At 37.7% G+C, this 54,919-nt stretch overlaps 2 protein-coding genes across 3 annotated transcripts; one reads left to right on the top strand and one right to left on the bottom strand.

Moving 5' to 3' along the window:
• Positions 1-6,097: 6,097 nt before the first annotated feature.
• On the top strand, positions 6,098-8,370 carry LOC118346310 (UPF0481 protein At3g47200-like). Of its 2 annotated transcripts, none has more exons than XM_035687194.1 (2): positions 6,098-6,307; positions 6,895-8,370. In XM_035687194.1, exon 2 carries the CDS (start codon positions 6,928-6,930, stop codon positions 8,254-8,256), a length of 1,329 nt encoding a protein of 442 aa, XP_035543087.1. In that variant the 5' UTR covers positions 6,098-6,307; positions 6,895-6,927; the 3' UTR covers positions 8,257-8,370. The 2 variants fall into 2 exon arrangements, with proteins under 2 accessions (XP_035543087.1, XP_035543086.1); XM_035687193.1 differs by having other exon boundaries at positions 6,098-6,333.
• A 35,157-nt stretch (positions 8,371-43,527) lies between these two features.
• On the bottom strand, positions 43,528-45,195 carry LOC108993672. Its single transcript, XM_018968656.1, has one exon. It carries the CDS (start codon positions 45,193-45,195, stop codon positions 43,528-43,530), a length of 1,668 nt encoding a protein of 555 aa, XP_018824201.1.
• Between the last annotated feature and the right edge of the window lie 9,724 nt (positions 45,196-54,919).

The following is a 54,919-nucleotide window of genomic DNA, read 5'->3' as shown; positions in this document are numbered from 1 at the left end:
TTACATTTATATTCATTCTACAAATGCACAGAATAGATCCGCTTTGATTGTCCATCATCGTGCCGGTTTAATGTCATTTCACTGTCTTGCTAAAAAAATGGTAATTAAAAAATTATAGAATTCAATTATTTTTCTGATATTATTTTATTTAAGTACTAATATTATCTTTTTAAAATTTCTAATGTTGCTTTGCTAGAAACGTGATGATCCTGAAAACTTTTCTCTCATTCATGTCTATGCTGCTACTTACACTAATGAGCATAGTGAGTGGATAGATCCTGCCGCTGCAGATTATTATGTTAAGCGGTGTTAATTTTATTAAATAAATTATGCAACATGTGAATAATTTATTTTTTATTTGTATTTCTTTTAGTACGTTACTTATTATGTGTTTCTTTCAAATTACAGGAAAAATGATAGAGATGCAGTTAGCTTCTAGGGAATCTTCTCCTAGTGACATAAACATATTCACGCAAGTGCCCAGGCCGCAGTGTAGTATGGCAAGAGGTTTGGGATCTTTCAAGCATAGATGTCCATCTTCCTCAACCTCATTGATTTCACAAATTAATAATCCTACCAAAGATTTAGAAGCTACACGGCACGAGAATGAGTATATGAGGTCGAGACAGCAAGAGCTAGAGTCTTTCTTAGAGTGACAGTCTCATTTAGAGATGCATTTGCAGGACCAACAGAGAGTCAAAGAGGAAAGAATACGTAGTGAAGTCTAAGAGCAAATGCAATGAGAGATGATGGTGCAAATGGAGCGTGTTATGGCGTTGAAACAGAATCATGGTGGGTGAGGAAAGAAGAAGAAATAAATTTTATCAATGTATATAACTAATTTTAATATCTAATTTTGAAACTTTATAAGACATTGTTAGTTGTAAATTGATGGTGTGTAATATAATACAATTGGTATGTTTTTTAATTTTATGAAATTAGTATTTCTAATCTATACATTCGAATGTAAATAAAAAAGTTTGAACATCGGTTCACATTCGAACCAACGTTCGAACGTAATTACACAAAATTATAACATAACATTTGAACCTACGACTCAACGTTCGAACGTACTCACTCTCAAATGAACAAAACGTTCGAATGTTTAAATGATTAACATTCGAACAAACCTCCAAGCGTACCACTTGCGTTCAAACGCTTCTTCGTTAACATTCGAACCAACGTCCGAACGTTATACCCCTTACGTTCGAACAATGGTCCGTTAACGTTCAAACAAAGAGTCGAACATTTATTGCTGTTAACGTTCAGATGTATAAACGTTCGAACGTAAATATGATACATTCGAACTATAATTAACAAACGTCAACTTCTAACATTCGAACGTTAATCGGTCGGGTTGACATTTGCACATTAGATTGGATGTTCGAACGTTACTTTCTGTGATAGATCTCAACCGTTACAAAAAAGGGAATGTTCGAACGTTACACCAAATGGAACACCTCCAACCGTCGCTAAAAATATTTTTAGTGACAGTTCAACAGTAGTAAACTATCACCAATTATTTTTTGTGATGCACATTAGCTGACGATCATGGTGATGGTTTGAAACCGTCACCAAATATCTTTAGTGACGTTATGGTTATTTTAGGTGACAGTTTCCTCTGTCACAAAAGACAAATTATGTTGTAGTGATTTTTGGATAGATAACATCGGCAAATTACATAGTGTATATATAGATAAATATTTACAATCTTATGCTAACTTCGATCCAGCAGTACTTAATTACATTTGAATTTGAATTTGTCAGTTATGGAAACCAAAATCAAAACTACAGGATCACGGCTTCCTCATCCATTATTTGTAGCATTGATATCAATCGGCACTGGTAGATGGTTTGAATCTTCCTGATTTTCGGCCACAATATCTTCTACTTAATCTTCTACACCGTCTGATCTGAGGGTCTAGCATCATCCATCCCATAAAGATAAATATATCTTTTGTTTAGTGTTATGCACGTGAAAGAGCACACGAAAGATATATACTTGCGCGCAAGGACGGGGAGTAATCATGTACATAAATGTTAGAAAAAAATATAAACCATTTGCTTAATATGTGTTTGGTTGGTAGAACAGAGCTATTTTTTGTTAATTGGGTACATTCTCATAAAAATGAATAATTATTTCATGAAAATAACAATTTATCAAAATGAGAAATAACCAGTTTTTACAAAAATAGAGTTGTAACTATTCTAATTTTGGCTTAAGTTTTTAAAAAATAAAGTTTATGGTCTGACCACCCTCATGGCAGCATTCGTACTCTAGCCGCAACCTTAATGCCAATATGGCCCTATTGGCATTACGGTTGCTGCTAGACTGCTCCATTTTCGGATGGTCCGGCCACCGGCCTATGAGCTGTGAGATATATATATATATATATATATATATATATATATATATATTTATATAGGTGATGGCAGGCAACCACTATGTAATATTTTCTAAAGATTATAACTTTGGGATTAGTATGAAATTTTTGGAAAACATAATATTTCAGCTAGCTAGGGCTTCAATATTTTAGGAATTTCATTGCTTTCGCTGTAATTACATTGACACGTTCATCTTTACCATCAAACAATAAAGACGCGTTGATCTAAGAGAATAAAGATGCGGATTAAATATATTAAAAGAAAGACGCGTCTATAGTCTATACTTATCGCGAAGAATTAATATTTATGTGATGGTAATTAAATAGCTGACCATACATAAAGCATTTTTTTATAATTATTTTATTTTCTTAGGATGAAAGATTTCCAATATTCCATGATTCCATCAATCAAATTTGTGCTCTGCACATGACAGAGGAGAGAAAAGTTTTTCGCTGCCGGCCACGTTTACTGTGTAATTAATCTTTTCGAATATAAAAGCATAAAGAAAAACACACATTTTGAGACGGGAAGGAAAGTTGACGATCACAGCACTACAATATTCTGTAATCAATTATAATATTACATCTACATTCACATGGGAAGACAAGCACTGCTTACCTTTTAATGACCACAAACAGATGAGTAAAGCTACTCTCACAGTTTTCGGTCTCGGTCTTGTTATAATTTTTTTAATATCTCTTTTTACTTAATGATTAAATAAATATTTTTAATGATTATAACACCCAGATCCAATATTTATTTTATTTTATTTTGATGGATATCGAATATTTATTAGGCTTGTTTATTAAGTAAAAAGCTTTAAATATTTTTTGGATTAGGTGAAATCTTTTGTTTTGGGTGAAAAATTTGTGGGAAGAGTAAGAGTATTTTAGAGCTTAATTCAAGATCCAAAATTCGGGAAAAATCTATTTGTTATTTTTGTATTAACCAGGTCATGACCCAAATACTTGAAATGTGCCCAACCCGATCACCTCAAAACCCAAACCGTATGAACCAACGTCAATTTTTTTTAACCCCCACCACGCACGATTTCCACTCCCATAGTCCATGCACATACATCTCTCTTTCCCTTGTTGCTAGGTTTTTATTCTTTGTTTTATATATACATGCTTGTATTCCTCTACTGCATGGAGAAACTGCCCATAATTGTTACTGTCGCCAGCCATAGCACAAAACCCCATCGTGTTGTACTCCATCGCCGTGACCCAAAAACATCCACCGCAGCCCCGTTTTCATCCACTCAAGACCACGACCGTGTGATATCCCACTGCCCAGCCTCTATCTCCACGTGAAACCTCAACCATCAACAATGGTGTGCGGCACCCACGCACAGCCAAAAGCCAACTTGCACCACCATCCACCTCATCTACGCCCCTCAACAACCAGCCATGAGAATCACCTTGCTACTTTACGTTTAGCGACCATCACCGAAGCTAAAGCCCCACCATTCACCACGCAACCAACCTGCACCCTTACGGTTTTACTCAACCATCACACAGAAATTGTAGCTTCCCAAGGAGGTCAAGCCGCTGCATCCTCCTCCACAATGCTGCCATACGCCACCATTGTGACCCAGCAGTGAACCCACGAAAGCCACCTCTGTTTTATACCATCGAGACAAGGGAATTGTTTCTCACCATGAGCCACGTCGCTAAGCCCACCCCGTCATCACCACACGGCACAGAAAGTGCCGCCTGGCACCTCACGCCACCCCAAGCCGCCGCTCTCGCTCAATAAGGTCACGCCGTGCCCACGGTCTCCTCCCCGATCTCTCTCACCACTTTCAGAGTCTCTTCCTCTCATCACATGGTTTGTCCCTCATCACCCTCTCTCTCTAAGTGCTCTGCCTCCAAGCTCGTCGGCGATTTCATCTCAACTGTTCATCTCCATCGACGTCCAGCTCCGAGTCCCTATCGCAGTTGATCCATCTCTCTCTCGGTGAGCTTAGTTGTTACGTATGTTATGGCTGATTGTTTCCTGTTTTAGAAACTTTGTCTATGATTTTTTCTTAACTTCCCATTTTATTTCCTAAAACATCCCTTCAGGTGAGTTTTATATTTATAAGTCTAGTGCTCATTTTATGAGAGTATAATATATATATATATATATATATTTTTAAATATGGATTTTTAATGTAAACAGTAAGTACAAAATATTTTTTTGATTTAACCAAATTATGATTTTTCTACTTATAATGATTTTGATATAATTATGTTATTTAGTTTATATTTTATAGTTAGACCTCATTAGTAATTGAGTTAAATTTTAATACTTTAGTAAGAGATTAAGTTGGATATTGAGGAATTTGGGAAGTGATGATATTTGTAGGAATTGAGAATTTAGGTTTTTGAGGAATAAAAATAGGTTATTTTAGCAGCTTAGGCTTAAATATTGAAATACATGTTCGATTTCAAGTTTACGAGAATTACGTGATTTTTTTTATAGGTGACGATTAATATTTATTCGACATTATTGAGGAAATTTTTGAAAGGCTAAAAAGTCCAGGTAAGCGGGGTTCATATACTAGTTTTGCATAAAAGAAAGGAAACATGGTTGACTTTGAAAATAAGCATGTTTGTTTTTGAAAAGAAATCTGAAAATGACCTCAGATGTTTATTCTGCATATGCATAAATTATGTATAAGAGAAAGTATTTTCTGTCATGACTAGTGTATATATGAGCTAATTTTGTGCATTCTGTTTCTGAATTATGCAAAAAGAGCGAATATGAAATTTAAAAGCTTTTGCTATGAATAAATGAAGATGTTTTGGTTTCTATTTATTTCTAACATGTGAAATGATCTGAAGCTATTCAGTATTTTGTTTTGATATGATGTGTCATTTAAAAACTTTAGCATGAAGTTCTGATTCTGTTTTTGATTCCGAAGATGTTCCGTTCTGTTTTTGTTAAGGCCCAGCCACGGGTATAATGGTGGTTTATAACCCTACCACGGGGTGAAATATGGTATATGGCTCAGCCACGGGTATAATGGTGGTTCATAACCCTACCATACGGGGTGAAACATGGTATACGGCCCAGCCACTGGTATAATAGTGGTTCATAACCCTATCACGGGGTGAAACATGGTATACGGCCCAACCACGGATATAATGGTGGTTTATAACCTTACCACGGGGATTAAACATGGTATTTGTCCCGATGTGATGTTATGAATATAATGTTTCAGTTTAGATATGTCAAAAGATTTTCTTTTTGAAAATAAATTTACTTTTTTGAAAATTTCACTCTAATATTTCATACCAAATTGTGAAAATGTTTCCGTCTATACTTATCGCGAAGAATTATTTATGTGATGGTAATTAAATACCTGACCATACATAAAGCATTTTTTTTATAATTATTTTATTTTCTTAAGATGAAAGATTTCCAATATTCCATGATTCCATCAATCAAACTTGTGCTCTGCACATGACAGAGGAGAGAAAAGTTTTTCTCTGCCGGCCACGTTCACTTTGTAATTAGCCTTTTCGAATATAAAAGCATAAAGAAAAACACACATTTTGAGACGGAAAGGAAAGTTCATGATCACAGCACTGCTTACCTTTTAATGACCCCACAAACAGATAGAAGTAAAAAGTGGTTGAATTTTTTTATTAAAAGTGTATTTAGAAGAGAAGTTATTAAGCAAATAATTCCTCACGCTTTAAAGAAAGGGTATTGATCAGAAGAAGTCACTTTTATTTAAGAAAATATAAAGCTTATGTGCGTTTGCGTGTGCGAGAGAGATGCTTAATTTCTATAGAAAGAAAGCATCAGTACTCTTGTTATCAGGGAGGAACAAAGCAGATCTGATTTGCAATTACGAGGCAGTATCGATCAACACAATTTCCTTTCACGTCGGCAGCGCGGAAGCTTTCACAGTTTTTCATACGAGCCGCAGGTCCAATCATCTCTTCCTCTCATTCTGTACGTTGTTTCTACCATTAATCTGATCTCTCAGTTTCTTTGTCTTCCTTGCGCGCAGTCATTTAACATAACATATATACCAATATATATTTATAGTCGTTGCACTTCCCACTGTTAAAAGCGAATGGCGTAAGATTTTGGCCTAGATTATCCCCGTTTTCTTTCTTTCACAATGTTCTTATTCAACGTTTTCAAGATTATAAGATATGAGTTTTGCTACAAATAAGACACTGTTTACATTACACAACCCACGACTATAACTTGTTATAGGATGCGAGAGTGTTTTTTCATAAAGTATCGGGTATGAGATAGTGAATAGTGACTTGTGAGAAAATTTTTTCATTATATATATTATTATAATTTGCCTAATCACTTGAGATATTATACATAACCCTGTCTCCTCGCATTAGTCCTTAAATTATTTGATAAGTATTAACACTCGATTACATTTAGAAAATACTCAATGCATGCAGTATAATATTGGGAACTATATTAATTCCAACCCATATTTCTAAATGCTAGCTAGCCCATGACAATATTAATATTTGTGTTTTTCATCAGGGGTTTAATTTTTTAAGGGAAGTTTGTAGATTTATGGGGCAATCATATGGTACATATTTTCAACGAAATGATCAAAATGCTTCAGCAGATCAAGGGGAACATTTGGTAATTAGAATAACACAACTGTTAGAAAGTTCGAGGCGTCACTTACAAGGAGAATGTTGTATCTTCAAGGTTCCACATCACTTGCGCAAATTGAATGAAGAAGCCTATACCCCACAAGTTATTTCCATAGGCCCCTTTCATCACGGCAACAAAAAATTCCAAATCCTGGAAAAGTATAAAGTGAGATATCTCGACGATTTTATGAGACGAGCCAAAACAAACCCGGAGAATTTAGTAAGAATTGTAAAAGGCTCGGAAGAAGCAATTCGTCAATGTTATGCAGAAACCATCGAACTTGACAGCGATGAGTTTGTGAAGATGATACTCCTTGATGCGGCCTTCATTATTGAGTATTTCTTGAGAGACATGTTCCCAGTGCAATGGACAGATGAGGATAGAACAGTTATAAAGCCATGGATAACTGCTAGGATGCAGTTGGACTTTCTGTTACTTGAAAATCAACTTCCTTTCTTTATTCTTAAGGATTTATATCAGCTTGTTTTGGTTACTCATAGAATTTACCGTCCCTTCATTGAGGTTGCCTTTCTCTACTTTGGCTTTCTCAACACTCAAAATAAGCCTTCTGATTCCGATCAGTTCAATCGAATAATTCATTTTGTTGATTTGATCCGAATCTTTTATCTACCTCCACCCGAAACTCTATTAGAAAGACAACCTGACAGTAGGGTTGAGAAAATATACTGTGCAACGAAGCTGGCTGAGGCAGGATTGACCTTTAAGAAGAGTGAAAGCCAGTGCTACCTTAACTTAAAATATCATGAAGGCGGAGTGTTGGAAATCCCACGCTTTACTATTGACAATACCACGGAGATATTTGCTCGAAACCTCATGGCTTTGGAGCAATGTCACTATCCAACACAAGCATATATTACTGATTATTTTCTCTTGTTGGATTTCCTTATTGATACAGGCAAAGATGTGGCTTTACTTGCTGAAAAGAACATACTTGTTAATGGGATGGGAGAGTACGACAATGCAACTTTTATCAATAATTTAGGCACAAATGTCCAATATTCATCCATGAATCCTGAGTATCGCCGTCTTTGTAGAGATATAGTTGAATTCTATGATAGCAATTGGAATCGTTGGAAGGCTATCTTGAAACATGATCATTTTCGCACTCCTTGGAAAGTAGTTGCCACCATTGCTGCTATTCTCACGTTGGCGTTCACTTTAACGCAAGCTGTATGCTCTATTGTCTCAGTGTTACCATCAAAGAGGAGGAATCTGTTCTGATAATAGTAAATGATAGATAGCATTCGATCGGATAACTTTTATTCTTCTTCAGTTTATTTTGAAAAATTTTGTCTAAAAGAAATTCTTTTGTTTATGAATTTAGGGGTGTGTGGGATTGTGGGCTACAAGTTGACAGGTTCAAATTAGTTCCTCTGCATCGGGACACATTGTTGGGCGCTCATATGGTAAGCGCACACCTCATCAACGTACAAATATAAATATAAAAAACCACCTAAAAGACATAATAGAGGTTTTGGATAAGTATCAAGAATGTGAAATTGAAAGATTTCGATTTTTCCCTCAATAAGTACTAAAATAGCCGCATTTGAGTATTCCCAGTAATTAAAAATCGCTGAATGCCCTTTGCTCACTTCCGTTTTAACCCAACAAATATAAAAAATTGCCGTAATTAATAACTTCTTTCAATGATTTTTCTCACCATAAATGTACGGTTTGCCTATTAAATTGTTGGGAAAACATATTTGCGGTGATTTATAGTCATTGCAAATATGTAATAAATTGCCGCTAATGAAGAGATCTATTCAACATATGATCCATTAAGCATACACCCAATCTCCAAGCCTCCAGCAAACAAAATGAAAGAATATCTTTGTATTTGAGAGGCAGCTCCTTTTCTGGAGGGCAAACATGTAAGACCTAAAAACATAAAAGGAAAAAAAAAAGGACTCATGTCAAATGCTTAAACGAATAACCAAATGCAAATGAATAGCCTATCAAGTGCTTAAATATCCCAGTTGGTATGAAGCCCTGCGACTTCCATGTCCTCAAAAAGCTTTGTTGGTTCCTTTAAAGACCTATGATCCTACACACTTAATGGAGACACAATCACATTCCTATATCAAACAACTATACCCAAGCAATATAATATATGAGAGACCCTTATAAATAATATATGTATATATAACTGTAACATAAAATTAATTCACCTAAATAGTGCACTAACCCCTCACATTGATTGTTGTTTTAATTCTGAAAATCTGAAAATCTAAAGACTGAATTATAATATCATGCCAAAAGAGCCGACTCTGAGGCCCACTAGAAAATCACTTAACTCTTTTGTTTTCAGAAAACATTTCATATCATCTTATCTCATCTAATCATTACAACTTTCCCAACTTCTAATACAAAATAAAATAAACAATTCAACTTTTTCAAATCCCAAAATAAAAATAATATTAAAAAATATATTCTAACAATATTTTATTCAACTTTTTAACTTTAATCTCAACTCATCTTATCTCATCTCATCTGCGAAAACAAACGAGCCCTAAATCTACGAATAAAGTGATCAACTAAGGCTTAGTTTAGTAAAAGAGTAGTTACTGTAAGAAACAATGCTATGTCAGCAAGATGATGCTCCAATTTCTTCCATTGTTCTTAAATATCAGAATTCATTAGTATCTTGGAGGGTTTTTGTGTATAGAACAACAATTTAAATTGCCAGAACTAACAACCCAATAAACTAGAAAGTATATAGAAGACCACATACAAGTAGCAGCTTAAGATTGAAGTTGGTGTAAGTTGGATGCAGGTATAATTGAAAAGAAAATACAAAAATTAAGCAAACAAAACAAGGACTGAGATTCAATTCTAATACATCACAATAATGATAGATGTGAATCATGTAGACAGATGTGAATATGCGTTGGCAATAAATCAACTTAACTAACCGAGCAATGCTACACAACCTCTCCAATCTTCACACACCACATTTTTTTAATTTTTTAATATTTGTAAATTTTTTTTTGAATTTATTCTTATTAAATTAATTCAATTTTTCTATTCTTTATTCATATATTAAATATTTGATAAAAAAAATAATAAAAATTAAAAAAAAATGTGGTGTGTGGGAAGTTGTGTGAATAGTAGGAAGATGTGTAGATTTTTTCTAACTAACCTGGATAGAATTTCTTCCATTGTTCTTAAATATCAGAATTCATTAGTATCTTGGAGGGTTTTTGTGTATAGAACAACAATTTAAATTGCCAGAACTAACAACCCAATAAGCTAGAAAGTATATAGAAGGCCACATACAAGTAGCAGCTTAAGATTGAAGTTGGTGTAAGTTGGATGTAGGTATAATTGAAAAGAAAATACAAAAATTAAGCAAACAAAACAGGGACTGAGATTCAGTTCTAATACATCACAATAATGATAGATGTGAATCATGTAGACAGATGTGAATCTGCGTTGGCAATAAATCAACTTAACTAACCGAGCAATGCTACACAACCTCTCCAATCTCCACACACTACATTTTTTTAATTTTTTAATATTTTTAAAATTTTTTTTGAATTTATTCTTATTAAATTAATTCAATTTTTCTATTCTTTATTCATATATTAAATATTTGATAAAAGAAAAAATTAAAAAAATTAAAAAAAAATGTGGTGTGTGGGAAGTTGTGTGAATAGTAGGAAGATGTGTAGCTTTTTTCTAACTAACCTGGATAGTTGCATCTAAGCATGACCATGGGTTTAGCATCAAAATTACTGTTAGTCTGCAAAAGCACAAACAAAAAATAAATCCTCAAAGTTACACTAGCTTTCAAACCTAACGTCAACAGGGAGCTAGGAAAAGAAGAATACCTCCATTTCCAAAACCACAATCTCTAGTTTAAAAGATGATTATACTAAACCGATAAAATAGATAAATCTACACTACAAGAGAAGTGACTTTTCCCAACGATTATTTTCCTTGGGAAAAGTCCGTAAATCGCCGTCATTGACTTTTCCCAGCAATTTAAAAATCGCTGCATGTTCGCCGATATTATCCCTCCGTTTCTGATCTACCCCAATGGAAGCCAAAAATAGTTGCGAAAAATGTTATATTTTCCAGCGATTTTTTTTCGACGCAAATTCCAAATAAAATGCTGCAAATACCCATTTCGTTTGTCTATTTAATCGCCGGGAAAACTTTTGAGGCGAATTATAGTCGTTGTTAAAAGTTTATTAATTGTCGTTAATAATAAGCTATATTCCAACGAACAACTTAAATCGCTGTAAAACTATTTGCAGTGACTTATATTCGCCGCAAATTCCACAAAATCACCGGTAAAGGTATCTCCGGCGATATAATTTTAATTTGCAAAAAACAATTCCGGCGAATTTTAATCGCCGGAAAAGATATTTCACAAAATAATAATAATAAAAATCCACAAGATTAACCCTGATGAACTATACCCAAACTATGCATATTAGAGATCCATATATGTAATATCTGTATATTATAATAAGCCATATGATGATAATATTCTTCTTCTACACTATAAAATCACAAAAGACTTGAAAAATCCAAGAAATGCCAAAAAGGGCATGACAGGCACAACAATGGTAAGAGCCAGTCTTCAACCTCAACTAACTTCAATTTGTGGCCCTGAATCCTGAAATTCAATGAGATTGCCAAGCCCACATTTGAGATCCTGAACATAAGGACTTTTCCTGGAAGATCAACAAGCAAATAGATGTGAGTAAAACATCTTCCATAAGAGCCTAGATAAGATTTACTTAGAGAAATCAAATCTGGCTAAGAGCTAATTCAGTGAATCAAGAATATATTCAATTAATTATTGAGGATGACCTTGGTCACCACTATAGGTATTCTCAGCCTGACCATTTATAAGGACGCCATCAGGAAATGGTAGAGATTTTCCCGAGTCCAGAGATTGCTGCAATGTCTGCAAACATCATGAGAACTCATGAGGAAAAGTCTAAACCAGATAGGTACCGTTTTCAGTTTTGCAAAAATGTAAACAGTTACACAATCAACTAGATTGAGGTAGCATGTAGCCCTAAATTTATCAGTTGGAATATAATATTGAGATGATTAGAGTTGAATTTAGACCTTTAAAATTTCAGAATTTGCAAGTTAGAGAAAGGATGGCACAGCTCCTCAAGAGAGAAGCTTCGTGTTTCCAAAATTATATATTGCTATAGATGTTGACATCCTACGGCGGACATTGCATTGCCAAGAATGATTAAAGAAAATTAATGAATTAGTAAAGAAGAAGTGAGTTTTAGCAAAATTGGGCTCATGTAATCATCTACCAAAAATTGCACTTAAAGAGATTAATGATATATGTCATTGATAAGGATTACCTTCAAAAATCAAAGACCAAATCTTTAGAAACCAAAATTTCCCTATCTTAATTCTTAGCCAGTAGTACGAGACTATATCTAAGAGCACACACTACAAAAAAAGGGCAGTTTGCCAACGCCCCATAAACGTCGGCAATTGGACAATAACTGCCGGTAATGTTTTTATCAGCGTTTGTTTATTGGCACGACCCATGCGCCCGCACTTAAGGGTAGGGAATATTATTTGCCAGCGTTTATGTAAACGCCACCATCCCATTTTTGGTTACCGGCGTTTTGTTTATTATGTTGCTGACATTTTCAAATGCCGGCAATCAACCAGTTCCTCCCCAACATTTATTTTCACCGGCGTCTATAAGTGCCGTTAATATTTGTTTCACCCGACGTTTGGTGGACTGTGTTGCCGGCGCTTACAAATGTCAGTAATCATTTTTTATTTTACTGACGTCTATAAACGTTGGTAAATTTTTTTTGTACTTGCATTTTGTAGATAATGTTACCAACGCTTACAAATGCCGATAATCATTCTTGATTTTACTAACGTCTATAAGCGCCTGTAAATTATTTTGGTATTGACATTTTGAAGAATGTTATCGGCATTTAAAAATGCCAATAATTGGGTAGTTATTTTGTTAGCACCAAAATAGGCACCCACCAACCGAGGTAGTTTATTTTATCGACGTCTATAAGCGTCGACAAATGTTTATACTCCCGACGTTCTAGAATGTTTTACTGGCTCTTACATATGTCGAAAAAGAAGTAGTTAGTCGATTATTTATTTTTCGATACCCATGAATAAATATAGTTTTATTTTTTTGACGTCTACATGTGCGAATAAATTTCTTTGGTCCCAGCATTTGGAGACTGCATTATCGACGCTTACAAATGCCAGTAATTAAGCATTATTTTACCGACTTTTTCAAATGCCGATAAATTTCAATCCCAACATTTTAGATATTGTATGATCGGCACTTATAAATATTGGTAATTGACCAATTTAAATTTACAATATATCATCTACAAAATTTACAAATGCACAAAAATAGGCACCCACAAACATAAATAATTTTATTTATTTCACCTCTTTGTGAAAAAAAAAAAAAAAAACTCTTTCTAAACTAATAAAAAGTATTATCGGCCTCTTCCTTTTGTTGTCAAGAAAAAATAAACAACTATAAGAAAAAGTAAGGCCTAAACAGGTGATTCTCCAAGTAATACATAAACTATAAATTTCCTGTATACAATGAAACTATCTAATTTCCAAAATGTAATACAAAAGAATGATTCATACTCTAGTAATCCAAATAGAATACCACAATCCCCAAAAAAGGGAGACCTTGCGGTTGGGTCTGACCAACTTGCAACTCTTTACACGTTCCACTCCAAAAAGGGGATATGGCATATTTTTAATCTGGAGGTTACATTTTGCTGGTCTTCAACCCATTCTACCTGCTCCAGAAATAAAGAGAAGGCTTTAATGAGGGAGAGAGTTATAAGCAAAAGGATATGAGATGTATACAACTTATGCAAGCCTAATGACTACTTTGTCGTTGTATACAACTTATGTAGATTTAAAAGATTGTACCACCCACCACTTGGCCCATCTAATTAGTCCCGTCTTGCTCATGCTGTTGAGGGAAAGCAAGTCGTCAGACAAAGCTGAGTTTATTCAGCCTGGCGTTTGGTTTGTGGATTTGCTAATTTAAGCATTGCATGGTAATGCCAAGCAAGAAAAGTTTGGGGCTATATATATATATATATATAACATGTGGATATATGATTTCGCAGTTCAACATATCAAGAATATAGTTAAATGCTCAAAAAGATTAGTTTCGATGTAAAATAGATTTACTGGTTGATGATCAATACATAAACAAAAGCAAAGCCTATGGTTTTGGTTTAAAACTTGGAAGTTATCATTTGAGAGGTGTTGGTAATATTGTGTATGGGTTGACCATAACAAGGACAGAGAATGAGCATGAGCTGCTCAATCATAATCCTAAATTAACAAGTCCCATATGGCCCTTGTTTTGGATGGATAAGCACATCTTTTTCCATAATAATCGTGCTCTCTCTGTTATCCATTCTTTCCCTCAACTATATGAAACAAAGCTCATTCTAGAAACAGTTGCCCATATAAAGACATAAAAAATATGCTAAAGAGAACTTAGCAGGTTCTCAGATGCATTTGAACGGCTCGGTAAGCAACAACACAACAAAGCAGTTCTGGAGTCCCCACCCTGCAAGATTACAAACAAGATTGGATATTAACTACAAGTTGATACTGGTATGATGGGAAGGCTAGGAAACCAACAAGTGCATCATGTAGAATACTAGTAAGCTTGGAAACATGAAACAAGATGTTGATCATTTATGACATTCCCAAGAGCCGAGAGGGACTTGTTGATCATTTTAGCTTCTTCGAGAACTTTTCCTTCAGCCCTAGTTTTCTCCTATCTTGCCAAGCCCACGATGAATAGCTTTCCAGCCTTCATCATGTGCACAATTTTACAATGTCCAAAAAAAAAGCACTCTGTCAAACAAACGTGACCACGGAGTGTAGAGAAATTTGACGTGGGCAGCGACCACAATTATCAATCCACTGGGTACTAAAATAAGCATATTAGAAAAGAGCCCAGAAATAAATACACCATCCGAATGAGTCGGTTCTCATTCTTTCCACCAGTTCGGCTCCCGAGAAAATGTGAAGAAAATACAAAGGAAAAATTTTGAGTATGTTTGTTTTACATCAGTTTCAAGGGGAAAAAAAAAACCCAACCTAGCATAGTAATGTAGTTGTAACTTGGCTGAATTCTTTTTCAGGCAAACAAGCCTTTTACCTCTCGAAGACATTGAAAAGTTTGTACTTTCTTTTATTTTTTCCTTGAAGACTCGAAAGTTTTCTTTCCTGACATTTTCTCAGCAACCAAACAAGGGTTTAAGAGAGGAACTTTTGAAAGAGTGCTTCGATACTAAAGAGTATTAACTTTTTTACCTGAAGTTGGATTTGTGGATTATAGAGAGAGGAGAGGCAAAGAGAAGCTTACGGAGAGCAAGTACGCCATTGACGAAGCTTTTCACTTCTTCAAAGTTCTTCGTCGGTGCTTCTTGGGTTTTAGAAGAACATTGGACGGCCCCATTCTAGGCTGTTTTGCACCGCTATATTTATGCTCGTAGTGCTTGAACCGCCCAACAACCTTCCCATCTCCACTATTGCCGCACGCCCCCACCTTTGAAATGCATTTAAAAATCAAATGAATATTGAAATTGTGGTCGGAGCCAGTATCTGGCGCCAAGGTGAAAATTAGCTAAGGAAAATTAGCACTAGACTCTACTTGCCGCTAACTTTTAAAACTAAAGTATGTCGCACTTATTTTTTTTAATATATATATTGCAAATATTTATCTGTAAAATATGAAAAAGTTATAATAAAAAATAAAAAATATTCTAATCATAAAGAGATTATACAAGAGTAATTTTATAATTTGATGTGACTCGATAAATTGTAAAGTATATATGACAGATCACATAAAACCAAGTCAATTTTTGAAATTATTTTTGTGTAATCTCTTTATATTTGATGGACCACAAAAAGTATATTTGATCAACACCAATAAAAAACACTCGTGATAAAAAACTTTGTAAAACATGAGAAAATGATTAAAAAAATACATAAAATAGAATAATGAGTTTTTAAATTTTTCTTTTCTTTTTAACTTTTTATTGGGTCTAGGTAGGAAAAAAGAAACCGGTAAACTAGAGAACCAGACCGAACCGATGGATTCAGTCCTATTCAAAATTGGTTCGGCCCAGTATTGGTTTCATTTTTTTCAGAACCGGTCGAAACGGTCTGATTTCACTTTTCCATTTTGTAACACCAGATCGGTTCATATATATATATTTTAATTTATAATATTATATAAAATATGTTTTATATGATTTTTTATATTATACATAATTTTTATAATTAATCTTATAATTTCTTAATCTTAAAGTTGAATATTTGATCATAAAATTAATATAATATTTAATATAACATAAAATTAATCTTATAAACCTTAATATAACATTTAATATAATTTTTTAATCTGGAAGCTCAGCGATGGCAGTTGGTTCTTAGGTTGAAGGTGATTTACGCGGGAGGTATATGATATACAAATTGATATCATACACATACATTAGCATATTATTACTAGCATATTATCACTAACATACATAATCAAATACTATATCACTATATGATATTACTATATATTATTAAATATATTGTTATTTATACTAATACTATATCACTATATAATCCACTAATACTAAACTACAACTAGAAAAATCGAATTGAACAGGACCGAAACAGGCAAAATTGAAGTATCGGTTTAAGTGTGTAATTGGTGCGGTATAGATTATTCAAATCTAAAGTAGGTATTAACTCTATAGAATTAATTTATATAGTAATTATATATATAGCATATATTTATATTGAAGTATATAACTTATTTTCAACTATACAGCTTGTAGAAGCATTAGTAATTATGTCATAATATTTATAGTATCACAAATTATTAATCAATTTTACATATACTTAAAACTAGAATATGTACTAGTGTATATCATAAAGTAATTGCTACATGTTCTTTCATGACATATTTAAAAATAACTTATACCATCATATATACTAGTTTATGTCTTAGAGTAATTATAATTAATAGTTAGATCATGATACTTAATTGCTTATACTATAATTAATTAGTAGTTCCACAACCATGTTCCAATTATAGACAGTGTTACTATGCCGCCCAGTGTGTATCGCTAGGTGTGTTCCTTGTACTTTTGCACTTTTTAAATTTTTTCTTTTTTTTAAGCATTTTTAAATATATTTATTTTTTTAAATACATCAATTCACTAATAGTTACTTCTTTAACTATTAAGAATTTTTTTAAATATATATATATATATATATATATTAGCATTCAAATTGGGGGGGCAAACTCAGGCGGCATAGTATCATTTTCCATTAATTATAGCATATACACAAGAATTTTCAATTTCAAGCAACGTGAACTATATCGATTAGAGCATATAAGTTTAATACTATTCCTTTTATAACTATAATTTAACTATTAACTTAATACTTTACTCTTATTGATAATACAATAAGAAAATTCTATTTGAAAGATTTATACCACATAACCATCTATATGGCATAATTTGATTAAGAAAATAAATTTTAAAACTTGAGTCTTACAAATCAAATTATGCTATGTAGATTATGTGTGATGTAAAAGCATTCAAATACCAATACTCTAATACGATACACACACACACACTACTTAATTTCGTATATCTGTCAACTTTTCATATTGTAGTATAATTTATACAATAACTTTGTAACTTATACGTACTACACAATTACATTTGTAATCATCATCACTATCAATTATGCACTCATTTTTAACTTTAAATGTAAATTTTAAAGGAATTGTTCATCTTCATTTTTACGGGATTATTCTTACTTCACTTAAAGTTCATTTTTACATTTTTTGTGTGTGAGTGTAGTGAGATTTATGGTGATTTTAAAAATAGTAATGGCTAAGGAAAAATTGTAAAAAAAGGAAAAAAATAAGGTGATTGTTTCTTTTTTAAAAGATCCATTCGTCTTGATAGACCTTACCTTATTTGTACGAAATAAGTTTAAAATCAAATCATATTAATTAAGTAAAAATATGGATATGAAGATGTAAACAAAATTAATAGTTGCTGCACTGTAAAAAATTCAATAGTAGTTGGGAAGATCTAAACACTAATCAATAATATATTTTAAATCAGTAAAGAATTCAAATGCAAAAATTCAATAAACGTCAATTGAAAACTTTTAGAAATCAATCATATCCATCATCATCAGCCATGTCATCTCCCTCGTTATCAGCATCAGTATCATCATCATCCTCTTCCACTTCTTCTTCATTTTCATTGTGGTCCTCTGCATCGTAATTCCTATTTTCTCCATTCTCATTATGAACGGTACCTACAAAATAATATGCAAACATTCAATAAGAAATTCTTAGCACGAACTCATTTATATCATATAAAATAATCTAGATCAACATTAAAGTTGACATATTAATTGCAGGTAATGTTTTTTCTCAATTATGTTGCACAACATAAATATCACCTGATTGATTTGGTGCGAGTAATTTCTGAAGTTCATTTGGAGATATTCCTTCCAAAGGATTTCTCCATTCAATCTGCATACAACATTCAATGATGATATCAAAGATGTAACACCCCGTATTTTTTTTAGTGTATTTTTTTTTATTGAATGATTATTTGTTATTAATTTAAAATTTGATTATCTTGTTTTAAATTTTCAGATTTTAGTGGGTTTATTTTTTTATGATTTTTTTTAATTTGTGAAAATTAAATTTGACATGTTTCCTTAATATTCATAATTGTTATGCATTTAAATTCTCTTAATTTAAATTAGTTTGTAGGTTTTAAAAATTATTGTATTGTTGGATTTAATTATTTTATTTTACTTAGTCACTGTATTTAAATTTATTTTATTTAAAACTGTGGTGTTGAAATAATTTTTTGTTGGAATTTTGTGACCCAAGTTATGAGTTTTGGACCTCATTTCTTTTCTTTCTTTTCTTTTTCTCCCCTGGTTTCCCTTCCCGCGCGGACGTCTCTCTCTCTCTCTCTCTCTCTCTCTCTCTCTCTCTCTCTCGCCGTGCAACCGTTCCTCACCTAGCCCGCCGCCGTCGCGCCGCCGTGCGAGACACCGCCCACCCCATCGTGCTCCCCACCGGCCGGCGACCTCACCCCTCCAATTTCAGCCCTCCTCGCGCCACCATTAGCCCCCACGCACCACACCAATCCGCGGCACTCCTTGCGCCGCTGCGCCGCCGTCGCACCACCTCCGTCCACCATCTCTTCACCACTTCATCATCGACCTCCTAGCAACCTAGTGCACCCATCCTTGGCTCCGATCTATCACCGGTGAAGCCCCATCTATCTCCATCTCCGATTTGAGCATTTTGGCCTTAAACCGCCGCCCACGCCGCTATCCACTGCCAACCACCACCACCACTAGCTTCATCGACATCCCTAAGCCCTACCCTATCAATTTTGGGTCTTCGTTTGCACCCGTTCAAAAGTGGGTTTTTGAGACCCACGGCCACAGTGCATTTCGCACTGTTTTGTTGCTGCGTTGCCATTTCTAGCACTTCCGTGATCTTTCAAAAATTATATTATAGCATTGTAAGTATTTTTCTCGAAGAACTTTTGGGATTTAAATGTATTTTCGCGCTAACTCATATTTATTGTGAATTGGTTGGTTGTGCCAGACTGAGTCCGAGGAGTAAGGGGGTCGGTTGGAGTGGATGATGGAGTTGTTTGTGTGATTGGTTTATGCTAGGGCTGTACAGGAACCGCCGGAACCGACCGTGAACCGATCAGACCGACTGCCGGAGCACGGAACCGGCCGGAACCGGCAAAGAACCAGTCGGCGGTCGAGAGAAATGGAAGGAAAACCGATATCGGCGGTTCGGCGTTGGTTTGAACCCCTGGAAAACCGCTGAACCGGCTGATCCGGTCTATTTATATATATTTTTTAATATATGTATATAAAACGGCGCCGTTTCACTTATTATAAGTGAAACGGCGCCGTTTTAAAGCTTGAAAGTTAAAAAAAAATTAAAATAGAACGGCACCGTTTGGCTTAAAAGCCAAACGGCGCCGTTTTAAGATGAATTAATAACCCCCCCAGGCCCCTCTTCTTCCCCGCGTCATCTTCTTTCTCTCTACCCTCTGCAACTCTCTTCTTCTTCCATGGCAGCGACGGCGAGACAGTTCTTCACTCTTCCTCAGTTCCTCCTCCTTCACAGAAGACGCCGACGGTGGACCGAAGACCGCGCCGACGCACGTCGAGACCGATATGATCGGTTTTTTATCCCCAAACCATCGGTTTCGGCCGGTTCAACCGACCCATAGCAGACGTCGGTGGTGTCTCGGTTTTGCACCGAAACTGACACCGAACCCATCGGTCTACAGCCCTAGTTTATGCTATGAAATTTGTTGACTGTTTCGGATTTAAATATTGGTGTTTTGAGTTTGACGTTGGTCATGGTGGATATTGGTGATTTGTTTAGGAAGTGGTGATATATTTTGGGATTATGAGGGTTTTAAGTTTTGAGAAATTAAGATAGATTATTTTAGAAGCTTAGGCTTAAATATGGAAATCCGTGATTGATTGAAAACTTACGGAAATTGTGTGATTATTTTTATAGGTGACGATTTATAGTCGACTCGACATTTTTGAGGAAAATTCTGAAAAGTTAAGAAGTCCAGGTAAGCGGGGTTCATATACTAGTTTTGCATAAATTAAATAAAAGGAGGTTGAATTTGAGAATAAATGTGTTTATTTTCTTTTGAAAGAGATGATCTGAAAATAACCTCAGATGTTTATTCTGCATATGCATAAGTTCTATATAAGAGAAAGTGTTTTTCTGTCATGACTGGTGTAGACATGAGCTAGTTTTGTGTACTTTATTTCTGAACTATGTAAAAAAGCGAATAAGGAATTCTAAAAGTTTTGTTATGAACAAATGAGAATACTTTGTTTATGTTTATCTCGAACATGTGAAATGATCTGAAGCTTTTAGTGATTTGTTTTGATATGATATGTCATCTGAAAATCTTGGCATGGAGTTCTGATTCTGTATATGTGTGTAACCGGATTTTCGATGAAATTCGTTCTGTTTCTGTTAAGGCCCAGCCACGGGTATAATGGTGGTTTATAACCCTACCACGGGGGTGAAACATGGAATATGGCCCAGCTGGTTTATAACCCTACTACGGGGGTGAAACATGGAATATGGCCCAGCCACGGGTATAATGGTGGTTTATAACCCTACCACGAGGGTTAAACATGGTATTGTCCTGATGTGATGCTAAGAGATGATTTAATTATAATGTTTCAGTTTGGAAATGCCAACGGATTTTCTTTTTGGAATAAGTTTATTTTTCTAGAAATTTCGCTCTAATGCTTTTGTACAAAGTTTTGTTTCTGCATTCTGAAAGTAAATGTTTTGTTCTGCTTATCAAATGTTATAAATGCTCATGTTTACATGCTAGTATATGCTCTCTGCTTACTGAGTTGTTGATAACTCACCCCCTTATCTCCATAATATTTCAGATGACATTGATGGTTCAGCTGAGGATCAGTATTAGAGTTTATGGAGAAGATTAACAGTGAATGGTTGTTGGGTATCTCGTGGTATTAGTGTTGATGTTGGAAGTTATTTATATTTCTTAAGTTTGCTTCAATGGATTTAGACGGTTTATGGAGACTTATGTTAATGTTTCACTATTTCTAGTTTGTTATTTGAAACATGAAGAAGAGTTGTTTTTATTTGAGTTGCTGGATTGAAAATTGGATAGATGAGTTTATATGGTTTATTTAATTGAAGTATTTACGTTTGATTTGAGGTTTAGGAAAATATATATTCTTGAATTTGGAAGTACTCTAGCCTTGTTAGAGTTGATTATCAGGGTATATGAGTTAACTCTCCGGACCCTCGGGGACGGGGCGTTACAAAAGATAAATGCATAAAATTACTTATAATAAATAAAACTGAAGCTAGTTCATATGAAACTACTTTTTTTAGTAACTTGTGCTTGAATGTAGCCATAATCATGTTTTTGAACACAGTTAACTCGTTCTGCATCATCTCCATCACCGATTGCATATTGGCAATTTGGCTAATGTCAGTGGATGTTGATGTAGATGTTGAATGCATGCTGCACCCCTTTTTTGTGGTTTGCCCAAAACCTAAACCACGCACTCGCTCATGACATTCTGGGCCCATGACCTTGGAATAAATATCATTAGTAGCCCAAGTCATGGTCCCTCCAGTACCCCCTAGTCTGGAGGTGGGGTCTTGGGTAAGGAGCTCCTCCATTTCAGTCTATAGAAAATCATAAAGAGAATACATGAATATGCTTATTAAGGCCCATTTATAAGATGGAAAAGAAATAGTAAATGCATAAATCAGACACACCACTATTTTTTCCGTTTTATTGTTCAAATGTGTGCCATTCTTACGTTTGTGGGTATTTACAAATAATTGTGCTTGACTTGGCAAGGCGCCTGTCTTTTTTTCCTGTAAATTACTTGAAGAGTTCAAACATATATAGGAAAGTAGATAAAAAAATACATGAGAAAACAAAAGCAAACGAATACTAAAGACATAAAATTACATACCCACTCACTAGCATATCGGGTATAGCTTTTAGAGCCTGTACTGTGAACCACCTTTTACTTTCCACGAGATTCCTTGTTTTTTTAGATTTGGCCATTTTGTTTGTGACATCATTTTTGTGAGTATAACTTGTAACATATTTCAAAACCTTATAAGAAAATATTAAATGTTACCTTCCATTTTTCATCAAACCAAGTCATTGCTAAATCTGCCAATTGGCTCAAGTTAACCTTATCGGGATCTGCCCTTGCCATAATTGTTGCAGCAGAGGTATCATTTGCTTTAAGCAACGTCTTCTTCAACTCGTGCTTATAATCTTTCCATTTCTTCCCCATATCCATTTCTATAAATGAGTGGAACCCCTCAACCTTATCATTGGGAACCATAAATTTAGACTACATTCAATACCAAATGTCAACAATATTAGTGTCATATGAAGTAGTTTTCAAACATTAAATAAATTATAATTCAAAACCTTATAATTTTAATTGAATACCTTAATAATGTCCCACATTGTATCTTTAAAATGTTGAGGCACCAACCTCCAATCTGAGAAATTAATTGGTACCAATTGTCAACCCCTCACCAATTTTCTAGCAAATCTTCTCACCTTTGAAGATTTTAAAATCATGGGATGACACATGGCATTGAGATCCATCTCAATTAATTCATCTTTTGGTAAGTGGCATATATTATTGATGGAGTTTAATATCCGTTCCTTTTTGTTGCCATTAACATCTGCATATGAATTTGTATAAGAGATTGCTAGTTCTTTTAAATTATTAATAGGATTGACAAAGTTAAATTTACCAATGATGGTGACATGGCGATCTTCAGGGTCAACGTAGTCATTGTGGTCCTCTATATGTGAGTGTCCCCCTTCTTGAGTAGAGGAGGATGGTGGCGGCCCTTCTTGTGTGAAAGTGGATGGCTGGCATCCTCCATGTGTGGGTGCAGATGACTGTGATGAGGGTTCAATGGAAGATGATGTATGTTCAACACTTTGTGTGAATGTAGCTTGTCGAGCTTGTCCATGTGCAAATCCAGGTGGTTGTGAGGCCTGCTCATCAATGGTAGGAGATGCTTGCTCACTCTCAACGAGCCCTGAACCCCTTGCTCCAAGTGTAGATCTAGGTGGTTGTGATGCAGGTTGAGCTAGTGTAGATGCCTGCTCTTTTCCTCAAGGATGGAGAAAATATTGTGTTGATGATAATGGTAAAGCTGTGGATGAATTGTTGTTCAATAGTGATTTTAGAGTCTTTGTCTTCTTTTTTGGTGCCATTCTACCTGTCCAAAAAATTAATGTTTAAAAAAAAATGCAACAGAAATATATAAAAAAAAAAATTAGCGTTGTTGCAATTCAATACTACAAATGCAAACTTAGTGACAAAAAATATACCAGTGGATGCATTAATATTAATGCATCAAGTTTGGATTCCATTTTTAATGATCAAGTGAGATCGACTGTTATTCCTTCTATGTCATTCCGAACCCACACAACATCATCAGTGGCTACATCAATAATATCATCAATTTTGGGGTTATTTCGCTCATTGAGTATGTATTCATCTTCATCATCTGTCATTTCTTCTTGACTGATGTCATTTGTATCTCTTGGTTTTGCCATGACTACAACAACCCAGTTTGGTTCTCTGTCATTGGCAACGTAAAATACTTGAGAAATTTGCGACGACAATACGAATGGATCATCAGTAATACGCTCCCCAGTATGTATTAGACGAGAGAAATTCACAAGACTAAAACCAAAGTTGTCCTCCTTGTAACCTCTACCATGAGACATATCTGCCCAGTCACACTTAGATAGTATGTATCGAGATCCATCATAATAATGCACCTCAATTAAGCGTGTTAGCACGCCGTACCAAGTAGATCCATCTTCTGTACATACACTGACCCCACTATTTTGAGTTGTTCTCCCATTTTTAGAATTTTTTGTGCTAAACTTGGTGCCATTTACAACAATTCATTTAAATTCTCTTGCTATCTGTACAAGCCCTTTAGAATGTAATTCAATTTTTTGACCTAACTCATTTCTTCGAGTATCATCCATATTCACAACCTGAGAATTTATTTATAGCAAAATCTATTAGAGTGACTATAATGAACTAAATGTAATGTGAGTTATATGTATGTGTGATGTACTAGTAAATGCAATGTAGAACTTACATAGTCCCGAAACTATTCACAAAATTCGTCTCAATGCTTCTTTTGTAGATTGTGCTCCGATAATTCATTTTGCTTGAATGTCATCCTTAGCATTTCCATATGGATCCTATACACTTACATGGTATTAGAAATGAATCTTATAATTACACCAACAAATTTAAAAAAAAAAAAAAATTGAGTAGTACATATTAAAAATTTATTAATGGAATACTCACTTGCAAAATTGAATAAAATCATCGACATTGAAGAGGATATATCGATGTGCCTAAGTCAATGACTTCATATCAAGATGAATATCAACAACCTCCCCCCTAGAATCATCAGGGTTTCTAGATGGTCTATTAAATACTGTTTGTGCGGATTCCAAATAACAAGAACTGTAACACCCCATATTTTAGTGTATTTTTATTGAATGATTATTTTTAATAATTCAAAAATTTATTCTCTTGTTTTAAAATTATTAGATATTTTTAGATGGTTTATTTTATGATCTTTAAACAGTGGAAATTAAATTTGATATGTTTCCTTATTATTTAATTATTGTTATGTATTTAAATTGTTTTTCTTTTTAAATTAGTTTATTGTTGTGTTTAATTATTTTATTTTCATTTAACCACTACATTTAGATTATTTTATTTAACTTGCTGTTTTGAAATCATTTTCGTTGGATCATTTTTTGTGACTCAAGATGTGAAGATTGGACCTCATTTCTTTTCTCCACTTTTCTTTTCCTCTTTTTCTTTCCTCTTTCTTTCCTTTCTTCCCCTGCTTTTCCTTCCCGCGCGCGACCTCCTTCTCTCCCCTTCCCCGTGCGTCCGCGTCGCCTCTCCCATCCCACCGCCGCCGAGCCGCCGTGGCCCTCACCGCCCAGCCTAACCTATTCCCCTCCGGCCGGCGATCACACCCTTCCAACCTCAGCCTCCCTCGCGCCGCCGTTAGCTTCCACGAACTGCCCAAAGCCGCGGCCTTCTCTTCATTCCAGCGCCGCCGTTGCGCCACCTCCGGCCACCATTTCTTCACCACTTCATCCTCGACCTCCCAGCTACCCAATGCACCCATCCTTAGCTCCGATCTACGACCGGTGAAGCCTATCTATCTCCATCTTCGATTTCGACATTTTTGGCCTAAAACCACCCTCTACGCCGCCACCCACTGCAAACCACCACCACTACTAGCTTCACTGACATCTCTAAGTCCTACCTTATCAATTTCGGGTCTTGATTTGTCTCCATTCAAAAGTGGGTTTTTGAGACCCATGGCCACAGTGTATTTTACACTGTTACGTTGCTGAGCCACCACTTCTTGCACCTCCAGGATCCTTCGAAAATTATATTATAGCACTGTAAGTATTTTTCCAAAGAACTATCGTGATTTAAATATATTTTTGCACTAACTCATATTATTGTGATCTGGTTGGACATGCCGGACTGAGTCTGAGGAGTTCGGGGGTCGGATGGATTGTGGACGGAGTTGTGTGTTTGGTTGGTATTGTGAAATGTTGGTTGTTGGTATGGTGTTGTTCATATACATGGCATAATGCACGCATGATCATGTTTGTAAAGGAAACTAATTTTTTGTGTATATGCATTCATGTTCATGTGTTTATTGAAAACTGGGTTTTCATGTGTTAAAGGATGTTGGGTGCGTGTGTATCACGACCCCAAGCCGAGATAGGGCATTATCTCAGTGGAGCTCCTCTGGTCACTTGGGAGCGGAATAATACTGAGTGACGTCCCCTGGGTTGTCGCTGGGCGACAACGGGATCAGACGAGATGGTCTCGTGCCGACTCCGTGGCCCCTCTGCTGGTGGGGGCTAGAGGATGCTTGGCCACGAACGCCCTGGGCGCGGAACTGGGTATTGCTCATTGCGTAGTGGGTGCTTGGCCACGAATGCGCTGGGCGCGGAACTGAGCATCGCTACGTAGTTAGGACTTGCGGATGATCCCTATGGGAGATCATAGTGCATATGGTTAATGGATTAATGGGCTATTTTCTGGGAAAATAGCATGTGTTGAATAAAAGGATTTTATGTGATTCATTTTTTGTGAAAATGATGTTTTATTGATTTGGGTCATTTTCTGGAAAAATGACGGACTATTATTTTTGGGCCAAAATGAGATTTTGGCGTGTGTTGAAAAATATCTATTTTCGGAGAAAATGATATTTTTTCCGAAAATAGATATTTTTGGATCTGACGCATATTTCATCATATGCATGCATGTTAGTTGCACCAATATGTTTTTAACCCGTGGTTGTTTGGTTTATATTTACCTGTGGTACCATTCTTTGGTAACGCAGATTTGATGCAAAGGAGGATGAGGGTGAGCCTGAGGATTCGACTCCGCCCGAGGAGTGATTGGGATCACTCGTATTCTGGTTTGAGACTTGTATATATTTTATTTGGGATGACTGTATAACTTTTTTTAAAGATGCTTTGTTTTGAAAATTTGTATTTAAAATTCTGGTACTTAGTTGACTTATTTATATCTATCCGTTGCGTTGTTTATTGTACACTGTTGCATGTACACACACATTTGGCACTTTTGTTGGGATGCGTGACCGTGTTGTCATCATCCCGACGTTACGATTCCCGTATTTTTTTTGTACATGGGAGTCGGGGCGTCACAGGTGGTATCAGAGCAGTTCGGCTCTGGGTAAAACCACATGTCCCACAGGTGCAGTACCAGAAAATTTTAAAAGTTGTAAATTGAAATTGTTTATTGGTTTTATTTATTTCATCGTATACTACTTTGTTTGTTTATTTATTTTATTGTATGTTATTTTATTTTATTTGTTTTATTTTGTGTTGGGTTATTTTATTTGTTTTGATTATTTTATTGTGTATTACTTCATTTATTTTATTCATTTTGTCTTATGCTATTTTATTTATGAAATTTTATTTTATTTTATTTTGTTTTGTTTTATTTCGTTGGCTTGTCCGGAGTTGAAAAGTGGTTAACGTTTACACTATGACAGGAAGATGGTACAACCGAGGATGTCTTTGATAGGTATTAATATTTAGTGGCGTATGTCTAAGCTCTTAACGACTTGGGTTGTTGTTATAATCTCGAGGCATGAAGGGAATGGCATGGTTTGCATGATCTCTTTGGGGAATAGGATAATTGAGATTTTAGATTTCGTGGAGATATGACATGAGGCTTTAGAATAAGGAGGTTGTAAGTTCAACAAACTTCAAGGATAGATTTATGATAAGTTTATCTAAGGTTTGGGGCCCTATAGTTCTTAGGAAATAAGTTTATGGGATTTAGGGTTGTAGGTTCAACAAGCATTTGAGGGATTACTTAAATTAGAAGTTATAGATTTTGCCAACTCGGATAAGCAATTTGATATCATTTGGGGCTTTAGAATTTACAAGCTTTATAAGGTGAATGTTTTAGATATAAGTTCATCGATTTTACATATTTCGGAAAGTGATTCTATTATAGTTTAAGATTTTAGAATTGCAGCTTGACGAACTGATTTATAATGAGATTGGAGTTTTCAGTTCCACAGGCTTGGTGTGCTAGCATGAATTATTTTGGAGACTGATTAGGTTGTAACCATTAAATTAGGATTGATCAGAGTTGAGTTACTGATATGAGAAAAAGAATTTCTTTGGAGATGGAAGGTAATGATCTAGTTTGTATATTTTTTTTTAGGATTGAAGATGTTGATCTAGTTTGGAAAATGATTGTTTTTAGCTGGAGGTCAGTGATAGGTTGAGGATTTAATCCATATCAATTTTAAGGATAATAGATGGCGCGAATTTAGGAAATGATTCTTGTTGATTTCGAGGATATAAGTCCAGATGATGGAAATGGTAACGATGGATCACTTGCATGTTTGGAGGCTTTTTGGTTTTGACTAAGGGTGCATGAGATCGATGCGTAGTAGTGGTGAGTGTGTATGTATTTCGGAGAGTACAGATCCTAGTCTCATTTTGGCTTGGAAGAAGTGTCTTGGGTAGATGTTGAAGATGGGTAATTACAATAGTATTAAATTCAAGAGATTTTGGTTTGGAGTTTTTTGGTGAGTCAATCGGAATGTGTAGTCGAAGCGGATTACTCAATGAAATAATGGTTGGCAATAATTATTGTGATTATCTACAGGAATTAATTGTGACTTGAGGTTGCTTAGGAATTTAAATTTTGAGGTTATACTTTCTTTGGAGATTGAGCATCTAGTTGGTTGGATTAAGGACATTACTATTAACTTGAAGAGAGATTGATGGGTCGTCATGTTTGGTGTATGATAAGATCTTGGAAGTTGAAGCTTAGGCATCAGCGGTGGATAATATGATCAAGTAGGTGAGCTAATAAAGCATTAGGATCCTTGGATGATTTGCATTGGCTTTTGGTGGATTGATGATTTGAGTAGTACGGTTTGCTTTGAGGTTTAGTAGTGATGTACTATTGGAAGAACTAGTCATGCTAATACTAGCTTATAGGAGTACAAGTAGGAGGGCAAGTTACCATGAAGGTTTTGATAATGTTTTGGTGAAGTCAATGGTGGTTCGTTGTGAGTTTAGTTACTGCTAGATTAAATGTCATTCAGAATGTAGGTGGCGAGCTTTTGGGTTTAGGTTGTCGGGTAGGAGTTTATAGGCGCTCTTATTGGTTGGCCGAGTTGGAATCGAGCCTTTTAAGGTATGTTCCTTATCGTAGATGAGACGGATGTATTTTGGGTTGAGGTTACTTGTTTTCAATTTGGGATGCTGAGGTTGATTGATATTAGTTTTCTGTCTATGATAATGAATGTATTTTATGGAATATTGATTTTGATCAAGGCAGCGGGAGTTAATTGAGGAATATGAGTGATAACTCATGGTTTTGGGAAAGAGTATTTTCTACAAAATTATTACAAGAGTTTTTGGTTAGTAGATATGGAGCCACCTTGTACTCGATGATGTTAGTTTTATAAGGACATAAATTTTATGCATGTGGCGAATTATTGGAGTGCGTAGCAGGAGTGCGATATTTTTGGTTGTAGTTAGGAGTTTGGATTTTGTGTTGATTTTGAGGAATTAGTGGTGACATGAAATTTTGAGACGATACTTGTAGTTGGAGATTAATTACTCAGTTGGACCAAGTATGTTATTGACTGTTAACTTTGGAAGTGTCCATTAGGTTACTAAAGGTAGAATACAATGAAGGTTTAGAAGTTATAGCATAGGAGTCGATCGAGGTTAGCACAAATTATTGTATGGAGCTATTAATCATGGGAATTTACTGGATGTTGTATTAAGGTTCTTGTGAAAAAAGAAATTTTGGATAGCATAGTCACCCTAGGAATATTAGGCGTGATGTGCCACTGGGAGGCTAATGAGAGTATGATGGATATCGTCATGTTTATTGAGAAATGTGTCACATGCTGTCAAGTTAAGATTGAGCATCAAAGACCCCCTGGTAAACTTCAACCTCTCCCTATTCCTAAGTGGAAGAGGGATGATATTTCTATGGATTTTGTTGTGGGTTTGCCGAGGACTCCTAGTGGAAAGAACTCAGTTTGGGTGATTGTTGATCGGTTGACCAAAAGTGCCCATTTCTTGCCTATCAATAATATAGACTCTTTGGGTAAGCTGACTCGGTTGTATGTCAAGAGGTAGTGCGTTGCATGGAGTACCCAAGAGTATTGTGTCGGATTGGGACCCACGGTTCACGTCTCGTTTTTGGAAGAGTTTGCAGGCAGCTTTAGGCATTAAGTTGAAGTTTAGTACTGCATATCACCCTCAAACTGACGGTCAATCAAAGCGCACTATTCAGACTCTTGAGGGCATCTTGTGGGCTTGTGTCATGGAATTTCAGGGGAGTTGGGAGAATCATCTATCATTAATAGAATTTGCTTATAATAACAGTTTTCATGCCTCCATTCAGATGGCCCCATATGAAGGTTTGTATGGAAGGAAGTGTAGATCACCTTTGTGTTGGGATGAAGTTAGCGAGAGTAAATTGACTGGGCCTGAGATAATTCAAGAAATGAGAGATCAAGTTCGGTTTATAAGGACTAAAATGGCGGAAGCACAGAGTCGTTAGAAGAGTTATGTAGATACGAGGAGAAGAAACTTATCCTTTGAGGTAGGTGATTGGGTTTATCTCAAGTCTCTCCTATGAAAGGCGTTAAGCGCTTTGGTAAGAAGGGAAAAACTTAGTCTAAGGTATATTGGACCTTTTCAGATTGTAGAGAAAGTTCGGCTTGTTGCTTATAGAGTTGCATTGCCGGACTATTTTGGAGAAGTTCACGATGTGTTCCATGAATCGTCATGGAAGAAGAGTTTTGGACAACAAGAACTGCGTTTTGTCGACCCAGAACGCATTCAACTTCAGCCTGACCTTACTTATGAAGTTGCCCTGACGCAGATTGTGGATTGGAAAGAGCAAAGGTTAAGGTCCAAGACAATACCTTTGGTGAAAGTGTCATGGGGTGATCCGTTGGCTCAAGATTTCTCTTGGGAGAGAAAAGCCGACATGAGGGAGCAATATCCGTATTTGTTTGATTGACCCTGGCGGTATGTTTCTTAAGTTTGCTCTTAGTCGAATCTTATTCCTGTCCAAGTTTTAATGTTTGACCTTGCCAATTTCGAGGACGAAATTTTATTTAAGTGGGAGAGGATGTAACACCCCGTATTTTAGTGTATTTTTATTGAATGATTATTTTTAATAATTCAAAAATTTATTCTCTTGTTTTAAAATTATCGGATATTTTTAGATGGTTTATTTTATGATCTTTAAATTGTGGAAATTAAATTTGATATGTTTTCTTAATATTTAATTTTTGTTATGCATTTAAACTGTTCTTCTTTTTAAATTAGTTTATTGTTGGGTTTAATTATTTTATTTTCATTTAACCGCTATGTTTAGATTGTTTTATTTAACTTGCTGTTTTGAAATCATTTTCGTAGTGGCATCTCCCGCAACGCAAGCTGCATTCTTTGCCACCACCCGAGAAGCAAAAGATTCAAGAGTCTAGGTGGAAAATACATGCATAGATAGATAGTGGTCTAATGACAAGGGCCGACGACGGAAGCTCGGGCGGAGCCGTATGATGCAGAAGTCTCACATACGGTTCCCTGAGAAGGGAGTGGCAGAAGCCCTTTGGTATGAGCGATCTAATTCAAAAAATCAGACTAAACTGGCCTTGTTGGAGTAGCTCGCCTGTTAGGATCAAAGTCTCATTCTCGAACGTAGGTTCTCTGGTCTCTGTCTCCACTGACCATGGCAAGGCCTGTTCTATCCTCTTTCAGAGTTTACCGTAACGTTGTCTCATTAAGATCAATTTCCCTATACGGGGCGTGAAAGCACTATCAATTTCCCAAGATGTGAGGATTGGACCTCATTTCTTTTCCCCACTTTTCTTTTTCTCTTTTTCTTACCTTTCTTCCCCTACTTTTTCTTCCCGCGGGCGACGTCCTTCTCTCCCCTTCCCTGTGCGTCTGCTTCGCCTCTCCCAGCCCACCGCCGCAGCGCCACAGTGGCCCTCACCGCCTAGACCAATCTCTTCCCCTCCGGCCGGCGATCACACCCTTCCAACCTCAGCCTCCCTCGCATCGCCGTTAGCCTCCACGAACCGCCCAAAGCTACGGCCTTCTCTTCGTTCTAGCGCCGCCGTCGCGCCACCTCCGGCCACCATTTCTTCACCACTTCATCCTCGACCTCCCAGCTACCCAATGCACCCATCCTTTGCTCTGATTTACTACCGGTGAAGCCTATCTATCTCCATCTTCGATTTCGACATTTTTGGCCAAAAACCACCCTCTACGCCGCCACCCACTGCAAACCACCACCACCACTAGCTTCACCGACATCTCTAAGTCCTACCCTATCAATTTTGGGTCTTGATTTGTCTCTGTTCAAAAGTTGGTTTTTGAGACCCACGGCCACAGTGTATTTTACATTGTTACGTTGTTGAGCCACCACTTCTTGCACCTCCGGGATCCTTCGAAAATTATATTATAGCGTTGTAAGTATTTTTTCAAAGAACTATCATGATTTAAATATATTTTTGCACTAACTCATATTATTGTGATCTGGTTGGACATGCCAGTCTGAGTCCGTGGAGTTCGGGGGTCGGATGGATTGTGGACGAAGTTGTGTGTTTGGTTGGTATTATGAAATGTTGGTTGTCGGTATGGTGTTGTTCATGTACATGGCATAATGCACGCATGATCATGTTTGTAAAGGAAACTGGGTTTTCATGTACATGCATTCATGTTCGTGTGTTTATTGAAAACTGGGTTTTCATGTGTTAAAGGATTTTGGGTGCATGTGTATGACGACCCCAAGCCGAGATGGGGCATTATCTCAGTGGAGCTCCTCTGATCACTCGGGAGCGGAATATGCTGAGTGACGTCCCCTGGGTTGTCGCTGGGCAACAACGGGATTGGACGAGATGGTCTCATGCCGACTCCGTGGCCCCTCTGCTAGTGGGGGCTAGAGGATGCTTGGCCACGAACGCTCTGGGCTCGGAACTAGGCATCGCTCGTTGGGTAGTGGGTGCTTGGCCCAAACGCGCTGGGCGCGAAACTGAGCATCGCTACGAAGCTAGGACGTGCAGATGATTCCTAGGGGAGATCATGGTGCATATGGTTAATGGATTAATGGTCTATTTTCTGGGAAAATAACGTGTGTTGAATAAAAGGATTTTATGTGATTCATTTTTTGGGAAAATGATGTTTTATTGATTTGGGTCATTTTCTGAGAAAATGACGGACTATTATTTTTGGGCCAAAATGAGATTTTGGCGTGTGTTGAAAAATATCTATTTTCGGAAAAAATGATATTTTTGGATCTGACACATATTTCATCATATGCATGCATGTTAGTTGCACCAATATGTTTTTAACCCATGGTTGTTTGGTTTATACTTATCTGCGGTACCATTCTATGGTAACGCAGATTTTGATGCAGAGGAGGATGAAGGTGAGCCTGAGGATTCGGCTCCGCCCAAGGAGTGATTGAGATCACTCGTATTCTGGTTTGAGACATGTATATATTTTATTTAGGATGACTATAACTTTTTGTAAAGATGCTTTGTTTTGAATATTTGTATTTAAAATTCTGGTACTTAGTTGACTTATTTATATCTATCCGCTGTGTTGTTTATTGTACATTGTTGTATGTACACACACACTTGGCACTTTTGTTGGGATGCGTGACCGTGTTGTCATCATCCCGATGTCACGATTCTCGTATTTTTTTTGTGGCACCCCCGAATCCCATGTACAGGAACACGGGAATTGAGACACCCGGATGACGACAACATGGTCACGCATCCCAACGATAGTGCCAAGTGTGTGTACAGGCAACGGTGTACAATAACAACGCAGCGGATTAAGTCAACTAAGTACCATAATTTTAAATACAAATATTCAAAACAAATTATCCTTAAAAAGTTATACAGTCATCCCAAAATATATTACAAGACAAATACATAAATAATTGATAAAGCGAATCTCGATAAACAGGAGTAATCCCAGATCACTCCACCAACGGAGCCAAGTTTAAGGCTCGTCATCCACATCTGCATTAAAATCTGCGATACCATAAAGTGGTACCACAGGTAAGTATAAACCAAACAACTCTCGGGATAAAAACATATTAATGCAACTAACATGCATTCATATGACAAAATACACTTAGCCATAAAATACCATTTTTCTCAAAACATGATTATTTTCAACACACGCCAAAATCCCATTTTGGCCCGAAAACATAGTCTGTCATTTTCCCAGAAAATGATTCACACAAAACAAACAATTTATCGGACACTGTAGGCAGGAATTGCAGGCGGGACTGTACCACCGTCCCTACCGCGTGCACCGTAGGCGGGAATCACAGGCGGGACACAACCACCATCCCTGCTTACCACCATCCCTACCGCGTGCACCGTAGGCGGGAATCACAGGCGGGACTCTACCACCATCCTTGCTTACCACCATCCCTACAGTTCCTTTCCACACAATGAATACTTATCAAAGCACTGTAGGTGGGAATCACAGGCAGGATTATACCACCATCCCTACTGCGTGCACCGTAAGTGGGAATCATAGGCGGGACACAACCACCATCCTTGCTTACCACCATCCCTACCGCGTGCACCGTAGGCGGGAATCGCAGGCGGGGCTCTACCACCATCCCTGCTTACCACCTTCCCTACAGTCTCTTTTCCTTTTTCTCAAACTAGTCAATCCAGTTGTTTCAAACACACTCAGAATCATTTCACATGAAAATCCAATTTTTAAATAAACACCTGAAAACTCAGTTTTCAATAAACACATGATGAACATGAATGTATGTACACGAAAACCTAGTTTCATTTACAAACATGATCATGCATGCAATATGCCAAGTACATGAACAACACCATACCAACAACCAACAATGCAAACCAAACACACAACAACCCCATCCACAATCCATTCTACCCTCGAACTCCCCGGACTCAATCCGGCATGTCCAACCAGATCACAATAATATGAGTTAGTGCAAAAATATATTCAAATCACGATAGTTCTTTGGAAAAATACTTACAGTGCTATATAATAATTTCCGAAGGATCACAGACGTGCAAAAGGTGGCGACACAACAACGTAACAGTGTAAAATACATTGTGGCCGTGGGTCTCAAAAATTCACTTTTGAATGGAGACAAAGTAAGACCCGAAATTGATAGGGTAGGGCTTAGGGATGTCGATGAAGCTAGTAGTGGTGGTGGTTGGCCGTGGGTGGCGGCGCAAAGGGTGGTTGAAGACCAAAAATACCCAAATCGGAAATGGGGTTGGATGTGCTTCACCGGTGACAGATAGGAGATGGGGTTGGGTCCATTGGGTTGCTAGGAGGTCGAGGATGAAGTGGTGAAGAAATGGTGGCCGGTGGTGGCGCGACGGCGGCTCTGGAGTGAAGAGAGCGTCGCTGTTTGGGGTGGTGCGTGGGGGCTATCGGCGGCGAGTTAGGGGCTGAGATTGGTGGGGTGGTGTCACCGGCCGATGGGGAAGCTGATGGGAGGGGCGGTATCGCGCACGGCGGCGCACAGCGGCGACTGGGTGGAGAAGGAGAAGCGCACAGGGAGAGAGAGGGAGGAGGTGCCGCGCGGGAGAGAACTGGAAGGAGAAGGAAAAAAAAAAGAAGAAAAAGAGAAAAATATAGGAAATAGAAAATGGAGGGAAAGAAATGACGTCCAATCCTCACATCTTGGGTCACGAATGTAACACCCCGTATTTTAGTGTATTTTTATTGAAGGATTATTTTTATTAATTCAAAATTTTATTCTCTTATTTTAAAATTATTGGATTTTTAGTGGATTTATTTTTATGATTTTTTAAAATTTACGAAAATTAAATTTGATATGTTTTCTTAATATTTATTATTGTGATGCATTTAAATTGTTCTTTATTTTAAATTAATTGATTGTTGGATTTAATTAATTTATCTTCATTTTATCATTACGTTTAAATTATTTTATTTAACTTACTGTTTTGAAATTATTTTCGTTGGATCATTTTTGTGACCCAAGATGTGAGGATTGGACCTCATTTCTTTTCCCTCACTTTTCTCTTTCCCCTTTTTCATTTCTTTTTCTTTTTCTCCATTTTCTTTCACTTCCTTCTCTCTCCCCACGTGCGAAGCCCCTGCACTCCCTCCCTGTCTGTTTTCTCCTCCACTCACAGCGCCGCCGTGCGCTGCTCGTGTCCGTCACCTCCCCAACCATTCGCTTCCCCATCGGCCGGCGACCCCACCTCCCAAATTCCAGCCCCCCTATTCCGTCGTTCTCCTCCACGCACAACGCAAGCCGCGGCATTCCTTTCGCTGTTGCGCCACCGCCGTAGCCCTCACCGCCCAACCTAACCTCTTCCCTTCCGGCCGGTGATCACACCCTTCCAACCTCAACCTCCCTCGCACCGCCGGTAGCCTTCACGAACCGCCCAAAGCCGCGGCCTTCTCTTCGTTCTAGCGCCGCCGTCGCACCACCTCCGGCCACCATATCTTCACCACTTCATCCTCGACCTCCTAGGAACCCAATGCACCCATTCCCAACTCCGATCTACCACCGATGAAGCCTATCTATCTCCATCTCCGATTTGGACATTTTTGGCCTGCAACCACCCTTTGCGCCGCCACGCACGGCAAACCACCACCACCATTGGCTTCACCGACATCTCTAAGTCCTACCCTATCAATTTCGGGTCTTGGTTTGTCCCAGTTCAAAAGTGGGTTTTTGAGACCCACGGCCACAGTGTATTTTACACTGTTACGTTGCTGAGTCGCCACTTCTTGCAGTTTCGTGATCTTTCAAAAATTATTATATAGCACTGTAAGTATTTTTCCAAAGAACTATCGTGATTTAAATATATTTTTGCTCTAACACATATTATTGTGATCTGGTTGGACATGTCGGACTGAGTCCGAGGAGTTTGGGGGTCGGATGGATTATGGACAGAGTTATTGTGTGATTGGTTTGCATTGTTGGTTGTTGTGGTGTTGTTTCATGTATATGGCATATTTGCACGCATGTTCATGTTTGTAAAGGAAACTGGGTTTTCACATGATTGCACACATGTTCATGTGTTTATTTGAAAATTAAATTTTCAAGTGAAATGATTTTGAATGTGTTTGAAACGACTGGATTGACTGGTTTGAGAAAAAGGAAAAGAGACTGTAGGGATGGTGGTAAGCAGGGATGGTGGTAGAGTCACGTCTGTGATTCCCGCCTACGGTGCACGCATTAGGGATGGTGGTTGTGTCCCGCCTGTGATTCCCGCTTACGGTGCATGCAGTAGGGATGGTGGTATAGTCCCGCATAAGTATTCATTGTGTGGAAAGGAACTGTAGGGATGGTGGTAAGCAAGGATGGTTGTAGAGTTCCACCTGTGATTCCCGCCTACGGTGCACGCGGTAGGGATGGTGGTAAGCAGGGATGGTGGTAGAGTCCCGCCTGCGATTCCCGCCTACAGTGTCCAATAAATGGTTTGTTTTGTGTGAATCATTTTCTGAGAAAATGACGGACTATGTTTTTGGGCCAAAATGGAATTTTGGCGTGTGTTGGAAATAATCATTTTTTGGGAAAGATAGTGTTTTATGGCTAAGTGGATTTTGTCGTATGAATGCATGTTGGTTGCATTAATGTCTTTATCCCGAGAGTTGTTTGCTTTATACTTACCTGTGGTACCATTTTATGGTATCGTAGATTTTGATGCAGATGAGGATGACGAGCCTTAGCTTGGCTCCGTTGGTGGAGTGATTTGGGATTGCTCTTGTTTATCGAGTTTCATTTTTATCAATTTATGTATCAACTTTGTAATATATTTGGGATGACTATATAAAATTTTTAAAGGTAATTTGTTTTGAATATTTGTATTTAAACTTCTGGTACTTAGATGACTTATTTATATTATCCGCTGCAATTTTTATTATGCACTTTTGCATGTTGCACACACTTGAGCACATTTCATTGGGATGCGTGACCCGTGTTGTCATCATCCTGACGTCACGATTTTCTTGTTTTTGTACGTAGGTGTCGGGGCGTCACAAGTGGTATCAGAGCAGTTCGACTCTTGGTAAAACCACATGTCCCTTAGGTGAAGTACCAGAAAATTTTAAATAGTGATTTAAAATTTTTTTGTTGGAAGTATGTTATTTTAATTGGGTTATTTATTTTATTGTACATTACTTTGTTTGTTTATTTATTTTATTTTATGTTTATTTATTTTATTTAGTTATTTTTATTTTATGGTAGGATATTTTATTTGTTTTAATTATTTTACTGTGTACTACTTCATTTGTTTTATTTATTTTGTCTTATATTATTTTATTTTGTTGGTTTTATTCTATTTTATTTTATGTTATATTGTTGTATTTCAAATTTATTTTGCTATAATTATATTTTAGTTTGTTTTGTATTGGAAGTGGGGTTAAGGGTTACGCTATGGCAAGAAGATGGTACGACCAAGAAGGCCAACCAATGAGCCCGAGGATGAATTACCGGGGGGTGATGGGAATTACACCATGGCAAGGGCGTTGAATAGAATGACAGAGTTCCTTCAGCAGAATTTTTGTCCACAGCAAGGAGAGCAGAATAGGGTGGTGCAAGTCGGGTGCACCTATGAGCGTTTCTTGGCACATCGGACTCCTGCCTTCACGAGCGAAGAGGATCCACTTCGAGCTGGGAGGTGGATTGAAGACCTCGAAAGGACGTTCGAAGTCTGTGGTTGTACAAAGGCCCATAAGGTGTTGTATGGGAGTTACCTGTTGCAAGGTGAAGCAGCTAATTGGTGGAAGAATAAGCGGGAACTCCTAGAGATGGAGTTGGGATCTTTGGCCGCTGTGTCTTGGCAGCGCTTCAAGAAAGAGTTTGACGATTGCTTCTTCCCTGTTTTGTGAGATGGCAAAAGGCTCAGGAATTCAATAACTTGGTCCAAGGGGATATGACTGTCGAGCAATATGCCAGAAAATTTATAGAGCTTGGGCGTTTTGTGTCTCATTTAATAGCCACCGAAGAGTTGCGGGCCGAACGTTTTCAGGAAGGGTTGCGCTCTCAGATCCGCAGACAAGTCGCATGCCTGCAAATCCAAAACTTTCAGAGGTTGGTTGAGGTGGCCTGTATTGCTGAGCGGGAGCGAGGTGCTGTGGTAGGCTCCTCTCCGGGTAAGAAGCGACTAAACGTTGATGGTGAAGGGAGCTGCTCCGGGTCGCCGCAAAAGTTCTTGCAGAGGATCGGGTCTCGATCGCAGGCAGCCTCCGGTGTACTTATTGGGGGTCGAGCTCCAGTTTGTGGCAGATGTAATAGAGCTCATGAGGGCGAGTGCCGTCAGGGTAGGAACCAGTGCTTTGAGTGCGGTCAGACTGGACACTTTGCTCTTGAGTGTCCTAATCGAACCCAAGCGAATCAGGGTTGTCATCGAGGTGGTAGAACTGGTCAGAGGCAATTAGGTCAGGCTCGGATGTACGCGTTGACTCCTGGTAGTGCTGACAACGAGGTTCCAGAGACTCAGGACACTGGAGTTATAGCAGGTAAGGGTCTAACTTGATCTTTCGTAATGAATGCCTTGTGTGGTTTATTCTTGGGTTTTGGGAAAAGTTATGCAAGCCGTACCCATACCCGTTGGGTCTTGGAGGTCATGTGATTTTTCTTAAGCGTGTTCTGGTTGTGTCTTGTATCATGCTTTAGCATGATGTTTGGCTCTACAAATTTTGCAGACGAAATTTTATTTTAAGGCGGAAGGATGTAACACCTCGTATTTTAGTGTATTTTTATTGAAGGATTATTTTTATTAATTCAAAAATTTATTCTCTTATTTTAAAATTGTTGGATTTTTAGTGGGTTTATTTTTATGATTTTTTAAAATTTGCAAAAATTAAATTTGATATGTTTTCTTAATATTTATTATTGTGATGCATTTAAATTGTTCTTTATTTTAAATTAATTGATTGTTGGATTTAATTATTTTATCTTCATTTTATCATTACGTTTAAATTATTTTATTTAACTTACTGTTTTGAAATTATTTTCGTTGGATCATTTTTGTGACTAAGATGTGATGATTGGACCTCATTTATTTTCCCTCACTTTTATTTTTCCCATTTTTCTTTTCTTTTTCTTTTTCTCCATTTTCTTTCTCTTCCTTCTCTCTCCCCGAGTGCAAAGCCCCTGCACTCCCTCCCCGTCCGTTTTCTCCTCCACCCACAGCGCCGCCGTGCGCCGCTCATGTCCGTCACCTGCCCTACCATTCGCTTCCCCATCGGCCGGCGACCTCACCTCCAAAATTCCATCCCCCCTCGTTTCGTCGTTCTCCTCCACGCACGATGCAAGCCGTGGCATTCCTTGCGCCGTTCCGCCGCCGCCGTAGCCCTCACCGCCCAGCCTAACCTCTTCCCTTTCGGCCGGCGATCACTCCCTTCCAACCTCAACCTCCCTTGCGCCGCCAGTAGCCTCCACGAACAGCCCAAAGCCGCGGCCTTCCCTTCGTTCTAGAGCTGCCGTCACACCACCTTCGGCCACTATATCTTCACCACTTCATCCTCGACCTCCTAGCAATCTAATGCACCCATTCCCAGCTCCGATCTACCACCGGTGAAGCCTATCTATCTCCATCTCCGATTTGGGCATTTTTGGACTAAAGCCACCCTTTGCGCCGCCACCATTTCGGGTCTTGGTTTGTCTCCGTTCAAAAGTGGGTTTTTGAGACCCACGACCACATTGTATTTTACACTGTTACGTTGTTGAGCCGCCACTTCTTACAGCTTCGTGATCCTTCGAAAATTATTATATAGCACTGTAAGTATTTTTCCAAAGGACTATCGTGATTTAAATATATTTTTGCACTAACACATATTATTGTGATTTGGTTGGACATGCCGGACTGAGTCTGCGGAGTTCGAGGGTCGGATGGATTATGGACGGAGTTATTGTGTGATTGGTTTGCATTGTTGGTTGTTGTGGTGTTGTTTCATGTATATGGCATATTTGCACGCATGTTCATGTTTGTAAAGGAAACTGGGTTTTCACATGATTGCACACATGTTCATGTGTTTATTTGAAAATTGGATTTTTATGTGAAATGATTTTGAGTGTGTTTGAAACGATTGGATTGACTGGTTTGAGAAAAAGGAAAAGAGACTGTAGGGATGGTGGTAAGCTGGGATAGTGGTAGAGTCCCGCCTATCATTCCTGCCTACGGTGCACGCGTTAGGGATATTGGTAAGCAGGGATGGTGGTTGTGTCCCGCCTGTGATTCCCGCCTACGGTGCACGCGGTAGGGATGGTGGTAAGCAGGGATGGTGGTATAGTCCCGCCTGTCATTCCCTCCTACAGTGCTCTGATAACTATTCATTGTGTGGAAAGGAACTGTTGGGATGGTGGTAAGCAGGAATGGTGGTAGAGTCCCGCCTGTGATTCCCGCCTACGGTGCACGCGGTAGGGATGGTGGTAAGCAGGGATGATGGTTGTGTCCCGCCAGTGATTCCCGCCTACGGTGCACGCGATAGGGATGGTGGTAAGCAAGGACGGTGGTAGAGTCCCGCCTACAGTGTCCAATAAATGGTTTGTTTTGTGTGAATCATTTTCTGGGAAAATAACGGACTATGTTTTTGGGCCAAAATGGGATTTTGGCATGTATTGGAAATAATCATTTTTGGGGAAAGATGGTGTTTTATGACTATGTGGATTTTGTCGAATGAATGCATGTTGGTTGCATTAATATGTCTTTATCCCAAGAGTTGTTTGGTTTATACTTACCTGTGGTACCATTTTATGGTATAGTAGATTTTGATGCAGATGAGGATGACGAGCCTTAGCTTGGCTCCGTTGGTGGAGTGATCTGGGATTGCTCCTGTTTATTGAGTTTCGTTTTTATCAATTTATGTATCGCCTTTGTAATATATTTGGGATGACTATATAAACTTTTTAAAGGTAATTTGTATTTAAACTTCTGGTACTTAGATGACTTATTTATATTATCCGCTGTGATTTTTATTATGCACTTTTGCATGTTGCACACACTTGAGCACATTTTGTTGGGATGCGTGACCCGTGTTGTCATCATTCTGACGTCACGATTCCCTTGTTTTTGTACATGGGAGTCGGGGCGTCACAACGAAAATGATCCAACAAAAACGATTTTAAAACAGCAAGTTAAATAAAATAATTTAAACGTAGTGATAAAATGAAAATAAAATAATTAAATCCAACAGTAAATTAATTTAGAATAAAGGGAAATTTAAATGCATAACAATAATTAATAATAAGAAAGCACTTCAAAATAATTTTCACAAAATTAAAAATCATAAAAATAAACCAACTAAAAATCCAACAATTTTAAAACAAGAGAATAAATATTTGAATTAATAATAATAAATCCTTCAATAAAAATACACTAAAATACGGGGTACTACATTTTTTGTATGTGGGAGTCGGGGCATCACAAGAACAAAACGTCAACAATGCCTCCAATAAGTATCCTTCAGAAATGGAGCCTTCTGGTGCAGCTTTATTACGTACATGAAATTTAAGTCAATGTAAATACCTAACATGATAACAAATCTAGTATCATTTTCAAAGAAATTGTACCATAGTTGTGTACAAATCATTAATATTAGATATACTAATTATAACATACCTCCCTACAGGATACATCCATCGATAATGAATTGGCCCACCAAGCTTGCATTCAGCAACTAAATGCACAGTCAAATGCACCATAATAGTGAAGAATCCAGGTGGAAATATTATCTCCAATTGGCACAGTATGTAGGGTATTCTAGACTCCAATCGATTTAAATCTTCTACTCGCAACGTCTTGGAACAAATTCCCTTAAAAAATGCAGACAACTCTATTAATGGTTCTGCAACCTTCTTAGATATGGACTTGGCAATGCAATTGGTAGCAGTTGTTGCATTAGTATATGACCATCATGACTCTTCATACCCTCTATATTACGTTTTCGAGGTTTAACACAACGTGAAACGTTTGAGGCGTAACCATCTGTCATCTTTACATTTTTAATAATCGTTAATAAATCATCTTTCTCCACATTACTCATTGTGAAAGAAGCTAGAGGTAAATATGTCTTGTTAGAAACTTTGGGAATAGGATGAAGTTCTAGTCGCAAACCCATCTTTTTTAAGTCAAGGCGTGCCTGCAAATTATCTTTTGATTTACTATCAATATTCAACAATGTGCCAATTATATTATCAACAACGTTCTTCTCTATGTGCATTACATCAAGATTGTGTCGTAACAAATTTCCTTTCCAAAATTGGTAGGCCAAAGAAAATACTGCACTTCTTCCATATGGATTGCACGTCAAGATCATGTTCACTAGTCCTTTTTCTTTTTTTCATGTCAGCAACATATTCAACATTCTCTAATTGTCTTAGAATGTCATCTCCATTTGGCACAATAGGCGGATGATTAATTTCTTTCGTACCATCAAATGCACTAGCTTGCTTTCTCCACCTATGATCCATCGGTAAGAATCTTCTATGTCCCATATATGAAAACTTTTTTTCATGTTTTAACCACTTAGACCACGTATTATCCATACAACAAATACATGCAAATCGACCTTTCGTACTCCGTCCAGACAAATCACCATATGCAAGAAAGTCATTGATTGTCCACATCAAGGCTGCACGCATCGTAAACATTCTTTTAGAGTAGGCATTGTAGGTCGGTGATCCGACCTCCCATAATTCCTTCAATTCTGTTATTGAAGGCTCGAGGTACACATCTATTTTTATAGAGGTTGAAGATGGGCCTAGGATTATCAATGATAACATGAAAGTCGATCGTTTCATGCACATCCATGGAGGCAAATTATAAGGTATGATCATAATTGGCCAAGTACTGTGAGAAATGCTCATGTTATTAAATCCATCTGCGGCTAATCCAAGTCTGACATTGCGTGGGTCAGATACAAAATCATTGTGTTGTGAGTCAAACGTCTTCCAAGCCATCCCATCGGCCGGATGTCGTAATACACCATCATCTATTCGACCTTCAGCATGCCACTTCATGTGTGAAGCAATTTTCGATGACATGAAAAGTCTTTGCAATCTTGACTTCAAAGGAAACCAACGCAAAACCTTTGCTAGGCTTCTTTTATTCCTTCCATTTGTATCAGCATTTTGCTTCCATTTTGAAGTTTGGCAAAATATACATGTTTCTCTATTTTCATTATTCTTCCAAAACAACATACAACCGTTAGGACATACTGGGATTTTTACACATTCAAGCTCTAAGTCACTCATCAACTTTTTAGCCTCATATGTAGTTTTAGGTAACGATGCTCCCGATGGAAGTAACTCATTTAGAAACTCAAGAAGCTCTGCAAAGATATTGTTACTCCATCCATCTAAACATTTCATATTCCACAAACGTACAATAGCACTAAACCTACTATGTTTTGTACACCCTTCATATAATGGCTCATCGGCATCTTTCAACATGTTATAAAACTTTTGAACACCCTCATTGGAAACTTGAGAATTTCCATCTATCACTTCAGCTTCCACACCCATTTCAAGCCCACCTCCAACCACTCCAAGTACAAACATAGGTAAAACATCTTGCAACATTGTATGCATCTCACTAGGTCCTTCTTGGCTTTGCTCATCATTGACTGGGGTATTAGTACCAACATTGGGCGTAAAATTTACCTTCTCACCATGAGCATGCCAAATTGTGTAACCCTGACAAATTCCATAGTAAATCAAGTGGTCGTGCACCATATCGACCTTGAAATACTTAGACAAGCAACACTTTTTACATGGGCAACAGATTAGCCCATCAATACCCATGTTGTCACTTGCAAACTTTAAAAACTCATTAACACCATCAACATATTCTTTCGTATTTTGACACATTGTCATCCAACTGGTCTTGTCCATATTGCTATTAAGTCAAATGATAGTATAGTTGGGAAGCTAAGAAATAAAGTTATTTTAGGATTAAGATGGACCTATTAAGAAAAAAGAAAGTGAATTGGGTTTGAAAAAATTATCAACTGTAACTGATCTAGCTAGAAGACCTACAATATATACTATTTGTATTGAAATTATTGCAAATGAATTGCTGCATCTCAGGAAAAGTGTGCGTATCACAACCACAAAGGCCCACATAAATGATAGGATGATCTTAGCATCAAGCCCAATCAAAATAAACAAGACCCATCATTAAATGAAGCACAACCAAAACCACACGTTCGAAAGTAGAATCGGAACGATTATATAGGCGGCTTTTAAATTGGATGTTATAAATGTAATAATCATGCCCTTAAACATATACAAATACTTGTGCCTGCATGGGGATGCCATTCAGTCTAAATCAAAGTTTTTCTTGTGTATAGTTTGAAGGGAAAGTACTGGAAAATACTGATGGGGCCAAACTAACATTTTACTAACAATTTCGGACAACCATTAATAGGGAGCACCTCAGCCAATACACCAAACTTCAATCACTTCTATCTCTAAAACGAGATATTTCCCTTTCTAAGACGCCAAATAGACTGATCTATAATTTTCGAAATCACTTAATATCATACATTTTTGGTTTATATACGCTTTACGGAAACAAGCTGACTTTTTATTTAAAACATGCTAATTAATTAATGTAATTTCGTGTTTAAGCACAGGTTGCGCAAGAGGCTTACCGCGAGGATCACGAGCAGCAGCAGGTGAATTTCGACTGCGGCGCAGTTGGGAGCGGCGGAAGCTCACTGTGGGGGTGAGAGAGCAAGAGAGTGATGAGAGAGAGAGAGAGAGAGAGAGAGAGAGAGAGAGAGAGAGAGAACGTGGTGGGAGAAAGAGAGAGAGAGACGGCGAGGATGTCGTGGCTTACTTAGAGGAACACGGTGGCTTGGGGGTGGCGTGAAGGTGACCGGCGGTGATCTCTGTGCAGGTGGCAACGTCGTGGAGGAGGCTGGCGGCGTGGGGTGGCTGGTTTGTGTCTCACGGTATTGTGGGCACACTCTGTTTTCGGTGAGTGAAATAGAGGAGTGTTGGGCGGTGCTGGGGTGGTGTTGGGCTGTTCTAAGGTGGTGTTGGGCTGTGCTGGGGTGGCGTGGGTCCACGGTTGTAACGCCCTGTCCCCGAGGGTCCGGAGAGTTAACTCATGTCACTTAAAAATCATTTTCCTTTCACGTAGTGCATATTCTAATTTTTCTCTATCGCACAAAATACTCATATTTACATCAATTACTCCAGAATAACTATTCTAAGACGATACAAAATTTAATATAAACATCAATCTCCCAACAAATCACATCATCAGAGTACAACAATCTTACTGAATGAAAATCCTCAATACCCATATAAACCTTCTATGCTTAAACCATCATTCTTAACTCTTCTCACCCATGCTCCATATCCTTGATCCTCAACTGAAACATTCAAATCATCTGAAAAATATTATGGAGATGAGGGGTGAGTTATCAACAACTCAGTAAGCAGAGAACATATACTAGTATGTAAACATGAGCCTTTTCAGAAAGTTCACTATGCAGAAACAAAAACATTTTATTTTTATATGCAGATCTCAGAAAAAATGTGTTATCATAAAATCAGAGCGACTTTTCAACCTTTTCATACTCAAAATCAACAATTCATATTTAAGGATCCATTTCATATTCAAAAGCGCTTTGGCATAACATAACTGAACATCTTCATCTTATCATATCATATTATATACCATGTTTAACCCCCGTGGTAGGGTTGTGCTATCTCCGGTGGCCAAACCAGGCAGTATCATGTGGTGAACATTCCCTTTTTCAATCTCGGAGCCCCGAGTGTGCACACAGGAAGGAACACGTAAAAGGACCACTTTGTTTCCAAAGTGGGTGCACTCATATCATATCATGGTGGTACCAACCATATCACGTGAACAGTATCATCATATCAGAACCATATTCAGAACAGATAAGTATGCCAAAGTTTTATCATATCCATATCATATCAAAACACGTGCGAAACATATTCATATCATTTCTATTTGATCAAAAACAGATCCAAATCATTTCATATCACATGCATAAAAATTTCAATGATATCATATTCGCTCTTTTGCATATTTCAGAAACATGTCAAATATTGCTCATGTCTACACATTTCATGTCAAAAATATTTCTTTTCTCTTTCATACGTATCTCATGAGGGAATGCAAAACATATACTTTCACTTTTTCTTTTTAAAACAACATGCACATTTTTACAAACCAACCTCAGTTCATTTCTTTTTATGCAAATCTAGCATAGGAACCCCGCTTACCTGGACGACTTAACTTTTCCAAAATTTTCCTCAAATATGTCGAGTCGACTATAAATCGTCACCTATAAAGATAATCACGTAATTTCCGTAAGTTTCCAATCAATCATGTATTTCGATATTTAAGCTAAGCTTCTTAAATAACCTATTTTAAATTTCTCAAAACTTAAAACCTTCATAATCCCAAAATATATCATCACTTCCTAAAATCACCAATATCCGCCACAACCCACGTCATACACAAAACACCAATATTTAAACCCAAACCGCCAACAAATCTCATAGTCTAAACCAATCATGCTAACAACTCCATCACCCAATCCAATCAATCCCGCTTACTCCTCGGACTCAGTCCGGCAAAACCAATCAGCAATTAAATACAGTGTAATGTGCTAGTGCAAAAATACATTAAATTCACGGAATTCTTTGGAAAATACTTATAATGCTATATAAAAATTTCTGGAGGATCACGGAGGCGCAAGAAGTGGAAAAACACTGCAGAACAGTGCAAAATACACTGTGGCCGTGGGTCACAGATACCCACTTTTCAACGGGTGCAAACGAAGACCCAAGATTGATAGGGTAGGGCCTAGGGATGTCGGTGAAGCTAGTGTGGTGGTGGTTGGCCGTGGGTGGCGGCGCAAAGGGTGGTTTAAGGCCAAAAATACCCAAAACGGAAATATTGATGGTGGGGCTTCACCGGTGACAGATCGGAAGTGGGGTTGGGTCCATTGGGTTGCTAGGAGGTCGAGGATGATGTGGTGAGAAGATGGTGGCCGGAGGTGGTGCGACGGCGGCGCGCGAGCGAAGAGAAGGCTGCGGCTTCGTGTGGCGCGTGGGGGCTAACGGTGGCACGGTTGGGGCTGAAATCGGAGGGTGGTGGTCGCGGCGGCTGGGGGAGCTGGGGAGCCGGGCAGTGTCGACCACCGCCGGCGCACGGCGGCGGGCTGGGGGAGAGGAAGAACAGACGGAGAGAGAGAGAGAGAGAGAGAGAGAGAGAGAGAGAGTTGGACGTGCGCGGGAGAGCCAGGAAAGGAAGAAGAAAAAGGAAAGAAAAGAAAAGAAGAAAAAGAAAAAGGAAGAAAAAGAAAAATAAAGGGAAAAGAAATAAGGTCCAATTCTCATAACTTGGGTCACAAAAATGATCTAACGGAAACGATTTCAAAACCGCAAGTGAAATAAAATAATTCAAACCCAGTGATTAAAATGAAAATAAATAATTAAACCCAACAACAAGTTAATTTAATTCGAGAAGAAATTTAAACACATAACAATAATTAATTTAAAGAAAGCACTTCAAAAAAAAAAAAAAATTCGTAAACTAAAAATCATAAAAATAGCCTAATTAAAAATCCAATAATTTTAAAACAAGAGAATCAATTCTGAATCAATAAAAATAATTCCTTCATTAAAATACACTAAAATACGGGGTGTTACAACGGTAGTGTGAGGAAGAGGTTGCGGTGCAACTAGGCTAGAGTTTGGACGTGGGCGACAGCTGGACAGTGGGATTCGACCGAAACGTTGCTCATAGTATAGGGTGGCTCGCAATGGGCTTGGGCAGTGCTTGGAGGCTCACTACAACTCAGGCGGCAGTAGGTGGCTCTTAGGTTGAAGGTGATTTACGAGAGGGTATAACCGTGTGTGATACTCGTGCAACGAAAGGAAAAAGAAAAAAGACTTTGGTAAAAACCCTGGAGAAACAAATGGAAGAGAGTCAAGACGTGCATGCATGAACGTGGAGACATACATGGCATGGAGTCCGACCCTTAGTTCTCACGGGTTGGGTTTTTTGAGTCCATTTAGAAGTGTTTGAGCCTACGTATATTGTATAGAATTAATAAATGGATTCGTCTGTTACCACATATTATAATTTATTCGACTTGTCAGAAATTTTCTAAATCTAAGTATTTAATTAATATTAATAGACCTCGACTGAAATTCTAAATTACCCAAATCCCGTCTTGTGAATATTTTGGATGAATTCCAACATAAAAAGATCTCATTTAGTTATTTAAATAACGTCATAACTGAATGATCAAGCAATAAAAATTCATATCCCGTTGTAATAAAATATTTGGCCCGTGACCTATTCAAAATTTACCCAATAAATATCAAATAGATTTCTCATATATAATAACTTTAAAAAAAATTATAGATCAGGGCTTGGTACTTGGCCCAGTGTAAAAATTAAACGTCATTAAATATCTATTTTCACGGCATATCAATAAACGTCGCTAATTTAAATGCCATCAAATCCTCTCTTTTTTATTGACGTTTATGCAAACGCCAACAAATGTATATTAAATTACCGGCGTAAAAGTTAAGCATCGTTAAATATCTATTCACGCGGCATATCAATAAACACCACTACTTTAAATGCCGCTAAATCCTATATACTTTTACCAACGTTTACGCAAATGTCGGTAAATGTATATTTAATTAATGGAGTGAAAATGAAACGTCGATAAAAGACTATTGTCCCGGCATATCTATAACCGTCGGTAATATAAATGCCGCCAAATCAACTCTAAGGGCTCGTTTGTTTTCAGAGATGAGATGAGATGAGTTGAGATTAAAGTTAAAAAGTTGAATAAAATATTGTTAGAATATGTTTTTTAATATTATTGTTGTTTTGAGATTTGAAAAAGTTGAATTGTTTATTTTATTTTGTGTGAGGATTTGGGAAAGTTGTAATGATGAGGTGAGATGAGATGAGATGTTTTTGGAAAACAAACAAGGCCTAAGGTGCCGGCGTTTATGCAAACGCCGACAAATGTATATTTCAGTACTGGCATATAGGCATAGGCGCCGGTATATAGGCAAATGTATATTTAAGTACGCCATTAATATAAATGCCGGCAAATTGCCCTTTTTTCAATTGACAATGGCAGTCATCCAACTCTACAAATCACCTACCCAACTCCATACTGCCATTGTCCATCGTAGCTATTTCTCGTTCATGAATCGTGTGTGAGTTCGTTGTATCAAGCATTTTGATCTTAATTAAAATTTACATATCCCATAGATGGCACCAAATTGTTGAAGCTATTTCTTGCTTGTCGTCAATAGTGGGATTTTCTTACCTAAAGAACAAAGCTTGGGGTCCTGAAGTTAGGGAAGCCTCTGAGGATTAAGTCAGATTGGATAATATGAGTGCAGAAAACTCAGAATGTAGAGAGATTGCTAGATGCATCTATCGATTTGTTTATAGATAATGAGAGGTGCATATGACGTTGTCCCTCCGAGTGCTTGATTTTTGGGATCTAACAGGGTAATGCCTCAAAGTGCTTAATTCCAAGCATTTAATGTGGTAACCTATCTGGACCTGATTTGACTGTTTACAGGGTCGAGTTGGTGCGCATATTCCACTCGTATTTTCTTACGTGTTAGTTGATTGGCCAAAAAAAAAAAAAAAGAACTCTTCAGTTATGATTTCAAATGAATTGTAATTTAGAGGTTAGAATCCCATGGAGACACAGTACGTTTGACCTGCCCATCTCTTAGTTGTTCCCACGAGGGTGAATTCTGCATGGCCGAGTCGTTAATCACCCATGGCTCTTTCCTCGCCTGGTAAGCGGGATTAGGCCCAACAATAGTGTGTTTATTTTTATTCTTTTTTGTTTTCTATTTTTTTAGGGAAGAGGACAGAACAATTGTGTGTTTAGTTATGAGCTAGACTTAATTTTATTTGTAGAGATTTGTAAAAAAAAAAAATTACTATTGAAAAGTTAAGAGTATGTAATAAATATATGCTTGATGTATTTTTAAAGGCTTAAAGCTATTATACTTGTAAATGAAAAGGTGTTTTTAGAGGTAAAAATCACAGCCCTCGTAAACTTCTGTGGCCCTTTCGCAAAATCCATCAAATTGAGCTTTGGTAAAAAAAAAATACATTTAAATTAACTTCTTAAAATGTTCAAATTACTTTCATAAAATTTAGCAAACAAACTAAAATTACACAAAAAGCAATTCTTGCATCTTAAACACATGAATTCCAAACACGCACGAATGACGTCTTTTTCATACATACATATTCCTAATTCCACGTCTTCCTCAATTAGGAGATTTTTTTCCCTCTTGCTTAGCAGGCTTCCTACACTCAGTCGCTCTATGACACTGCTCACCACATCTGAAACATCTAATATTAGAGTTAGAATTCTAACCCTACGATGGCTACTAGACGAGACAAGGTCCTTGAGAGCGAATTGCTCAACTGTTTTGATCGCTTCTGATCACTGGCCTCTTGTTCTGCTGTTTCTCTATGACGAGTGCACTCTACTATGCTTCAGAAGCTGTCCACAACAAGTGAAGGCTGAGGACATCCTGTACAGACTGTTGTAATCCTCCCAAATATCGTGCCACCATCTGCTCTTCCATCTCAGATAGATCAGTCAGGGCTATCAATTGATAGAACTCTTTCTTGTAATCATTAACCGATCTCGTGCCCTACCTCAACAAGTGAAGTCGCAGAAACAGAGTTTGAGTATAGCCGAAAGGAAGGAAGTGACCCTTCATCTTCTCCCAATAAGTAATCTCGGCCTTGCCATGCCTGTTTCATGACCCCCTCAACTTCTCCCACCATGCAAATGCCCTACCTTTGAGTTTGATAAGGACTAGTTTCACTTTGACACGATCTGGGACCTCCTTATAATCAAAGATCCACTCCACTTCATTCAACTAATCAATGAACCCTTCAACCTGTAACGTCCCATAAAACTCGGGTAGATCCACTCTAAAATTGAGGTCCCCATGACGCTCATCCCAACCATGGTGCTCTTGAAATAGAGGACAATGGTGATATGGGTTTTCAAAACTGGAATCGGAATCATGATCTTCCATCTCACGATCGCCAATATCCTACGCCGTTAGACATCGGGTTAACTCTGCAACTTCCCTCTACAAATCCTCAATCATCACATCCTGAACGCTACGATCACGGTGCGAGACTTCCTCGTTCAGAACCTGGCCACGGTGACCACGACCACTAGCCATGGAAACTGATGAGATATCACCCTAGGAATGATGTTAAAAGAATTTTACCAAAAATAACAAAATCTCAATAATCATACCAAAATTAAATATGTAATAAAAGAAGTAATCTGCAAAAAATCTGGCACAAATCGGGTTCAGAATCACTTCCTAGACGATAAATGAAATATTACCAAAACAAAGACTAAAAAGTAACTAAAATAGGCATTCAAAGGGAAAAACAGTGAAATTTGGCCTCTAAAATTATGCATACTAAGCATAGCTGTGTGATCATGATGTGCACACTGAAAAGAGCTTTCTAAATTGGGGTCATATATGCGATTCTGATATTCGTAACCAAAGTTATGGCCAAAATACCGAAACGTGCCCAAAATTGTCATAATCAAGGAAAGATCATGATTTCCTACCATATTTATGTTGATCTACCACCTCAAGGTATTTCAGCGCAGTCAACGTGCAATCTAACAACTCGGCATCATCTGATTCAGATCCTCCTGCATCTCATGGCCCTTCACATGCACCTAGCAACAGAGTCATGCCTCATTAAGGGGTCATATATAGAATGTGTGTAGAGATCCTAATGAGGCCCCCCTACCTGACACATTGCGTGGAAGGTGGCCGCACTCGCCAACTTTCCACTTAGGACCTGAGCCAAAAAAGCCACACCGCATTAAAGGAACCGACAAAGCACTCGGTACGAAAGACAAGTGCCTTTGACACAGGATATGGTGACCATCTCAGCAGGAGGTATAAAAGTTGAATCCCATGTTAGAATAGTTTTTTACATTCTCTAGGATACAAAAATTCCCTCTAAGGATCAATAAACTGACTTATGCATCATAGGTGTTTCATCAACTCGAAGCCCTCATCTTACTTATGTCACAAGTGATCAATCCCGATAACCAGTGTGCAAAACATGTCATCAATAGTGTCTTTCGTATGCTGGCTACAACGCACTCTTAAACAACCCATGGATAGGAAGCATCATCAAAAAATATAGAAGGGAGATTCACAGAGATGGAGGAGTGCATGAAGAGAATGGCGATGGAGAACCTCTGGCAAGAAAATGAAGCCCTAAAGAGGAGGAACAACGAGCCTCAAGAAGATGCTGGGCCAAGTCCAAACCAGCATGTCGAATCCCAGAGCGTCGGTGGAGTAGGCGGCGATGAGGAAGAAAGGATAAAAATGCACCATGAACTACATAGCCTTATGGATAAGCATGAGGGGATGGTGAAAAAGACGGAAGCTTCATCTTCGATTGATCAGTTGCTCACTAGCACAAATTTGCCATATAGCACATAGGTAATTGCATAACCACTACCTCCAAAGTTTAGAGTTCCCCAAATAGAGATGTACGATGGGTCCAAGAACCCTCTCGAGCATCTAAAGACCTTCAAGGCAAATATGACTCTACATGGGTTCCCTAAAGAAATAGCTTGCAAAGCCTTTCCACTGACCTTGAAAGGCGCTACGAAAGGGTGGTTAAGAGCACTACCACTTGACTCGATTGATGGTTTTGGAGAATTGGCCTGGTTGATTCTAACGTAGTTTATGACAAGCTGGAGAAAAAGGTGCCCTACTACTTACCTCCTGATTATCAAACAACATGAGGATAAGAGCCTAAAGGCATACCTGGTTAGATTCAACAAAGAGCACATGACGACTGACAATCAGGATGAGAAAATCATGTTGGCAGTGCTATTGGGAGGCATATGGCTTTGAAACCTGTTCATGACTAAGCTGGCAAGAAAGACTCCCACGACGTTGTGGGAGTTCATGGATAAGGTAAATGGTCTCATTAATGTCGAGGACACTCTTTGGGCCCTGATGGCCCCATGAAAAATTGAATTAGAACAAGTTGACAAGAGGTCCAACACATCATGTCTGAAAAAAGCCTTGGAGAAAACTAAAAACTGGTAGCATGACAAGAGGTGAAAGGAGAAAACTTCCTCAAAAGGACAAGGCGCCAGACACGCATGCTCTAGTCTAAATGTGCAAGAAGAAAGTAAACCAAACACTCGAGAAGTCGAACATTGTGACCATGGTAACCATCATTTCTGCACCTATGACTAGATAGAAAGCCACAAGATTGAGGATTGCTACACCCTCAAGAAGAGGATGGACGAGTTGGAAAGCCTTGATGCCTAATATCCGATGGACCAATATGAACAAGTTCCTCCTCCCTTGTTCCATTAAAAATGGGCTTTAAAATCAAGATTTCTTCAATGGAGATGTCCATACCTGAAATGAACAATAGAAGACTCTTCTTTTTCAGCACGTCAATACTCAACTATTTTTGCCAAATATATAGTTAAAAAAAACATTTAATCTTCATGTACGTCAATATTTTTGAAGTGTTGCT

This window comes from Juglans regia, unplaced genomic scaffold (genome assembly GCF_001411555.2).
Source record: "Juglans regia cultivar Chandler unplaced genomic scaffold, Walnut 2.0 Scaffold_731, whole genome shotgun sequence".
NCBI classification, from domain to species: Eukaryota; Viridiplantae; Streptophyta; class Magnoliopsida; order Fagales; family Juglandaceae; genus Juglans; species Juglans regia.
This window is presented reverse-complemented; position numbering and strand designations above follow the sequence as displayed.

Excerpts from the sequence above, each read along its gene's own strand:
- LOC118346310 (XM_035687194.1), top strand. The coding sequence starts at position 6,928 with ATGGGGCAATCATATGGTACATATTTTCAACGAAATGATCAAAATGCT.
- LOC108993672 (XM_018968656.1), bottom strand. The coding sequence starts at position 45,195 with ATGGACAAGACCAGTTGGATGACAATGTGTCAAAATACGAAAGAATAT.